The sequence below is a fragment of the Pinus tabuliformis genome, chromosome 3_2, assembly GCF_031772625.1.
Source record: "Pinus tabuliformis cultivar Carrire ecotype Pingquan chromosome 3_2, CPIR1, whole genome shotgun sequence".
In the NCBI taxonomy this organism is placed as follows: domain Eukaryota; kingdom Viridiplantae; phylum Streptophyta; class Pinopsida; order Pinales; family Pinaceae; genus Pinus; species Pinus tabuliformis.
This window is the reverse complement of record NC_142302.1, coordinates 311,936,826-312,008,914: the sequence shown is the minus strand read 5'-3', so window position 1 is coordinate 312,008,914 and position 72,089 is coordinate 311,936,826.

Sequence of the window (72,089 nt, the reverse complement as noted above, 5' to 3'; positions counted from 1 at the left end):
ACCCTCTTTCTATTTATGAAGGCTCAAAAAAGAGGTTTTATTTAAGTGAATCCTATCGGCCAAATACCATATTTGTAAAAGAGGTATGGTAAATTAATAAAAATATAAATAAATGAGAGGTATGGTAAACAAATAAAACATTTTTTATATTTACTCCATAAGTCACCTTATATTTACGAACACTAAAAAAATGCATTATATTTAGGTGAAACCTATGCGCCAAATACTATGGGCCAAATACCATGGGCTAGATTATTATTAATACCATGAAAAAAAACATTATTAACCCTAATATTAGTATTAATAAAAATAAAAATGGCACATGGTATTGACCCATGGTATTCACGTGGAATGTAGCCTATTTAAATGGGGGAATTAAACCAGCATAGAACCATCTTTACTGTAGATCTACTCAGCCCCGAGAGGGATCAAATATCGTGATATGAAAACTAGCATAGAATGAAAAAATATTTGATCCCTCTTGGTGGATCAAGAGTAAAAATGGATGTTGTAATTTAATGTATGTTAAACATTTTAACTTGGTTAAAATTTAAAAAATAAAAATAAAAAAAATAAAAAAAAAATCAATTATTAATTTTATTAATTTTTATAAATTACTAATAGTAAATTTTAAGCTCTAGGTTTATGATAACCCATGGTATTGATCCATGGTAATACCATGGTACTCATGTGAGCATAGATTATTTAAAGGGGAAATTCTATCATCTTAGATCCATCTTAATTCTGGGTCTACCAAGTGCTCAGAGGGATAAATAGATTTCATCCCCCTAAGGGTGGTAGATGTGGAGTTAAGATGGATATAGGTTGGTTTTTATGATAATGAAGATATTAAATAGACTTAGGAAATTATATTGTAAAAACATCTTAAGGTGAACTGTTAAAGCTACATTTAGTCACTTCACAAAATTTAGTAAAAAATACCAATATCTCCATTAATATTGGTTTTTAACTTTTTTTGATTTAGCAAAAAAAATTCAAAACATTGAAACCTTATCACTCTTTCTGCATCACCCTCGCAAAAGATTTCTCACCATTTTTCAAACATTCTCAATATGATGTCTTCATGAAAAAGTTTAGGTATTGATGTTGGATTAGTTGTTTGAAAAATAAGCTGGTTTGTACAACCTTTCATCTTCTATTCGTAGTTTGTCCTAATGATCTGTAGGGGTTGGGGCCATTGCACCATATTTTCCTAAAAGGTGGATATTGTTCACCAAAAAGGAAATTAATCCACATGTTACAATGTTGTTAAAAAATGCAAGACCTATGAGGGTAGTGAATTATGGTAATAAGCAATTTAGATTGGGAGAGACGTAATTAAATTTTATTATTTTAATTGAAGATTTCCAATTAAAATAATAATAAATCTACATTTATATATTCATATATTGATTGGAAGAATTCTCACAATGGTCACTTCTTTCAATTAGATCCCCTTCAAGCCTTTGGGATACCTAATACTTTCTTATATAATATAGTTGGGGCTTGCTACTTGTTGGCGTGTTGGGGTAAACAAACTTGATGAGTTTTTTCGTATCTCGCAGTTGGAGTCTATGGAATAAGAAAGAAATTTGATAACTTGAAGAAAGTGGTGGCTTGACAAAAGTTGTAGAGAAAAGATTAATCTCTCCTACCTTGACAGAACTCGTTGTCAATATCAACACATACAAGAACTTTGTTGTGGAATATTATCAAAACTAATAGAAGAATATGAAAGAGTGTGTTGTAAGAACCTTGACAAGCATGGCCACTGAAACTTGGAACATTGTTTGTAGGAAGAGAAAATTTTGTTTCTTTTTTCCAAACATGTATGTTAGTATATTACAATTTAATGAATATGTTTTCTTATTATCATATATGGTTTCATACTTTAATAAATCATTCGCCAAGACTTCACAATGTTTTATTATTCAGTAAAATATTTTCCAAGATCTTACAAGATTTTATAATTCAATGAAATATTCTCCATCACTGGAAAGATTCTCCATCACTGTACAAGATAATATAATCTGGTGAGAGATTTGCCAAAAAAATTATATATACATATTATATTATTGGTAAAATCACCTCCCATTTTTCCTATGTATCATGGGGATTAGCCCATTTATTATACATATAAATTTAGGGTGGTTCTTAAAATTTTCCCTCACCATCGCCAATCCTTCTTGTTCAGTAGTGGAATAGTTCTTCTCAGCTTTTGACAATCGTCGACTTGCAAATGCAATCGGGTGATAGATTCCTTCCACTCCTTCTTGTGTGAGTACCGCTCCCAACGCGATACACAACGCCTCAACATGCATGCGAAATTCGATGTTCCATTTTGGAAAGACCAATATAGGGGTTGATGCCATATTTTCCTTAACTGTTTCCAGACTTTTGTTACATTCTTCATTCCAGCAATATGTAGCATCCTTTTTTAGTAATTGTTCCATTGGTGTCGTGATCTGTGCATAGCTTTTTATGAACTGTCGATAGTAACAAGTGTGTCCCAGTGTGGCACGCAGTTGTTTGACACTTCGTAGCACTTGCAAGTTGAGTATGACATCATTCTTTTCCGGATCCACAATCAGACCTTGCTTAGAAACCACATGGCCAAGCAAGTTTCCGAAGGGGACAAGGAAAGTACACTTCTTTAGGTTAAGCGCAATCTGGTGCCATGGGCAAGTATCCAGCATTAACCATAAGCTCATGATATGTTTCTTAACTAGCCCAAACATGATCCAATCATCAAGATATACTTCTAAGAACTTGTGTATAAAATCTTTGAACGCCGCTACCACAACGCATGAGAATATTGCCGGCGCATTCTTTAGTCCAAAGAGCATCACCGTATACTGAAAGCAGCCCCATTCGGTAGCAAAGATTTTTTTACTCCTATCCTCTGGTGCAATCTTGATCCGGTGGTACCCCGAGAAGCTGTCCATAAAGGAGTAGGCTTCCTGTCCTCCCACATTTTCTAGTTCTTCGTCTATAAATGGCATCCAAAATGGATTGCTAACGCATGCATCATTGAGCTTCCAAAGATCCACACAAATGTGAATTTCACCTTTCTGTTTTTTCTCTTGCACCAACATAGGACTGACCCAGTCGAACTCCTCCACTGGTTCAATTATCCCAGCTGCGAGCATCTTGTACAATTCTTCATGGACCTTCGTTTTGTATTTTGGATTCAACTGGTAAGGCCGCTGCTTAACTGGCTTCACATCCGGCTTCAAGGTTATCTTCATCACTCCCGAGTCACAAATGATCCCTTTTAACTCCATGATTTTAGTCTGGAATATGTCTTGATAATCTCGAAGCAATTCGACGACCTTTTCCACTATGGCATCGTCCCAATAGTCCCCAAGAGTTGCATACTTCGGCTCTTCCTCCATTCTGATGTTTATTTGTTTCGTTTTCAATGGCGCAGTGATGTATGGATCCTTGATTTATGGTCCGCGAACCTCGCGACTCCCCTCTGTTTCCAGAATATTGATATTCCTATGGTCATCCTCATCATCTTCTACCTGCACATTGTAACATTCTAGGGCCTAGCTCAACTATCTTGAGCAGTCTGTGTTAGGCCCCTATACTACTAGTGTAACCCCTTATTGTTATTAGTATAACCCACTTTTTATATTGATGTACCCATGTAGTGCCCATATTGTTACTATTATGCCACATAGAAGCCCACCATTGTTACTGTTGTGCCCTACAATATTATTGTTATGTAGGCTTTGATTGTATTGGGACCACTTAGACTCCTATATATAGAAAGGAGGTATTTTCATTTGTATCATCGAAGAATTGTTCATTTATGTAATGTAAAGGAGGTTGCCCCCTCGAAGAGGCTGAATTCTAAGTCGTGGATCCCTCTTTTCTATCTTTTTGTGAGCTGGTTTCATAACATTTGGTATCAGAGCTTTGGATTCTAGGGTTTCGCTGCTCCAAACAGGTCATCGTGGCATTTTCGCTATAACTTTTTTTCTGTGACGTTTCAGAAGTCGCAAACAAAACCCATTTGAGAAGAATTGGTGCTGAACCTCGGGTCCAAATTTCAGAACTTTTTGCGCGATATTTTCGGAGATATGATCTGAGGAAGTTGGCCTTTTTGCACACTCCTGAATTACACTCAAAACAGGTGACCTGGGGAAAATCGTCATAACTTTCTCTCTGGGGATCGGATTGAAGTTTCGTAAGAAGGTACAGAAAGAGGACAGACTGTAGTTTCTTTTCGGTGTTTTTAAGATCCAAAGGTCGAAACAGTGACTCGTGGTACGTCGTACAAGTTTGCTCTACTTAACTAGTCTATAATCAAGTCACTTTAGGAGATTTCACATAACTCTTTCTTGGAGAATCCAATTTGGATCAGAATTGTGGCATTGTAAAGAGGACATAGAGGGCTACTACAGGTCACAATTTCAAAACTTAAAGATCTGAAAGTACAGAGTTACAGTCGTTTCAAGGTAGAGCTCCTAAAATCAAGAAAAAGCAAGATGAGGAAGTTTGATGGCAAGGATCCGATAAATTGGATACTTCAGATGGAGCAATATTTTGATATACATGGTGTACAAATGTTACAAAAGGTATGCATTGCATCTTCATATTTAGAACCAGATCAATTTTTATGGTACAAAGGGCTTTGTTCTCGTAAAAAATTTGTTACGTGGTCAATTTTCACGGAGGAAATGATAGCACATTATGAGGATACAAAGAGCAACACCTTCTTTAGAGCAACACCACAACAATTGGAAAGAGTAAAAGGGCTTTGTGACATAATGGAAAGCAAAATTATGGAAACCAGGAAGCATACCCCTCACAACTATAAACATGGAACTGTTGTTTCTCACAGCCTTCCACAACCTACAAGGGTTACACCACAACAATTGGAAGAAAAAAGAGAAAAAGGGCTTTGTTACAATTGTGATAGCAAATGCACTAAAGGTCATAGGTGTGCTGAGAAGAAATTATTTTACATAGAATATGAAGAGGAGAAAGAAAAGGATCAAGAAACATCAAAAGAAGAGGATATACGTCAGGACACCACCCCAGAGAAAGAAGAAATGAATCAGACCATATCTTGTAAAGCATTGGCAAGAATTACCACTCCTCAAACTCTCAAGGTAGAAGGACATATCAAGAAGAAAAAGGTGCAAGAAATGAAAGATCACATCGAGAAAGAAGAAATGAATCCAACCATATCTTGTAATTCAATGGATGAAATTACCACTCCTAAAACTATCAAGATAGAAGGACACATCAAGAAGAAAAATGTTCAAGAAGTGAAAGATCACATCGAGCATCAAGAAATGAATCCGACCATATCTTGTAAAGGACTGGAAGAAATTACCACTCCTCAAAAGATAGAAGGACATATCAAGAAGAAAAAGGTTCAAGTAGAGAAAGATCATATCGAGCATCAACAACAAGTTCTCCAACTTTTAAAGGATAACGCCACTTCGGTGCAAAATCAAATGAAACAACAGGTAGATCAACATCGTAGTGAAAAATGTTTTGATGTGAGTGATTGGGTATTTTTACTGTTACATCTCAAGCAAGCTATTTATGAGAAGGAAATGTTGGCAATACTACATGCACTTAAAAACTGGCGACCTTACCGAATGGGAAGACGCTTCAAGGATGAGGATGTGGAAGCATTGTTTTGTGCTATTTATATTATCCAACCAAATTGGATAAACGAAGCACCGAATGAATGGAAGAAGAACGAAGAAGTATGGCCACTTATTCAAAAGTTGCAAAAGATCCCAATTCAAGCAATATTGCCAGAAATTGAAGAGGAAGGAAAAATCATATTGGAACCTAGAGCAGTCACAGAAACAAGAACCCGACAGCTACAAAATCAATCGATTTCAGAGTATCTCATCAAGTGGAAGAACTTACCCGCTGAATATTCCACATGGGAGGACAAGAATTTTAAATAGAAGCATCAAGAACTACTCAAGCGTTGAGGACAACGCTTTTTGAAGGAGAGGGGTATGTTAGGCCCCTATACTACTAGTGTAACCCCTTATTGTTATTAGTATAACCCACTTATTATATTGATGTACCCATGTAGTGCCCATATTGTTACTATTATGCCACATAGAAGCCCACCATTGTTACTGTTGTGCCCTACAATATTATTGTTATGTAGGCTTTGATTGTATTGGGACCACTTAGACTCCTATATATAGAAAGGAGGTATTTTCATTTGTATCATCGAATAATTGTTCATTTATGTAATGTAAAGGAGGTTGCCCCCTCGAAGAGGCTGAATTCTAAGTCGTGGATCCCTCTTTTCTATCTTTTTGTGAGCTGGTTTCATAACAGTCTGGCTGCACGATTTCTTCTGGTTCCAGTGGTATTTTGAAGATAACAGGCTTCACCAACTGCAACGTGTCGTCCACCGTATCCATCCATTGATCTTCAAAGAGGAATTTTAAGAAAAAACCCTCGCGCAAGATATCCCATTCGCCTGTACCATGTCGAAGCTTAGTTTCAGTATACCAGTTCCTTGGAATGACATCCAGGATATGATAAAATAAGTATACCCACTTCGGTTGATGCTGTTCTCCATAGGCTTGGACCTATCTGGTAAGGTGCATGTGCGGGTCATCACATCCATCATATTTCTCAGTTATTCATAGTTTCAGGTTCCCAAATCTTATCTGCATCATGCGCCTGCAGCTACGCCAATCATCGAAAGTTCCTTCATGTATGCCCCACCAACGGGCAGGTGTTGCACGCAATGCCGATCGCAATGCATCAAACCATTGTGGCTCTGGAACCACGCTTTCAAATTTGGTCAGGAATTCCTCTACTGCTGTGAGCCCATCATACATTGGGAGTTCACGATCTTGAGCTTTGACGCAATACAACGACTTAGTCATCATATTGCATTTTAATGTGGTTACCCCCTTCAACCAATTATGCCATCGCTTTTCTTCCTCCTCTGAATCTTCAGTGCAGGATTCAGCATGCCCCCACGAAATTCTTCCTCCCACTGTCAGATTGACCCAATCTTGATTTCGTGCGGTAATTTTGTAGATACAGTCTAATTCATCATCACATCCTTCATTGCGCAGAGGCTCAGTGTAACGCGGTCCTTTAGCTGGGTCTAGTGGAATGACTACGCGGAGTGACTTCTTCTGAAATATCATTTTCCACTTCTTTAAATTAATAACCCCATTCATATCGGTGGCCCAGTCTATCCCTAACAATGCAAGATAAGGGCTACTTTCATCCACGATTTCTATTACCTCAAACTCTGTTCAGGTTCTCACGCCTTCTATATCTACTGTAATTCCTTGTAGTCTTCCCATGGACAAAATCTTCTATTGATTCGCCATCCGCAATTGAATAGGAGACCATTATAGTGTGGGTTTGCCCATGCTTTCCCAAGTCTATTTAGGTAGTACATTTGCATCTGAGCCCAAGTCTAGAATGATTTGATCCATCTCAAATTCACCAATCTACACCATTAGTCGCATTTCTCACCCAGTCTGTGACGCTTGTTTCCCCAATTTTCGGACCACGAGAGGTTCCCCCAACCCTGCACACCTAGTTATCAATTCTTGCAATCTTCTAACCACCCTATTGTCGCGAAGAAATTTCATACATGTCTCTAAAAAGGTAGTTAGCATTGAGGGAACCCTCTCCAACTCGGGTTGATCCTTACTACCTGGGGTAGAGACTTCTGCGAAGCTCTCCCTAGCTTCCAGATCTAGTTCCTTGCGAACCCCTACATCGTCCTTGGTCACTTTCCTCTTATCCTCCCCTATAGTTGTGCCACTGCGGAGCACCATGTTTATGTTTGGGTCTTCCTCGCGCAGTTCGGCCCTCATCATTTAGACATTCTACATCGTCGTAGGTTGCGTTTCCCACTTCTCCCGTATTTGTGCTATCAAGGTGGGGCAATCTATCATTTCATGATCGAACTGCTCGCAGTACAGACATGATATTCTGATCGAGTTGGTACAGTCCCGCGCATAGTGTCCTGGTCCTCTGTAGTTGTAACAGATTAGTTGCCTATGACCCCTTCCTAGCCCCATTCCTCCTCGTCCTCATCCACATCCCTGGAATCCACCACGCACTATTACTGTGGCTGGATCCTGACCTCGTGATTCAATCTGCATTCTGTAGGCAGGCGATCAGTCCATTAACAATTGTTAACTATGGTAGTCTCACTCCTCGTGGCCCACCGATCTACAAAAGTTGCAAAATAACTGTTGGGGGGTTTGGTTAAATTTTGGTAGTAGATGATAGTTTTCCATGTGTGCTTTCCTCCCACCTGACAGATTGCGCACCAGAGTGAGGGTGCCACGCTTGGCCCTAATTGTGCCTCTGGTCGCAACGACATTGACCCCCCCGCTGCCACATAGTTCACAAAAATTGGACAGTGATCCTTATCGTGACCTTGGCTTCGACACTTTATACACCACACTTCCTCTCGGACCTCTGGCTAGGGAACCTTTTCCTTTTTTAAACTCTGCATTTCTAAACATAGGTTTTTTATTTGCACGTGGATTTGCTGAACTCCCAACCCTAGATCCTGTATTGGAGTTTCATGCAACCTCATCGATGTCTCTAATGCTTCGGCCTGGGTTGAGATCTTTTTCTATGACAGCATCATCCTTAGATGTGGTGTCAATGATGCCACAAACCACTCGTAGTGCTATGCATCTGACAACGTCATGTTTGTGTTACAGATTGTACTTTTCAATCTCTAATCTAGATCCCATGGAGTTTCACTAGGCATCATCGTGATCTCCTTTAACCCTATGATCGACTGTGTTTCTGATTTTGGCCGACTAAATTCTCTTTTCAATGCAGCCTGGATCTCCACTGTCCTCGCATTCGGGTGATCGCCTGAGTACTTTATATACCACATCAGTGTGCGGTCTTGCAGCGTGCTAACTAGGGTAGCCTCTTTGTGTTGGCATTATGATGCATGTGTTGTACTTGATGGCAAACAACTCATAGAAGATCAACTCACTTATATATATCTAGATGAATCTACGGAAGAGATATCAGATGACAATTCTCAGTATGACAAATCCAAATGGGGAGATTGTTGGCATTATGAGATAAGTGTTGTTCTTGATGGCAAATCACACAAATGATAAATTATAGTGCAGCAAATTTATTTGATAAATTATAGTGCAACAAAGTTTCCTTCATGTAGAGAAAAGTTCACACACTTTTATGCAAAGAAAAGTTTATTCCATGTAGAGAAAAGTTCACGCACTTTTATGCAGAGAAAAGTTCACGCACTTTTATGCAGAGAAAAGTTTATTCCATGTAGAGAAAAGTTCACGCACTTTTATGCAGAGAAAAGTTCACGCACTTTTATGCAGAGAAAAGTTTATTCCATGTAGAGAAAAGTTCACGCACTTTTATGCAGAGAAACGTTTATTTCATGTAGAGAAACGTTCACGCACTTTTATGTAGAGAAGAGTTTATTTCATGTAGAGAAATGTTCACGCACATATATGTAGAGAAAATTTTATTTCATGTAGAGAAAAGTTTACGCACTTTCATGCAGAGAAAAGTTCCCTTCATGCAAGAGAAAAGTTCACGCACTTTCATGGTTGGTTCATGGTATTAGTCCGACAGTTTTTGATCCTATGGTTTTGGCCCATGGTATTGCATCCAAATGTGTTGATCTCACGCACTTTCATGGTTGGTTCATGGTATTAGTCCGACAGTTTTTTATCCTATGGTTTTGGCCCATGGTATTCCATCCAAAAGTGTTGATCTCACGCACTTTCATGGTTGGTTCATGGTATTAGTCCAACAGTTTTTGATCCTATGGTTTTGGTCCATGGTATTGCATCCAAAAGTGTTGATCTCACGCACTTTCATGGTTGGTTCATGGTATTAGTCCAACAGTTTTTTGATCCTATGGTTTTGGACCGTGGTATTGAGAAAGGACTAAGGCTATAAAAGAGGAAGGAGATCATTTGGCAAAGCATCATCTGAATTATTGAATATCTAGATCTAGAATACTGTGATTGGGTTATGGTGCAGATCTGGATCTGAGCTAAAGAGGGATCTCACCGATTGATGGAGAACAAGATCTAAGGATAGATCGGGATCAAATGGTGTATCCAGTCTGAAAATGTATGAAACGTGGTACCCGGAGGAGAGAAGATTGTAGGTCGGTGCCTACGTACTAGTATCTTAGCTAGTACAAGAGCTACGGGGGTGGTATCTCCCTTCCAGTAGTAGTTGAAAACTTTGGAGCATTGTAGCAGGTAGCAGCCTGCGTACTAGTAAATGGATCGGCTAGTACAAGAACTATGGGGGTTGTAGCTCTCTGCAGGTAGAAGCCTGCGTACTGGTATAAGACTGCACTAGTACAGAAATATTGTAAAAGGATTTTCTTATTAAGAAGACGTTTGAGATGACTTGCAGCAGGTGGTTTTCTCCCACATTGGGTTTCCACCTTATATCATGGTGTTCATGTGTGTGGCTTATGTGTGATGATTTGTTCTATTTTACTGCACCTGTTTACTGTTAATATGGTTGATAATGTTCTAATGCACTCATTAAGGATCAACTAACTGAATCATAAGAAGTTGTGGAAGTAGCATATATGAATCTGAATATGGAAATGAAAAACTTTTATTGATGTGATAATACTGATTCACCCCCCCCTCTCAGTATTATTTCCAACAATTGGTATCAGAGCAGGTCCTTTGGTAGAAGCTTGATCGCTTGAAGGAGATCCGTGGAACAATGGGAAATAAGCTTAAGAAGAAAGCTCAGAAGAAGAAGAAGACATCTCAGAAGAACTATGATAGTGGGAGAATCGATTGGGGATTAGGTATAAGAAGCTCTTCAGATTCAGATTCAGATTCGGAACCATTTCAGAATGAAGATGAACTATCAAGTATGAATTTGCTATCCTCTGATGTTCCAGCTATCTATCCATTTGGAAAATATGGAAGTGATAACGAAACAACTGAATGTGCTCTTATGGGTGAGGAAGAAGGATATCAAATAGAAGCATAATTTAACAGGCTGACAAACAAAATTAGTGAACAAGAAAGACTTCTGAACATAAAGAGTGGTGCCCTCAAAGAAGCTGTTACTAGACAAAAGGCTCAACAAGAGTTATTCAAGGAGAAATATCAAAAGTTGCAGGTTGAAGCAACATCTCTAAGAAATGAAGTCAATGAAAAGAACACAACCATCAAGAAACTCAGAGATAGATCCAGTTACTATGAAAGTCTTGAAGCCACGATCCGCTCTCTAAAGGAAGATCTTGAAGAATCAAAGAAGCAGAATAAAGATCTAGTCCAAGATATTGAAAAACAGGGAAACGAAGTTATCAGCTTAAAATCTCAGCTAGAATGTGCCTTCAGAATTCGTCAAATGCAACAGGATCTGAATGAAGAACAAGAAAAGGAGATTCTCAAGCTAAAGCATCAGTTGGAAGAAGAAAGGAAAGTAGAAGAAGACATGAAGAAGCAATATCTAGAAAAAGAAGAACAATTTCAGGTTGAGGTAAATATCTTGAAAAGTAAATTAGAAGAAAAGGATAAGCTCTTACATTTTCAAGATAGTACTAAAGTCTTGGATGATATTCTTAATAGTCAAAGATCTCCTGCTATCAAAACTGGTCTTGGCTTTCATGAATCTGTTGAAGGTGAATCTAGTTCATAAGGTGAGGCAAGGAACTCTAAAGAGAAATCTAAAATGATCAACAAGGAGATAAGAGAAATGAAAGGTCAATCTCATCATCAACCAAGGAAAGAAATTCTTCAAAGAAAATATTTTACTCCTCCTATGAATAATGTTGAATGTTATGTATGTCATAACCTTGGACATGTTGCAGCCAAATGTAGAAGAAGAAGGGTTCAAGATCATCAAACAAACATATCATCTCAGTCAAGGTACTTTAATGGATATTGCTTTGCTTGCAATATGTTTGGTCACAAAGCTGCTGATTGCTACAAAAGGAATATGAAACATGTAAGATGTTATGCATGTAACAAGCTTGGACATATAGCAAAGGAATGCAGGAAAAAAGCACGGACATCTCACCAAAAGGAGAAAAAATCATCACACTTGAAGATATGGAAGAAAAAGGAAGTTCAGTCAGAAAGTGGCGGCACAACACATTATACAGACATAACAGAGGGAGCCGGAAGTGTAAAACTTCAATCTCCTATGCAAGCTTGATAAAGGGAAGTTGCATATATACGCGAATTTGTTACTGCACAGTCGCGTATATGATTGTTTGAAGAAAGGCAGTAGGGACAGATTCAAGAAAATGATCAGTTTTACTCTAATGGTTGCATTTTGCTAATGATGTGTGGATATGATGGTTAGAATTATTTTGGTTCTAACTTGATATTGGTGATGTCTTGATACTTCTTATTAATATGCATGATCAGATCTGACAGATGGCACAGGTTTAGGGGGAGCATATGCTCTTAATGCATTGTTGGCATTATGGTTAATAGTCCTTGGTGATGATGCTTATATGGATAAATGATTCATCTTGCTATGATATGGTTATGAGTTGTTCAGATAATTCTTGGGGTTACATAGTTGATATTTAGATCATATTTGTGGTTGATCCTCTAATGGTGCTTACATGGTGATCTTCATAAGGATAAGGAGAAGTACATAGCTTGAATTCACATCTTCTTTACTTGATGATAAGTCACCCATATGTTGTTGTCGTCATATGCATAAAGATCATATATTACAGTTATGATGCAGGATTCCTATTGTTCTTGGCGCATATATGGATGAGGATTGTTGGCTGGATACATGGATGATTATTCAAAGTTGCATTGTTGGAGACTTGATGATGATGAGTTCTTACCTATATGATGATAGGTTGTTTCGTACATATGTTGATTGATATTCCCAATTGATGATACTTGGTCCATGCAGATCTGGATGGATATGGTGTTTTCTCACATATGATAGAATGATTATGTATATACAGAATTCTGTTCAAAAGGATGAGTTGATACGGACATACCTCGATGATTCATGCACTAATACAAGTTGCTGGTCTAGTTGCTGTTGACAAATGCTATGGAGCAGATCATACAGTGTCGTTGCTGATGTTTATCATGATCTTATTTAGGTGTATGGTCTCTGTTATAAATGTCATGTATATCATTCGATGTAAAGGTCATATCAAGACTCATGATGTAATAGTGTGTCTCTATCTATTGTAGTCATTTGATGAGATCTCTTAAGGTCATGTAATGGCCTATGTTGGTTTCCCCACTATGCCTGGGATGAATGATGTTATTCTCTTATGTTATCATATGTAAACTTTTGGTATATCACCATTGTGATGGGAGATAGATGTATGTATGAGTCTTTGGTGATAGGAAGGTCACCTATGATGTATAGAGTCATGTTCTTCTTGTAGAACATATTTTTGTAGACCTTGCTTACAGTCAGGGGGAGCATGAACAACATATATCAGCAGAGCAGAGATCTCAGCATGTTCTCAGAAAGAGCATGGACAGATTGGTGCACCATGGCATATACAGAGGGGGAGCTCATTCAGAGATTTCAACAGGTACTCAGGGGGAGTATGAACAACGGAATGCCTTTCTAGGAAAGAGAATATCTTGGTTCGCCCTTTGCCCTTGATGTCAAAGGGGGAGAGTGATTTGGTATTGTTGCCATCAAGTCCAAACGGGGAGATTGTTGGCATTATGAGATAAGTGTTGTTCTTGATGGCAAATCACATAAATGATAAATTATAGTGCAGCAAATTTATTTGATAAATTATAGTGCAACAAAGTTTCCTTCATGTGGAGAAAAGTTCATGCACTTTTATGCAGAGAAAAGTTTATTCCATGTAGAGAAAATTTCACGCACTTTTATGCAGAGAAAAGTTTATTCCATGTAGAGAAAAGTTTATTCCATGTAGAGAAAAGTTCACGCACTTTTATGCAGAGAAAAGTTTATTTCATGTAGAGAAACGTTCACGCACTTTTATCCAGAGAACAATTTATTTCATGTAGAGAAATGTTCACACACTTTTATGCAGAGAAAAGTTTATTTCATGTAGAGAAAAGTTTACGCACTTTCATGCAGAGAAACGTTCCCTTCATGCAAGAGAAAAGTTCACGCACTTTCATGGTTGGTTCATGGTATTAGTCCGACAGTTTTTGATCCTATGGTTTTGGCCCATGGTATTGCATCCAAATGTGTTGATCTCACGCACTTTCATGGTTGGTTCATGGTATTAGTCCGACAGTTTTTGATCCTATGGTTTTGGCCCGTGGTATTGCATCCAAAAGTGTTGAACTCACGCACTTTCATGGTTGGTTCATGGTATTAGTCCGATAGTTTTTGATCCTATGGTTTTGGTCTGTGGTATTGCATCCAAAAGTGTTGATCTCACGCACTTTCATGGTTGGTTCATGGTATTAGTCCAACAATTTTTTGATCCTATGGTTCTGGACCGTGGTATTGAGAAAGGACTAAGGCTATAAAAGAGGAAGGAGATCATTTGGCAAAGCATCATCTGAATTATTGAATATCTAGATCTGGAATACTTTGATTGGGTTATGGTGCAGATCTGGATCTGAGCTAAAGAGGGATCTCACCGGTTGATGGAGAACAAGATCTAAGGATAGATCGGGATCAAATGGTGTATCCAGTCTGAAAATGTATGAAACGTGGTACCCGGAGGAGAGAAGATTGTAGGCCGGTACCTACGTACTAGTATCTTAGCTAGTACAAGAGCTACGGGGGTGGTAGCTCCCTTCCAGTAGTAGTTGAAAACTTTGGAGCATTGTAGCAGGTAGCAGCCTGCGTACTAGTAAATGGATCGGCTAGTACAAGAACTATGGGGGTTGTAGCTCTCTGCAGGTAGAAGCCTGCGTACTGGTATAAGACTGCAACAGTACAGAAATATTGTAAAAGGATTTTCTTATTAAGAAGACGTTTGAGATGACTTGCAGCAGGTGGTTTTCTCCCACATTGGGTTTCCACCTTATATCATGGTGTTCATGTGTCTGGCTTATGTGTGATGATTTGTTCTATTTTACTGCACCTGTTTACTGTTAATATGGTTGATAATGTTCTAATGCACTCATTAAGGATCAACTAACTGAATCATAAGAAGTTGTGGAAGTAGCATATATGAATCTGAATATGGAAATGAAAAAGTTTTATTGATGTGATAATACTGATTCACCCCCCCCTGTCAGTATTATTTCCAACAATTGGTATCAGAGCAGGTCCTTTGGTAGAAGCTTGATTGCTTGAAGGAGATCCGTGGAACAATGGGAAAGAAGCTTATGAAGAAAGCTCCTAAGAAGAAGAAGACATCTCAGAAGAACTATGACAGTGGGAGAATCGATTGGGGATTAGGTATAAGAATCTCTTCAGATTCAGATTCAGATTTGGAATCATTTCAGAGTGAAGATGAACTATCAGGTATGAATTTGCTATCCTCTGATGTTCCAGCTATCTATCCATTTGGAAAAGATGGAAGTGATAACGAAACAACTAAATGTGCTCTTATGGGTGAGGAAGAAGGATATCAAATAGAAGGAGAATTTAACAGGTTGACAAACAAAATTAGTGAACAAGAAAGACTTCTGAACATAAAGAGTGGTGCCCTCAAAGAAGCTGTTACTAGACAAAAGGCTCAACGAGAGTTATTCAAGGAGAAATATCAAAAGTTGCAGGTTGAAGCAACATCTCTAAGAAATGAAGTCAATGAAAAGAACACAACCATCAAGAAACTCAGAGATAGATCCAGTTACTATGAAAGTCTTGAAGCCACGATCCGCTCTCTAAAGGAATATCTTGAAGAATCAAAGAAGCAAAATAAGATCTAGTCCAAGATATTGAAAAACAGGGAAACGAAGTTATCAGCTTAAAATCTCAGCTAGAATGTGCCTTCAGAATTCGTCAAATGCAACAGGATCTGAATGAAGAACAAGAAAAGGAGATTCTCAAGATAAAGCATCAGTTGGAAGAAGAAAGGAAAGCTGAAGAGGACATGAAGAAGCAATATCTAGAAAAAGAAGAACAACTTCAGGTTGAGGTAAATATCTTGAAAAGTAAATTAGAAGAAAAGGATAAGCTCTTACGTTTTCAAGATAGTACTAAAGTCTTGGATGATATTCTTAATAGTCAAAGATCTCCTGCTATCAAAACTGGTCTTGGCTTTCATGAATCTATTGAATTTGAGTCTAGTTCACAAGGTGAGGCAAGGAACTGTAAAGAGAAATCTAAAATGATCAACAAGGAGATAAGAGAAATGAAAGGTCAATCTCATCATCAAGCAAGGAAAGAAATTCTTCAAAGAAAATCTTTTACTCCTCCTATGAATAATGTTGAATGTTATGAATGTCATAACCTTGGACATGTTGCAGCCAGATGTAGAGGAAGAAGGGTTCAAGATCACCAAACAAACAGATCATCTCAGTCAAGCTACTTTAATGGATATTGCTTTGCTTGCAATATGTTTGGTCACAAAGTTGCTGATTGCTACAAAAGGAATATGAAACATATAAGATGTTATGCATGTAACAAGCTTGGACATATAGCAAAGGAATGCAGGAAAAAAGCACGGACATCTCACCAAAAGGAGAAAACATCATCACACTTGAAGATATGGAAGAAAAAGGAAGTTCAGTCAGAAAGTGGCGGCACAACACATTATACAGACATAACAGAGGGAGCCGGAAGTGTAAAACTTCAATCTCCTATGCAAGCTTGATAAAGGGAAGTTGCATATATACGCGAATTTGTTACTGCAAAGTCACGTATATGATTCTTTGAAGAAAGGCAATAGGGACAGATTCAAGAAAAGGATCAGTTTTGCTCTAATGGTTGCATTTTGCTAATGATGTGTGGATATGATGGTTAGAAGTATTTTGGTTCTAACTTGATATTGGTGATGTCTTGATACTTCTTATTAATATGCATGATCAGATCTGACAGATGGCACAGGTTTAGGGGGAGCATATGCTCTTAATGCATTGTTGGCATTATGGTTAATAGTCCTTGGTGATGATGCTTATATGGATAAATGATTCATCTTGCTATGATATGGTTATGAGTTGTTCAGATAATTCTTGGGGTTACATAGTTGATATTTAGATCAGATTTGTGGTTGATCCTCTAATGGTGCTTACATGGTGATCTTCATAAGGATAAGGAGAAGTACATAGCTTGAATTCACATCTTCTTTACTTGATGATAAGTCACTCATATGTTGTTGTCGTCATATGCATAAAGATCATATATTACAGTTATGATGCAGGATTCCTATTGTTCTTGGCACATATATGGATGAGGATTATTGGCTGGATACATGGATGATTATTCAAAGTTGCATTGTTTGAGACTTGATGATGATGAGTTCTTACCTATATGATGATAGGTTGTTTCGTACATATGTTGATTGATATTCCCAATTGATGATACTTAGTCCATGCAGATCTGGATGGCTATGGTGTTTTCTCACATATGATAGAATGATTATGTATATACAGAATTCTGTTCAAAAGGATGAGTTGATACGGACATACCTCGATGATTCATGCACTAATACAAGTTGCTGGTCTAGTTGCTGTTGACAGATGCTATGGAGCAGATCATACAGTGTCGTTGTTGATGTTTATAATGATCTTATTTAGGTGTATGGTCTCTGTTATAAATGTGATGTATATCATTCGATGTAAAGGCCATATCAAGACTCATGATGAACAGCGGAATGCCTTTCTAGAAAAGAGAATATCTTGGTTCGCCCTTTACCCTTGATGTCAAAGGGGGAGAGTGATTTGGTATTGTTTCCATCAAGTCCAAAGGGGGAGATTGTTGGCATTATGATGCATGTGTTGTACTTGATGGCAAACAACTCATAGAAGATCAACTCACTTATATATATCTAGATGAATCTACGGAAGAGATATCAAATGACAATTATCAGTATGACAAATCCAAAGGGGGAGATTGTTGGCATTATGAGATAAGTGTTGTTCTTGATGGAAAATCACACAAATGATAAATTATAGTGCAGCAAATTTATTTGATAAATTATAGTGCAACAAAGTTTCCTTCATGTAGAGAAAAGTTCACGCACTTTTATGCAGAGAAAAGTTTATTCCATGTAGAGAAAAGTTCACGCACTTTTATGTAGAGAAAAGTTTATTCCATGTAGAGAAAAGTTCCGCACTTTTATGCAGAGAAAAGTTTATTCCATGTAGAGAAAAGTTCACGCACTTTTATGCAGAGAAAAGTTTATTTCATGTAGAGAAAAGTTCACCCACTTTTATGCAGAGAAGAGTTTATTTCATGTAGAGAAATGTTCATGCACTTTTATGCAGAGAAAATCTTATTTCATGTAGAGAAAAGTTTACGCACTTTCATGCAGAGAAAAGTTCCCTTCATGCAAGAGAAAAGTTCACGCACTTTCATGGTTGGTTCATGGTATTAGTCCGACAGTTTTTGATCCTATGGTTTTGGCCCATGGTATTGCATCCAAAAGTGTTGATCTCACGCACTTTCATGGTTGGTTCATGTTATTAGTCCGACAATTTTTGATCCTATGGTTTTGGCCCGTGGTATTGCATCCAAAAGTGTTGATCTCACGCACTTTCATGGTTGGTTCATGGTATTAGTCCGACAGTTTTTGATCATATGGTTTTGGTCCGTGGTATTGCATCCAAAAGTGTTGATCTCATGCACTTTCATGGTTGGTTCATGGTATTAGTCCAACATTTTTTTGATCCTATGGTTTTGGACCATGGTATTGAGAAAGGACTAAAGCTATAAAAGAGGAAGGATATCATTTGGCAAAGCATCATCTGAATTATTGAATATCTGGATCTGGAATACTGTGATTGGGTTATGGTGCAGATCTGGATCTGAGCTAAAGAGGGATCTTACCGATTGATGGAGAACAAGATCTAAGGATAGATCGGGATCAAATGGTGTATCCAGTCTGAAAATGTATGAAACGTGGTACCCGAAGGAGAGAAGATTGTAGGCCGGTGCCTACGTACTAGTATCTTAGCTAGTATAAGAGCTACGGGGGTGGTAGCTCCCTTCTAGGAGCAGTTGAAAACTTTGGAGCATTGTAGCAGGTAGCAGCCTGCGTACTAGTAAATGGATCGGCTAGTACAAGAACTATGGGGGTTGTAGCTCTCTGCAGGTAGAAGCTTGCGTACTGGTATAAGACTGCACTAGTACAGAAATATTGTAAAAGGATTTTCTTATTAAGAAGAAGTTTGATATGACTTGCAGTAGGTGGTTTTCTCCCACATTGGGTTTCCACCTTATATCATGGTGTTCATGTGTGTGGCTTATGTGTGATGATTTGTTCTATTTTACTGCACCTGTTTACTGTTAATATGGTTGATAATGTTCTAATGCACTCATTAAGGATCAACTAACTGAATCATAAGAAGTTGTGGAAGTAGCATATATGAATCTGAATATGGAAATGAAAAAGTTTTATTGATGTGATAATACTGATTCACCCCCCCCTCTCAGTATTATTTCCAAAATTTTGATGTTGTCGTCCATAACTCCATGTGCTTCCCATACTACCGTCACCATGAAACAAAATTTTTCTGGATCTTCGCTTCCTACTCCTTTGAATACCGGCAACTGAATCACGCTCGTCATCTTTAACTTCTAGTTTGTGCGTCGATGCACTAGGACCTTTTATGAACTCGTACTGCTCCTAATTCAATCAATCCTCAAACTCTTTCTTCATAAGATTCCAGTGTTTCGACATCAAACATCCCTCAGGCAGATCCTGGTCATGGCAATAGAACCATTTGTTGGCTTATATGGGCCTGACCCAAGTTCAGAAGAGTTATTTAGCCCAACAAATCCCACAACCACCGGCCCTTTTGGCAACGGCCCGCGGAGCATGGACTGAGGTCTCACCCGAGGTAGCAGGGGAGGGTGCTAGAACCAGGTTTCCGCACCTTGGGATGTCTTGATGTGGTCTGGAAGGTTCGCACGCCATTCTGTGGCGTTGTGCCACTCTGCTTCCGCACGGATCCGGAACAAGGAAATTCCTTAATATTTATTATTACTGAGTTTGTTAGAGATTAGATCTACTTCTTACAGTTTTTAAGCAAACATTTAGTAGAGATAACCAGTTCGCACACCCAGAAAAGTCATAGATTTACGTAAACTCATAATATAAGCATAAGCGCACAGATCAAACAGATATATCAACCATAAATTAACTAGATCCACAATATTTCAGAATCAACATAGTAATTCAACACCAACTTATCTTTATTCAACTCTGTCACTAATACAACCAGATCTACCCTGTCACTCAACTGTAGGGGTTCGCGCACACAGCTGCGGACTCTACCAGGCCTCTGCGGACACAGTTGCAAAGCCTCTATCTACCCACCAACACCCTCAAATCGAACTTACAAATACAAAGATTACTGTCCTTACAAACCCATAGCACTTAGATCTATCAAAAATAAGAATTGCCCCTTTTCCCTTAGTGCTACGCTATATTTATACATTCCCATGGTCCGCGGACCAGGGGTAGGCTGACTTACTTCCTATTATTCTATACTATTTCTTGGGCAGACAACCCTTTGACTCGACCTATTACATTTCGTGCTCCGCATATTTCGGATATTTACAATATTATTATCCTAACTTATAGGCTTTAAGCCCCAAAACTGTTACATGGGACCTCTGCTACCCAACAGTGCCCTATGTGGAGGCCATGGATATTACCATGGTATTCCCATTAATTTGAAAATGAATTAGGAGGAAGATAAATATCATCATATGGGATATTATCTTACTACATTACTTATTAGAGATTAGAGAAATCACAGTATACAAGGCTACCTCTGATATCCTATACAATGTTTTTCCCAAAGTAATAACAATAGTATGAGGTCCAAACACATGCAAAACATGGTGATTCCACAAGTACAGTTGGCCCAACAAAACATCACAAACTTCAAGGGAAGAAACATCACATAACACATTTCTATGAAAGGCTTGATGTTGTAGGCTAGAAAATACTATTCGCTGACACAACGATCTCGCACTTGGTGGAGCCACCTGATGGTTTATGGATTCAGGTGTGGTGTTTTGAGAAGGCCCAACATCTTAACAACCTACACTAAGATAAGGTTATTTTGCCTTCCACTATCGACAATGAAATACAACAAAGCCTCGTTTAATCTGCATTTGCAAATATAAGAGATGATCATATTCCTCCAAATATTCAAGCTCACATTGTAGAACCATGGTGGTAGCAATGGTAGCATAGAGTTCTACATCAATGATTTGTTTTCCCTTCTCATTTTCTAGTTCATATTTGTAACTTTCATCTAAATATGAACCTTTTATCTCGGCAATCAATGATTGATTTGCGGAACACTCATTTATGTTATGAGTGGGGCTCTTGCAGAACTCACACTAGTTTCGTATGTCTTTCTTTGTCTTCCCATTCCTATTCTTTTTTTTCGTTAGGTGGGAATTTTTGGGTTGTTCCACCTTGGCTCTGTCCTTTCTTATGCATTTTAGGGGTGCCCTTTCCTTGCTTCAAATTCGCAGATCCAAATTCTTACTTCTTCTATTTAAACTTGTCCTCGATTTTGGTAGCATAATGGTATGCTATGGCAAGCAAGGAGATGTCAAAGAAATCCATTTCTATGTAGATGTATTTCTCGAAACAACCACAATAGTTAAGCACCAAATGTCACTTAGAGTCCTTGATAACCAACTTTGTGCACAAGGTATGAAAGATATTTGTGAACTCTAACACTTCTTGGTCCCTTTCCTATTGTAGTTTTTTCCATTTTATACAATTTTCTTCATAGCCTCCAAGAGGATAATATTGTTGCTTAATAACAACCTTACAAGAGTTCCAATAGGATGCAACTGAAAATAGTGTAGGTTCTTCTATGGCCCTTTTTGTACAGTTAGTTTCCCACCAACCCTTGATGTATGGGGTAGCTTTAAGCAATGCAAAAGTGATATCTTTTCTATCAAAAAAATTATGGACCAAAAAATATACTTGCAGTAGATTTAACCATTTAGCTAGAGCATATGCATCTATCTAGCCTCTAAATATAGGAATATCAATAACTTGTACCTTAAAGGGGGTGGTGCCTCCAAAGTGGTTGTTGGATGAAGATGCATCGCCTATTGGTATCTGTTGAAGGATTTCGGAAAAGTTACCCAACATTTCATTCCTTTGTGACTCAAGGGATTCTTTGAGAAACAATTTGGTAGGATCTTGTGCTCCCTCATCTCTATTTTTCTTCACCATAGGAGATATTTAGTGTCGGTGAGGATGTTCTTGGAAGGGATCAAGCAATTCAAGTCCCAATTCCTTATACCCTGACCTCGTTAGGGAAATGCATAGAAAAACAGAGAAGGAGAAGATTGTTCTAATACCAATGATTCATATGTAGGAAGGAAAAAAAATGAAATATAGATTTAAAAAATAAACATAGAGATATAGTGAAACTAAACTTCAATTAAGAAATAGAAAATGTTGAAATTATTTACATGCAAAAGAAAGAAAATTAACTCGAGCGGTGGTAGCTTATCTCTGAGAAGAGATGTGATGACTACTCACCTTCCTAAACTCTATTACAATGAGGCTCAAAGGCCTTTTTATCATGAAGAAACAATGATAAACCATAAAAATCCAAAACCCTAACGCTAGGAGATGAAGTTCCAAAGGCTTATGGGCCGTGATTGCGTATGTTAGAACGTCAACTTCTTGGGGTCATAACTTTGGCATACTATCATTGTTTGTCATGCATGCTAGCTTCTTAGAAAGGTCTATCTAAGGAGATCAAATTTTGATTACAAACATGTTCAATGAACGATGATTTTCCATTTCCTAAAAAGCACATTTTAAGGCCCCAAAACAACTTTGGAAGTTCAAGAGCTAAAAATTGCCAAAAGCAAAAAACTGCCAAAACAGGAAAATTGTGATGTGAGATCGTGGAATCGGTAGGTCACTAAAATATCCACCTAGATTACTCTAAGCTACTCAATATTCAAAGCCCCATGCTCCTTATTCTCTATCACTTTTCGAATACATGTCTTTGCTCGAATAGGTTATACCTTCATCCTATACATGTTATAGGAAGTGATTGGGGGAGGTTGTGGTTGGCCACTCAGCTATCTCAACTATCTTGCAAATTCTCCTTATGTCGTATAGTCCTTCATATAGCCCAACTAATTAATTTTTCTTGCTGCATGTGATGATAGCTAAACTTGGCCCGTGTGATTCTTGTATGAAGCTAACACCTTGAGATTTGTATTCTTCAAAGTTTTTATTTTGATACCATGTTGGAATTTTGCTAGACCGATCACATGGTAAATCATTAACCCAACATATCGTAGATCTACTAAATAATTTACATAGCTAATCTTTTAACATTTAGTGGAAGCAAAAGTAAACTAACCAATCACATAAAGATGAGACAGAGATTCTTCCCAATAAAAAAATTTCATTAAAATCCAAACTTACCCATGCTCACATCCTAGGACAATGATGCAATTGAGGAAATACATACAATGTTGAATCTAATCTAGGTGAACAAATACTAATCGGTTGATCTAAATCCCCTTGCTACCCCTTTCCTCAAACCCAACACACTCCAATGGAAGTCCTTCTACACTCAATCTTGTGTTGTTATTTGATGTGTCTTTCCCATCTCCCTATCCTTTCTTTTATAGCTTTACATTAGGTGAAATCCCTAACCCTAACTCTAATCCCCGAAGTGATCTAGATTAGATCTCCCTTCATCAAAGATTCATATTAAAACATAATCCCTAAATCAAACTATTTAATTCTTCTAAATTTACTTTAGGGCAATCAACCAACATAATAATAGGTATTTTTTCTATGTAAGACTTAGAATAGGTTATATTAACAACTTTCTTACCCTAAAATAAATATTAAAAAAAAGACTTTAATAAATTTTACCTGCGTGGAGACATACACGTATACAAAATTACTTACTCTAAATACAAACATCAACGCATCCAAAATTATTTCATATTCTTTTATTAGAAAGCAATTAAAATAATATTAATTTTCATAACATATGTTTAAAAAAAAACTTAATAAATATTATTATCAGTTTCTTAAATTATTATTAACCGTTACTACACCATATCTCCCCAAAAATATCCACTGATACCTTTATTTCTTTCTTAAATCATTGTTAATACTTTACTAATAGATATCTCATCCTTCATAAATGTAGCCTTCCATCTTCATAACTATTAGTGGGCTTACTTCACACGGTATCCTTCCATCTTCAAAGTTCTCTTCATGCCATGATTCTTACCATCTCCTTCTTTATCAACGTGTTCAGCCCAGGATTTAGGATTTTCTCCTTTTCCAGAACTCGTCATTATTACACGGAAATAACTCGAGTGATTATAAAAGTAAGGCAACAAAGGTTAGACTTTAACACTTCAAGTCATTATTTATCAAGTCACTATTATATATTAAGTGAAAGTGACTATATAGATGAAATTTAATTGATTGAAAAACTTGAGAACATTATCAATTTATTAAAAAACTAATTGTTTCAATTTATTTTTATCTATTAAATTTTAAAATATTTTAAAAATTTATAATCAATATTAAAATAGCCATCACATAAGAAAAATATAACCTTCAAAATATCATTTTTCCACCCTAATATGGAAAAATATAATTTTCAAAATATCATTTGTCCACCTTAATATAGAGCGTTGAGAATGCACTCCAAGCATAATAAATCCCATGCGATCTATTCTAGTTAAAAAGCTTGCAAACACACACCTACACCTGCACTGCACTGCACTGCCGTGGTATTTGTACTCACCACACCGGATTTACTGAAAAGGTGTCACTTATCGATATCGTCAATTCGTGAGGCTTGACACTGTTTTTTATTCAATTTTTTTTGTCAATGCTTGCATTTCTTCTTTGGCAAACTCTATTCTAGTTAAAAAGCTTGCAAACACACACCTACACCTGCACTGCACTGCACTGCCGTGGTATTTTTACTCACCACACCGGATTTACTGAAAAGGTGTCACTTATCGATATCGTCAATTCGTGAGGCTTGACACTGTTTTTTATTCAATTTTTTTTGTCAATGCTTGCATTTCTTCTTTGGCAAACTCTTCATAAGTCAATTATGACAACTACCAGGATGCATAGAGTTTGAGTTTATGGATTATAGAATTAAAATATAATGTGAATTGCAGATTTAAGTATATGATGGATATAGAATAATGTCAACAATTGATTTGATTTTGTAAGAAATGTTGAATGTAAAGAATTTGTAATCAAATATATAATGGATTTGATTTACAACGTTTACAATTAATTTGATTTCACAACTTTATACGCAACATAAAGAATTTGTAATCAAAATAAAGATAACCAACAACTTCTCTGGCCTCATTAAAACAATAAAATCAACATTACAGCAGTCAGCTTTATCACTCAACCTTTGACATTTACAAAATTTTATTTATATAATTATTTTTAAAACAATAAAATCAACATTACAACAATCAGCTTTATCACTCAACCTTTGACATTTACAAAATTATATATATATATATATATATATATAATTATTTTTGCCGCTATCCTCATCCGTCGTCAGCAGTGAGTTCTACGTATCTTTGTAAGTGCATCTCCGCCTTTTAACTATGTCCATTCATCTTTACCAGTTTTAGTGAGATCCATTCATCTAAACCATTTCAAAACCGTATTTCGAGCATTGTACCTGTCATATTCTAGAATTGCTTCCATTTTACCCATCAAATTTGAACATTACAAATATTGCTTATGTTTATCATTCCATTATAATTAAATTGCATATTACTAAAGAACATGACCCAATTCAAGCTAAAATTAATTCATATCTTTTTAATTTTCAAAATATTCATATATATATATATAAGCCTAACCTAAAATTAATTCATATCTTTTTAATTTTCAAAATATTCATATATATATATATATAAGCCTAGTCTAATTTAAAATGGTTTTTTTTTATGATCATTTTTCTGGTTAATTTTAATTAAAATCTGAGAAAGATTTTTAAAAACTTGAGTTTAAATTGTTTAATCTGCAATTCAAGGGCCTCATGAGATTTTAAGAGCGCTGAATCTATTCATACATTGCAGAATGTATTTTAAACAATAAAAAATCTTGAAATTCTAATTAAAAATGATATTTCATCTATAAGTTAAACTATGACTATATATATATATATATATATATATATATATATATATATATGACTTTGAACATTCTATACCTATATACATCCATTGTCTTTGTGTTATAACTAAATACTTTACCTTTCCCATTCTAATTCTTGGCATGCTTCATAAAATTAAGGTGTTGTCTTCAAAGGTCACAATTTTGTGTGGATGTCCTAATTCACGAGAGAATGAGGTGAATTATTTTTGCAAGAAATCTAATTCTAAGAGTGTTTGAACACCATTAAAAACCCCTATAACACCTAAAATCCTAAAGCTTGATAGTTGTAACATGGATTTCCAAAAAAATTACAGTATTTTTTTAAAATCCCACAAAAATTTAAAGCTCTCATTTATTTAATTTTGTTGTAATTTATTTATTAATGTTTTATTTTATATAAAAAAATTGCATTATATATCTTAATTAAATATATAATTAATTTTTTTTTAATTTATAATAATTTCTTATTAATTAATAATTAATTTTGGTATCATTTAATTAGGTCTTAGTTTACATTAGGAAATTTATTAAAAATATTATTTTGTAAATATGTAAATATATAATTAATTTTTTTTTAATTTATAATAATTTCTTATTAATTAATAATTAATTTTGGTATCATTTAATTAGGTCTTAGTTTACATTAGGAAATTTATTAAAAATATTATTTTGTAAATATGTAAAAATATATTTTTAGTTCTTGCAAATAAAAAAAATAATACATAAATATTATTAAGGATTAAAATCTAGAAAAAGATTGTGTATATCTTTTATTTTCAAAAATATATTTTTAGTTCTTGCCAATAAAAAAAATAATACATAAATATTATTAAGGATTAAAATCTAGAAAAAGATTGTGTATATCTTTTTAATTTTTTATAATAAAACTATTAAATGAAAGTGAGGTCTTTTATTATAGAAATAATTGAGTCTCATACATGATTTTGATGTGTAGGCTTGTTATGTTATGTAAAATTTAAACATCTTAATTTGGTCAAATAAAATATAAATATAAATAAAATAATAAAACTAATAATTATATTTATTAATTAAAACATTTTGACTAGGTAAATTACATAAAAGTAAAAATAAAAATAATAAAATAAGATTAGAATTAGAATTAATCATTATTTATCAAGGGTGAAAATGATAAAATGTGAGGTGAAAACCACTTTTAGAGTGAAGAGAGATTTCCTCTCGAAGTTTGGTAGATCAAAAATTATGATGGATTTAGGTTAATTTATTGAAAACATTTAATTTTATCATGTTTTGGCTCCACTTGGAATTGGGCGAGTACATTTACTGCAAATCATATTCTAGCCGAGTATTTACCAAGTACATTAACGAGCCAATAAATTATCTATATCTGGAGGGATCCACACAGCTTGATTCGAAACTTCTTAGTCTTTTCGAATTTGTGATCATTGGAGTGGTCATAATTTTACAGTCCATCATGTCAAACTTCTTTAGTATCTCGATCACATAATTTCCTTGACCTAAGTAGACTTCATTAGGTTCATGCCAAACTTCTAGTCCCAGATAGTAATGCATCAACCCAAGATCCTTCATGTCAAAATCTACTACCAATTGCTTCTTACATTCTTTAATTCGACCTTCTACAACTGTCAAGAGAAGATCATCTACATATAAAAGAATAATTACATGTTCATTGTTTACAACCTTAATATAGAGGCTTGAGTCAACATAACGTTTCATGAAGCCTAATCTATGTAGGTATGCATCCATTCTAGCATACCATGCCCTTGGTGCATGCTTGAGGCCATATAATTATTTCTTCAATCTGAAAACATATGCCTTTCTATCTGTGATTTCGAATCCCAAGGGTTGTTCTATGTAGACTTCCTCATTTATAATTCCATTTAGAAATGCAGACTTGACATCCATTTGGTGGATGTTACATCCCATCGATGATCCTAGAGAGACTAGCGATCGAATCGTTGTATATATTATTGGAGAAAATGTTTCTTCATAGTCGATGCCTTATAGTTGAGAGAAACCTCTTTCCACAAATATTTCTCTACACTTATCTATAGTTTTGTTGGCTGCATGCTTGATCTTATAGATCCATTTGGAGGTAACTACATATTTGTCTTCAGGCCTAGGTACGATCTCCAAGACTCCATTCTTCATTATAGATTGATATTCATCATTCATGGCATCTTTCCATTCTTGATGTTCTACAACCTCTTCAAAGGTGGATGGCTTTTCTTCTATTAATTTAGTTATGTACACAGCATACCCAGAATATATCTTGGGTCTTTTACTTTCTCTAAATGATCCTTGAGTTGCCCCATGACCTTCTGCATCAAGTAGTGTAGCGTTAACTAGTTAGGTCATTTCCTTGTTTCTTGAATGACCACAGGTTGAACAGGGTCACTAGGTCCTTATTCCTCATGGTGAAATCCTTCTCCTTCCTTGTCAACATCTTCCTCAAATATAGAAAGTTCTTCATCATTAGAATGTATATAAATTTATTTTGATTTCTTTAATGTTATGCTTTCATCAAATATGACATCACGACTAACTTCAATGTGATGTCCATCTTTCATATAGATTCTATAGGCTTTCGATGAGTTAGTATACCCAACAAATATACCTTTTACACCATAAGGATACGACTTCTTTCTTGTGTTCATTAGTATATGAATATACATAGGACATCCAAAGATTCATAGATGATCGACAGATGGATTCTTCCCAGTGAACACTTCTTCTGGAGTCTTGTTGTGTAGAGATATGTGAGGACATCAATTTTGTATGTAGACTGCTGTCTTTGTTTCCTCACCCCACAGAAACTTAGGTAGATCTTGATTGTGTAACATTGCTTTTACACTTTCTTCAATGGATTTGTTCTTTCTTTCTGTAGCCGGATTTTGTTTGGGATTGTATGGAACTATCAGCTCCCTTTTAATCCCAAATTCCTTACAAAATGCTATAATCTCTTTGGATGTATATTCTCCTCCGTTATCATATCTTAGTATCTTGATTATTCTTTCCGTAAGGTTCTCCACTTGAGCTTTGAATTCTTGAAATTTAGTAAACACTTCATCCTTGGTTTTCATTAAGTAAACCTAGGTCTTTTTTCATTGATCATCTATGAATGTGACATAATAAATATGTCCTCCAAGTGATTTTGGATTCATACTGCCACGCACATCAAACTGAATGAGATCAAAGATTTATTTTGACCATCAAACACTGCTTCCAAATGGTGTCTTGGTATTCTTGCCCAATGCACATCCTTTGCAAACACCTTCATGATCCTCCTTTAGATTTGGTATTCCATCTACTATGGAATTTAAATTCGGAAGTATTTTGAAATGTAGATGACCAAACCTTCTATGGAAAAGATTACAAGGACTAATCTCATTGTAACCTAGGGCATGGTTTACAGGGAAGATTAACCTCTAGAGTCTTCCTTCTCGAATACCAATTATTTTTTCTTATTCTATGCTTGACCCCTTTGCCCATGCAACTACTTTACCATCAATCAAGACCACTCTATCTCCTTTATCTTCTAAGCTTGAAATAGAAAGTAAATTTGTCTGAAAACCTCGAACAAATAGAATGTTGTTGAGGTGGTGTTGATGCCCCGAAATTCGTTGCAACAACATCGGGGAAACCACCCGGTCCGGAACTTAGTGCAGCTCCTTTTCCGTTTGGAATAGTGGCTCCGACTGGGGATAATGGGACCAGTTTCCCAAAGATTATAAGTAAACGGGATGAATGAATGATTTATGATATGAAGTGATAACAAACAAATAACTAAACTATAAAAGAAATATAATAACTATAAGCTAATCCCGGGACTTATCAATTCAGATAATGCAGCGTTTGATAACCTATGCTTAATGGCAGGCATATAGATGTCACTAACAGTAAGCATAAATGTTTAAACCATTTAAGATTGCTCTGCATAAATAGTTATGCAGAGCGATAATAGCGAATTACTGCACTCAGTCATTTATATCATTGTTACACGCATAATTAAACGAGATAACAAATCACAAAACATTCAATAGTGATATGAAATGCAGACTTGCTGTTATATTGCATACATGTAATCAACAATAGGAAAAGTAATAACACAGCAATTCATATAATAGAAAAGAGAACAGATACAGATAATAGTACCATGCAAGCTGTTTGATCAATCCAATATATTAATCGCTATGTCGCAGTCCTTCCTTCTAACCAGAAAGCATCCCAAGCAAACGACAATAGTGCACAATTTACTTAAAACAACATTCCAAGTAAAATTAAGGACCAGTGGTCGAGTTTCAAAAAGAATATAGACTGAAGCACAATAGTGCAAACTTCAGCCTTTAAGTCTTTTACAAAATTTTACGACCCTTTCCAAAACAATGAAAGGGTCTATAAATACTATGCTAATCTAAAAATATCTAAATATCTAAAACTGAAAAACAACTAAATCGGAATTAACAAATATCATTGTGCATTTGGGTGATTCGGCAGTCGGCGGCGATGTTTTAGTCAGAGGTCTCTTTGCCTTTACTCCTTCGCTGACATATCGCCAGCATTGGCTCTACTTCTGGTGGAGTATTGAGGCGTGAAGTCAGCTGTGCATCGTATGTGGCATCTCGGAAATCGGCAATCAGGTATCGGAGAGCATCTGTTAGGCAGTTAAGAGCCGACCTTTGAGAATGTGGTTTAATCAGGAAAAGCCAGTATGCGTCGGCAGTCAAGGTATTCACTCCAGCAATTAACCGCCCTTGTGTCTCCAGCTCAGGATAATTCCTGTGCTCCAGCATGTTGGCGGTTGTTATGTTTCCAGGTGTACATTGTGAAATCATGTTTGCCAGGTACAATGTATCATTGACTAGATCGATCATGTTTCTGGCAATCGTTTTGCATCTGGATGCTGCCCTTTCTGCCTTCATTACCTGTGTGTTCCATTCCATGAAAAGTATGTCTTTGTATGTTACACAGATTCGGGAAACATTTGCCGCTTTCCCTTCTGGAGTGTCTTGCCATTCAATATACTCTGTTATATCTTCTTCGGCCTGATCCAAGTTACCCCTGGCTTTCTCGATTTGCTCACATACTGCTGTAGATATGTCACAAAGTATCTCAGCTTCAACTAGTTGTTGGCACAAGAGTTTGGTCTGAGATATCAATGCGCCGTTTATGAGAGTTGCCTCTGTTCTGAAATCATCAATACTCTTGGCACCTTTGACACTTTCAAGCTGTGCTGACAGCTGAATTATTTGCTCCTCTTTAGATTTCATCAACAGCTCATTCGATGCCTCCAACTGGGATAATGCTTCTGACAATTCTTGTGCTTTTTGAATGTCACTTTGGTCTATCCTCAGTTTTTCAATTTGCTGGGTTAACAAATGATTCTCTTGTTGTTGGGCCAGCAATTGTTCTTCTGCCTGTGCTTCCTTATTCCTTGCTTCTATCACTTCTGCTTGCAATGCATATGCCTCATGCTCTTTAGTCTTCAAAAGAAGACTCACCTCGGATGCTTTGTCAATGGTTGCCGCTGAATAAGCTCCCGCAAATTGCGATAGCTTTGTCAAATCTTCAGAGGGATCTAACTCTCCCTTCCAGACGACATTGCCCGTGACTGTTTGCTCAGTTGAAACAGAAAGTTGATCAATCCTTCGTCTCTTTCTTGAGCGCCTTACAACAGCTCTATGCTTAGGGCTATAGAAAATGTCTAGGGGAGGAATTTCCTCTACCTGAAGATCAATTTGATCAGATGATTCTTGAGTAATTTCCTCAACATTCTGTACCATGGGTGGGCCGCTGGTTCCTTCAAGAACCGGAGAAAACATAGTATCGGGAGTCTTTGAGGCATTTGAGTCTTTGGAGGCTTCCTTACCACTTATAATGGAATCGAATTGGTTCCATTCTTTAATCAATTCAGTATCAGCAGAGAATTGCTTACTCTGTTCTTTCTCTTTTTCAATCCTCTGCCGCTCCTCGAATGCCTTTCGCTGTTGCTGTTCCTCCAATTCCTTTTTCTGCCTATCTTCCAGTTCTTTCTTTGCTTTTTCTTCTTCCTCTCTTTTCCTCTGTTCTTCTAGCTCCTTTTGCCTTCTTTGCTCTTGTTCAATTTGTGCCTTTTCCTGCCTTTCTATTTGTTCTCTTCTATGCTTTTCTGCCTGCAGCTTGTTTTGCTTTTCCTCCTGTTCTCCAGTTGTAACAGGAGGTGAATTTATTTCCAGCTGATCAGGCTCGCTTGAGGATGAAGCTGGGGTTGTGGATAATAAATTTAGAGGCAAAGTTTGCAACCTTTGCTTTCTAAGTTTATTAAATTCAGTTAATTCCACATCTTCATATCTCATTGCAGCAAGTTGTTTGACTTGGCTTATTGAATCGGCGCCCATGAACAGGTCATCAAACTGGTCTTCTTGATGAACAACCTTTGTCAGTTTAGCCTGTTCCAAGGCAATGAAAGCAGTCTTTTTCGGGTCATAGAGTCTGTTGGGAATAGAAGCTAGAGATACCATTTGGAGTTTCGCTGCTTCCTTTTCTGCATGCTTATAATTTAGCAGCGTGTAAACTCCAATTCTCAAAGGAAAAGCTGGCCATCCTCTCTTCTTCTCTTCTTTGAGAGTTTGTGTGACACCCTCAGACATGATCTGATAGGAGATTTCTCGGGCTAACAATTTGTCTGGGATGTACAAGGGAAGAACATGTGGCCTAGCCTTGCTTCCGAAAACTCTGACATAGGAAAAATATTCTTCGCCGAACCAATGGGCTATGGCTGGTAGGTCAAAAGAGGCTTCATAGGAAATTCTAGGGATAGGTCTGTCAAAAATAGAATAGTGAACGGGAACCATAAAACCATTGCAAATTTGATACAAATGGTCTTTGTGAGAGGGTTTCCACAATTTATGATGATACAAATGAATAGGTGTTGGGTCATGGGTTGTCCATCTCCAACCAAGGACAGGAAACTCAGAATTAAAACAAAGGGTATCCATAATGTAGGCAGAGTAATAGAAGGGTGGGATTTTTCTCTCGGTGACTCTGGTTTTGGCCCTAAACTCATGAATAGCTAAGACCAACTTATCAGACAGAATAGTGGCCCAATCCATGATTATACTATTGACGGCCGCTTCCATTAAGGGAACCATATCAACATGGATATTTGCAGAATCATGAAATCCCCACAATCTATACATCATAATTCCAGCATAACAGTAAGGTGAAGCCAAAGAAGCATTGGAGTACTTACCCGACATATCCTGCTTGTGTTTTGCTGGATTTTGCCTCCAATCTCGGAGAGGTTCGGCTGGTGATTCATTCTCTCTGGCGAATTTCTCCACAAAGGCTCTGTTATAGACTTGCTCGGGATTGGGCAAATGATACATCCGTCTCAAGTCGTCAGGCTTGAAGGAACCGAAAATCCTTCCATCCTTAGTATGGAAGGTTCTATTAGTGAGAGTAATTTCTTCAATTGCCCAACGTACCACATCAGTATAAGGCAAGACTTGTTCTCTGGCTGCTATTCTGTGCAGAAAGGAGTCAGCCAAATCTTTAAGAGTTGCCTCAGACTTTCTTAGTTCATCTACACTTGCCTCCGTTACTGTCGTTTCTGGTTGTTCTGCTTCTAGCAAATTGTATGTCCCTTGCCATGTAGTACCAGTAAGACCAGTGCATGTAGTATCTGAGATTAAGCCTTTCTTTGAAACTGTAGCAGCTTGGCCTGAGGCAGGTGTCGCAGTAGAACCTGCCACCTTCTTGAACTTCTTTCCCATCATATTCAGACTTCTCTCGACAGTTGAATTCTACACAAATGCAAGAGAAATCGTAATAAAGAAATAACAATGACAATCCATAACGGGATAGATATATTATTTGAAGCGTGGTGAGATTATTTCTAAAAGAGGCTACGGATCTAATGATTTGAGAAGGCACCGTAGACGTAATGATGGTGATTTTACGGCCTGCAGTTCCATAAATGACCATTACTTAAGTTTTTAAACCGAATGACCCCTTAAAGCGTGCAATAGATTTTTTCAAAGGTCTAATCGTAATTGCTCGTTAATTCGAAGGGGCAAAGCTTTAAATACGCATGCATTACCTTATCCCTTTACTTAACGGCATTTTGAAATCTGAGCTTTTGTCACATCGGATTTAAATATAACTTTAATGCTTTGAAATAATCACCTTTTGGAAACTGAGGTCATCATTAAGCGTCATCGCATCGCATCGGAAGTGTGAATGACATTATCATTTGGGAAAGATCTTTAGCGAACGCCGATTGCGACATTGTATTAGCGCGCGTACATAATCCCGAAATGTATATCAATTGATTTACCGAATGCCGATAGCGATGTCGCATCGGGAAAAGATATGAACGCCTTATGAAACTGCGTAGGATTCTGCCGACTGCCGATAGCGATATCGCATCGGGTCGGAGCTTTAAAACATTTTTCACAAGAAATAGCGCCGATAGTTGATTGCCGATATCGTGTCGCATCGGGGAAAGGGTATGTGCTTTTTCTTTGTGTGCATTGGCTATCGCCGATGGCCGATAGCGATATCGTATCGGGAAGAACCATGATGGTAACCAACTTTGCGATTAACCTCAAAAATTGCTCATTATTTGTTCAACAAGGGTTTTATGCACAAATTCATTTGATTATCATACCTTATTGGAACAAGTTTATTAATGCCAATTAAAAATTTTAAAAGGGACCCATTTCATATGTAAATTGTTTGTGATAAAAATGTTATGAAATGGGGGGTTGTTGTAGGGCACAACAATTGGCGATTCGCTGGCAGAACCAGTTATCTCTGGACTAATAAATATACTTACACCTTTTCAAATAGAGTCTTTATAAAGGAAAGGAACTTTCTAATATAACTAGATGTCTATTGATTCTGAATAAAACAGGTTTCTTCATTTGACTTCCTCTTTTTATAAATGCACTTTGAGTATTAAAATAAGTCCTTGTTGGTTTATAAAGGTAAAAATAGAAAACTTTTCCATATCAGCTTTTTAAAATAAACTCCTCTGTCACAGGTAGAGCCTCTGCTGCCAGCAAACATTCATAGTCTCGGCAGGGTTACCTTTTAACCATGTTGTTGTCTATTGTTCCATTCACCTTAGAGTGTGACTAAACAGAATGAATTCAAAAGATATTTTCGTATTTTTCGAATTTCACTTTCTTCTTTGCTTAAGATAAAAGCCATTGTCCTGGTTTGGTGGCCAGATAAATGACAATGCCATTCACGGGTAGTAATTTAAACTGAACAAGCTGGCTCGTGATGAGACCCCTTGTCTTGAAATTTCAAGCCATTACCCTGTTTGATATGCAGTTTTGGTAATGTCAGTTAAATTATTTTCCTATGAACATGGTAAGCAGGCTTGTAATAAGACCTCTTATCTTTAATCTTCTATATTTTAGAATTACACTCTGAGTAATCATAAACTTTTTTGGTGAATGGGATGAACAACTATCTTCTTAAGAATAAATGGATGACAGGTTTAAGAGTTAAAGATACTGAAGATGAATTAGCTCCTATTTTCATATAGATAACCTTTGGGGACTAATTTCGAACACCCAAGATAACTCATAGAACTTCGTTCAGAGTGAAGTTTACAAAGATTAGACTGTGATGTTCAGAATAAAAAGATATCTAATTTCCTAGAAATGATCTCTCTTGGTTTAAGACGCTATTATCCAAAAGTAAATACTAATATTGTCATGGCGAGACAGCTTTTAATTACAGTGAAAGGTCAATGGGAAATGTCCCACATTCTTATTTCTACAAATCCTACAAACTATATAAAAACTATCAAACTACAAAGAGAAGGGGTTACCTCCTCAATTAAAGAATTTCTTCAAGATTAGACCATTGACAGGGAGAGAATCCCTCACCCCTGATAGATTTTGAAGTATGAATGTGGAATGGCCTACTTTTTCACAGATCTGAAATGGTCCTAGCCACAGTTTTTGAAATTTGGTATGTTTACCTTTGTCTTCATGGGCTTTGTCCCATTTCAGGACTAGATCTCCGACTTGGAATTGTTTAGGACTAGATGAGGCCAGGTCAAAAGCTGCCTTAATGACTTGCTAATGTTTAGCGTGTGTAACCTTGGCTTTTTCCCTTTCTTCTTCAAGTTTAAGAATTTGATCATATCTATACTGTATAGAAGAAGAAGGAGTTTCGTCGATAAATTGCACTAAGGCTAGAGATGGAAGAAGAAGGTTGGTTGGTACGATTGCTTCTTTTCCATAGACGAGATTAAACGGAGAGGTCCCTATGGAAGCTTTCTGTGTTATCCTATCGGCCCATAATGCAAATACCAAGGATTTATGCCAATTCTTATGATTCTCTTCGATTGTTCGCTTAATGATCTTGATTAGGTTTTTATTTGTTGATTCTGCTAGGCCATTACCCTGAGGATAGTAATTAGCAGAATACTTTAATTTAAATCCCCTTTTGATAGCGAAATCAATCATTGCATTACCTGAGAAGTAAGAAGCATTATCAAAGACGAGAGCGTTTGGAACACCAAACCTGGTAATGATGAACTGATCTATAAATTCAATGATCGCCTCAGAGTTTGTTGTCTTTAACGGAACTGCTTCTACCCACTTTGTAAAGTAATCAGTTGCTGTAAGGATATACTTGTGTTGCTTGGAAGAAGAAGGATTTATTTCTCCAATGATGTCCAATCCCCATTGTTCAAAAGGTTGTTCAATGTTGATCGGTTGCAAAGGGAAAGCTGGCTTTTGTTGTCTTCCACTGGCAGTTTGGCATTTGATGCATTTCCTTACATATTCATGAGCGTCCTTAAACAAAGTAGGCCAATAATATCCAGCATGAATGACTTTATGAGCTGTTGTATCAGCTCCAAAATGTCCTCCTGCCGGTCCATCGTGTAGCTCCTGCAAAACCTTTTGAGCTTCAGGTTTCTCAAGGCATCTTAATAGGACAGAATCATAGTTTCTCCTGAAGAGCACATCATTAATAAGGGAAAAACTCTTAGCTTTCAATCTAATGGCTCTTTTGTTCTTGTAGGACAAATTGGTAGGTGCATAACCATTCTTTAAATAAAAGATCAGATCTGAATATTGAGATTCGGAATCCGGTATACTTAGCTGATTAACTTCTTGGGTTTGCTCTGTATCACTTGACTCAGGAATGTTTGATGCTCCTGCTAATATCCTGCAAAAACCTTGACCTTTAACAAACTTTGCTGGCTTTATTTCTAGATCATATTCTTGGAGGGCTGCGACCCAATTTGCCCTCTTTTCTCCCAATTCCTTTTGGATTAATAGTTGCCTAACTGCTGAGAAGGGAACTATTACTTTAGTATGGGTTTTTAAAAGAAAGGGTCGATAATGTTTGACTGCTTTAAAGACAGCAAAAGCTTGTTTTTCAATATCGGAATAGTTTAATTCGGCGCCTTGAAAGTTTGAACTGAAGAACGAGATAGGCGCTTCCAAATTGTCATCATTCAACTGGGTGAGCACTGCTGCGTAAGATAAGTCGGATGCAATGGTATATAATATAAAATGATTAGAAAGATTTGGAGTATTCAGAGCTGGGACATTGATTATTGATTGCTTAATATCATTAAAAGCTTGCTTTTCCTCTATTCCCCATCTGAAGGTTGAATTCTTTTTAATCATCGTTTGTAGTGGTAGTACAATCTGTGAAAAATCTGGAACGAATCGTTTAACGAAATTAATCTGCCCTAGAAACGACTGCATCGATTTTTTGTTGTGCGGAAAAGGAATTTCAGAAATTTCCTTAATTCGATCAGGATCAACATAAATGCCATCTTTAGATACAATAAACCCTAGAAGCTTACCCTGGTTGAGAGCAAAGAAAGACTTTTTCGGGTTGAGAGAGATACCATATGTTTTGCATCGTTGAAAAATCTGTTTTAAATCATGCAAGTGGTTATATCTCTTTTTAGAATACACAGTAATATCATCGAGGTAGACGACTACTGTGCGATTAATTAACCCTCTAAAGGCTGTATCCATAGCTCTTTGGAATGTTGCTCCTGCATTTATGAGTCCAAAAGGCATCTTTTGGTATGCATAAGTCCCCCATTTTGTCCTGAATGTAGTCTTTAGTTGGTCGTCAGGATGGACCAACACTTGATTATATCCTGAGAAACCGTCGAGAAAGGACATTAATTCAGATCCTGCTACCGATTGGAGGATTTGTTCCATGGTAGGCAGTGGGAAATTATCTTTCAAGCTTGCCCTATTCAAGTTTCTGAAATCAATACAGATTCGAATGTCGCCGTTTTTCTTCCTAACTGGAACCATATTGGAGACCCAGTTTGAGTGTCGGACAGGGAAGATAATCTTAGCTTTTAAGAGTTTATTAAGTTCCGACATTATTTGGCTCTCCAAATTCGGGTGTATTTTTCTTAACTTCTGCTGGATAGGTTTTTGATCGGGAAGCATAGGAATAGTATGTTGTATGATAGATGTATCATATGCCTTGAGGTCGTCATACTTCCAAGCAAAAACTTGCTTGTTTTTCCTTAAGAGTTTGATGAATGCTTCCTTTTCTTCTATAGAAAGTCCTAGTCCTAAGTTGATATTTTGAGGAGCTTGATCTGTTCCCAAATTGATTGATTCAAACCTAAGAGTAGAGCTTTGGAGTTTTGCATTAATTACAGGTTTGAACCTATCTTTAATGTCATAAAGGTCTTCGAGCTTTACCACAGGCTTAGGAATCGCGTTATCTTGAGATGTTTCTTTCATTTGAGAATCATGGTCATGCTCTTCAATGATTTGATTGTCATAAGACTTTTCAGAGGTTAAGAATTGCAAGATGTCCTCGTCATGGTTGAAAACCCTCCAGTTAGTGATGTTATCGGGAACTGAAGGCCTGAAAATTAATTCTATAGAAAATCTATCAAGGCTATAGTCTTCGGAAGGGAGGAGTTTGGAAGCTACGTTGGCTAGTAAATCAGCTGTCGAGTTTTGTGATCTTGGAATTGAAGAAATGTTGAATGCTGAGAAATGCAAAGTAAGATCTTGCACAAGCGATTGATAATGCTTAAGGTGGCTTGAAAGGCAATGAATTGTATTTCTTACCTGTTTAACAATGATCTCACTATCACCGAATACTTTTATATATTGGACTTTAAGGTCAATTGCCTTATATAGTCCCTGCACTAGAGCTTCGTATTCGGCCGTGTTATTGGTGCATTCAAATTCTAATCGACAGGATAGCATTGTTTTTTCGCCTTGCGGACTAACCAAAATGCAACCTGCTCCTGACCCCTCACTGGACTTAGAGCCATCAAAATACAAAGACCAAAATAAAGGAGAATCAACAAAAATATTTACATCTTTTTGATTTGCGTTGAAGCATTTGGATAAATTGGTTTGTGAAAAATTTTCTACTTGAGATGTACAATGGTGAACTGAAAAAGGGGAAGATTGGGCAAGAAAGTTGCCAAAGAATGATTCTGAGGAATAATTTCCCAAAATGTTGTTGTTGAAGGCCACAGGCTGGTTTTCTTGTTCGAAATCGGTTACTGTGTGAGTCATGTGTTTCTCGCGGTCGATCCTTATTTGATTTGGCTTACCCTTGTAGGGGAGCCACATATGTGACCAATCCGTGGAAATGTATCCATGCAGTTTTTCAGACCAATCTCTGCTCAGAATTAAACCATAGAATTCAGGTATGTCAGCAATCAAAATATCTATTCTCTGTACTATTCTGGGATCAGCAGACAACCTGATAGTCACGGAATTAATTTCTCCTATAACCTGCACTTTGGTTCTGTCTAACTGTACGATATGAATAGCGGACTTCTGGGGTTCTATGTTCAGTTTAGAACAAACTGAAGCTGGCATAATATTGGATGAAGCCCCTGAATCAATTAAACAGTTATGCAGATTTCGATTATAGATTTCATAGGTGAGCAAGAAAGGTGGGGTATGAGAATTGGATCTATCTCCGATCAGAACCGAATCGGTAGCTTCGACCATATCTGGAGGGGAATGTCCTGAATCATTAGCAGCTTTTGACTGGGAAGAGGGGAAGAGGGGACAACGTTATATTCTCTTAGGAGCAATTTCTGCTGATGTTTTAACTTACTTAGTTCAAACATGGTTATGTTTGCCTTAGTCTTTTTCATATCATCAACAATATTATACTCCATGGAGTCAGATAGCACTAATGTCTTGGATGTTGAAGGAGAGTTAGAAATCGGAGGCTGGTTTTGAGGGGCTGCTACCGGAGATTTCTTTGGAAGAACTTTTTCTTTCGGTATGGCAGCACCTGCACTCCTCTTTTTTGTAGTTGTTTGAGTAGGTTCAGAAGCGATTTTACTTCTTGTAGTAACAGGAAAAGCTTCTTCTTGATTCTCGGTGTCAGAATTTGGGAGTATGAAATCCCACATGCCGTGACACTCAACTACTTCTTCTTCATCATCCGTTTGAGAGGTTGATTCCTCTTCTTCTTCTTCATGTTCAGAGTCTGCATTAGATATAACATTGGGTGGCTTTGTTTCAGTTTTCTTGAAAGTTCTAAATGGTCTTTTGTTCGAAGTTTCAGCCACCTATTTTTTAATTTCAACCATTTCATTAGACAATGTTTTAAGGACCTTTTGTAAACCTTCCATGTCGTACGGGTCCTTTGGGGTCTTTTTCTTAGAATCTTCTTTAAATGAAACTTTTTTGGATTTTCTATCCTCCAAGGCAGCTTTCTTCTCTAGAGCATTAATACGCTTTTCAACGGCAAGTGCTTCCTTCATATTCTCGGCTAAGGTAGGTTTGCCAGCCCTGTCAACAAAAATGGCTATGTTGGAAGGGAGGGCAGTAATATACCATTCGCTCCTGATTTGTTCACTTGGCTTCGAAGCGGTGGGGATTTTATTTAGGAGTTTGTTGAATCGATCATTAAACTCCTTTATTGGTTCCCTATGTTCTATTCTCAAATTGGAGAGGTCATTTATTAAAGTCGCCAGAGACCTGTCATCTCCATATTTGGTAAGGAACTGCTCTTGGCATGTAGTCCAGCTGGTAATAGAACCAGAAGGTAAAGAGAAGTACCAGGATCCTGCCGATCCTTGCAGGGTATAAGGGAAAAGTCTGACAACAACATCTTGTTCTGTCACTCCTTTTAAGTTAACTGCTAACATGAAATTGTTAATATGTTCTTCAGCTTGTGTTCCGTTATCTGGATTAAATTTAGGCAACCATTTTTCGGGAGCATCAGGTAGATCATGTAATGGTCCGGGCATATTGACTGCACCTGGCGTAGTCCATGGATCTGCCATTATGCTGGCGATAATAGTTGTTACTACTATTGGGATTCCAGATGACTGAGGAGAAGAAGTTGTTGGAGCGAGAGTAGCTTGAGATGCTGTAGTACTTATTCCCTGACAAACAACAGTGTGTAATGAAGGAGTGGATGGTTGGCTTCGCAGAGGAGGAGTGGAAATGGAAGATATGGAAGAAAGATCTTCACTATCAGATACTTCAGTAATCTTTTTAGCCTTTTTCCTTTTTGGTAAAGGAAACTCAGTAGGTTCAATACCGAGTTTTTCACTTTGAAGTCTGGTAAGTGGATGAGATAAGCTTAACTGCGAAGTCACACTGCTTTGTGATACTTCAGATTTCTGAGGCGAAATCGAGAAGCTCTGAAGTTTATGGATAAGAGACTGAACTTCAGGGGATTCAAGACTTAAATGTTCTGAAATATGATGGGTGTGAGCAGTGGTGGTTGATTCTTCTTTTTCTTGATCATGTGCTGGAGAACCAGCATGTGATTGAGAAGGAGAAGAGGGTTTGGAGGGGGAATTACTCTTAGAATGGTTTGTGGACCTGGACCTACTTGCCATTCACAGTTGATGGCCCTCCTTCTAGCGCCAAAAATGTTGATGCCCCGAAATTCGTTGCAACAACATCGGGGAAACCACCCAGTCCGGAACTTAGTGCAGCTCCTTTTCCGTTTGGAATAGTGGCTCCGACTGGGGATAATGGGACCAGTTTCCCAAAGATTATAAGTAAATGGGATGAATGAATGATTTACGATATGAAGTGATAACAAACAAATAACTAAACTATAAAAGAAATATAATAACTATAAGCTAATCCCGGGACTTATCAATTCAAATAATGCAGCGTTTGATAACCTATGCTTAATGGCAGGCATATAGATGTCACTAACAGTAAGCATAAATGTTTAAACCATTTAAGATTGCTCTGCATAAATAGTTATGCAGAGCGATAATAGCGAATTACTGCACTCAGTCATTTATATCATTGTTACACGCATAATTAAAAGAGATAACAAATCACAAAACATTCAATAGTGATATGAAATGCAGACTTGCTGTTATATTGCATACATGTAATCAACAATAGCAAAAGTAATAACACAGCAATTCATATAATAGAAAAGAGAATAGATACAGATAATAGTACCATGCAAGCTGTTTGATCAATCCAATATATTAATCGCTATGTCGCAGTCCTTCCTTCTAACCAGAAAGCATCCCAAGCAAACGACAATAGTGCACAATTTACTTAAAACAGCATTCCAAGTAAAATTAAGGACCAGTGGTCGAGTTTCAAAAAGAATATAGACTGAAGCACAATAGTGCAAACTTCAGCCTTTAAGTCTTTTACAAAATTTTACGACCCTTTCCAAAACAATGAAAGGGTCTATAAATACTATGCTAATCTAAAAATATCTAAATATCTAAAACTGAAAAACAACTAAATCGGCATTAACAAATATCATTGTGCATTTGGGTGATTCGGCAGTCGGCGGCGATGTTTTAGTCAGAGGTCTCTTTGCCTTTACTCCTTCGCTGAGATATCGCCAGCATTGGCTCTACTTCTGGTGGAGTATTGAGGCGTGAAGTCAGCTGTGCATCGTATGTGGCATCTCGGAAATCGGCAATCAGGTATCGGAGAGCATCTGTTAGGCAATTAAGAGCCGACCTTTGAGAATGTGGTTTAATCAGGAAAAGCCAGTATGCGTCGGCAGTCAAGGTATTCACTCCAGCAATTAACCGCCCTTGTGTCTCCAGCTCAGGATAATTCCCGTGCTCCAGCATGTTGGCGGTTGTTATGTTTCCAGGTGTACATTGTGAAATCATGTTTGCCAGGTACAATGTATCATTGACTAGATCGATCATGTTTCTGGCAATCGTTTTGCATCTGGATGCTGCCCTTTCTGCCTTCATTACCTGTGTGTTCCATTCCATGAAAAGTATGTCTTTGTATGTTACACAGATTCGGGAAAAATTTGCCGCTTTCCCTTCTGGAGTGTCTTGCCATTCAATATACTCTGTTATATCTTCTTCGGCCTGATCCAAGTTACCCCTGGCTTTCTCGATTTGCTCACATACTGCTGTAGATATGTCACAAAGTATCTTAGCTTCAACTAGTTGTTGGCACAAGAGTTTGGTCTGAGATATCAATGCGCCGTTTATGAGAGTTGCCTCTGTTCTGAAATCATCAATACTCTTGGCACCTTTGACACTTTCAAGCTGTGCTGACAGCTGAATTATTTGCTCCTCTTTAGATTTCATCAACAGCTCATTCGATGCCTCCAACTGGGATAATGCTTCTGACAATTCTTGTGCTTTTTGAATGTCACTTTGGTCTATCCTCAGTTTTTCAATTTGCTGGGTTAACAAATGATTCTCTTGTTGTTGGGCCAGCAATTGTTCTTCTGCCTGTGCTGCCTTATTCCTTGCTTCTATCACTTCTGCTTGCAATGCATATGCCTCATGCTCTTTAGTCTTCAAAAGAAGACTCACCTCGGATGCTTTGTCAATGGTTGCCGCTGAATAAGCTCCCGCAAATTGCGATAGCTTTGTCAAATCTTCAGAGGGATCTAACTCTCCCTTCCAGACGACATTGCCCGTGACTGTTTGCTCAGTTGAAACAGAAAGTTGATCAATCCTTCGTCTCTTTCTTGAGCGCCTTACAACGGCTCTATGCTTAGGGCTGTAGAAAATGTCTAGGGGAGGAATTTCCTCTACCTGAAGATCAATTTGATCAGATGATTCTTGAGTAATTTCCTCAACATTCTGTACCATGGGTGGGCCGCTGGTTCCTTCAAGAACCGGAGAAAACATAGTATCGGGAGTCTTTGAGGCATTTGAGTCTTTGGAGGCTTCCTTACCACTTATAATGGAATCGAATTGGTTCCATTCTTTAATCAATTCAGTATCAGCAGAGATTTGCTTACTCTGTTCTTTCTCTTTTTCAATCCTCTGCCGCTCCTCGAATGCCTTCCGCTGTTGCTGTTCCTCCAATTCCTTTTTCTGCCTATCTTCCAGTTCTTTCTTTGCTTTTTCTTCTTCCTCTCTTTTCCTATGTTCTTCTAGCTCCTTTTGCCTTCTTTGCTCTTGTTCAATTTGTGCCTTTTCCTGCCTTTCTATTTGTTCTCTTCTATGCTTTCCTGCCTGCAGCTTGTTTTGCTTTTCCTCCTGTTCTCCAGTTGTAACAGGAGGTGAATTTATTTCCAGCTGATCAGGCTCGCTTGAGGATGAAGCTGGGGTTGTGGATAATAAATTTAGAGGCAAAGTTTGCAACCTTTGCTTTCTAAGTTTATTAAATTCAGTTAATTCCACATCTTCATATCTCATTGCAGCAAGTTGTTTGACTTGGCTTATTGAATCGGCGCCCATGAACAGGTCGTCAAACTGGTCTTCTTGATGAACAACCTTTGTCAGTTTAGCCTGTTCCAAGGCAATGAAAGCAGTCTTTTTCGGGTCATAGAGTCTGTTGGGAATAGAAGCTAGAGATACCATTTGGAGTTTCGCTGCTTCCTTTTCTGCATGCTTATAATTTAGCAGCGTGTAAACTCCAATTCTCAAAGGAAAAGCTGGCCATCCTCTCTTCTTCTCTTCTTTGAGAGTTTGTGTGACACCCTCAGACATGATCTGATAGGAGATTTCTCGGGCTAACAATTTGTCTGGGATGTACAAGGGAAGAACATGTGGCCTAGCCTTGCTTCCAAAAACTCTGACATAGGAAAAATATTCTTCGCCGAACCAATGGGCTACGGCTGGTAGGTCAAAAGAGGCTTCATAGGAAATTCTAGGGATAGGTCTGTCAAAAATAGAATAGTGAACAGGAACCATAAAACCATTGCAAATTTGATACAAATGGTCTTTGTGAGAGGGTTTCCACAATTTACGATGATACAAATGAATAGGTGTTGGGTCATGGGTTGTCGATCTCCAACCAAGGACAGGAAACTTAGAATTAAAACAAAGGGTATCCATAATGTAGGCAGAGTAATAGAAGGGTGGGATTTTTCTCTCGGTGACTCTGGTTTTGGCCCTAAACTCACGAATAGCTAAGACCAACTTATCAGACAGAATAGTGGCCCAATCCATGATTATACTATTGACGACCGCTTCCATTAAGGGAACCATATCAACATGGATATTTGCAGAATCATGAAATCCCCACAATCTACACATCATAATTCCAGCATAACAGTAAGGTGAAGCCAAAGAAGCATTGGAGTACTTACCCGACATATCCTGTTTGTGTTTTGCTGGATTTTGCCTCCAATCTCGGAGAGGTTCGGCTGGTGATTCATTCTCTCTAGCGAATTTCTCCACAAAGGCTCTGTTATAGACTTGCTCGGGATTGGGCAAATGATACATCCGTCTCAAGTCGTCAGGCTTGAAGGAACCGAAAATCCTTCCATCCTTAGTATGGAAGGTTCTATTAGTGAGAGTAATTTCTTCAATTGCCCAACGTACCACATCAGTATAAGGCAAGACTTGTTCTCTGGCTGCTATTCTGTGCAGAAAGGAGTCAGCCAAATCTTTAAGAGTTGCCTCAGACTTTCTTAGTTCATCTACACTTGCCTCCGTTACTGTCGTTTCTGGTTGTTCTGCTTCTAGCAAATTGTATGTCCCTTGCCATGTAGTACCAGTAAGACCAGTGCATGTAGTATCTGAGATTAAGCCTTTCTTTGAAACTGTAGCAGCTTGGCCTGAGGCAGGTGTCGCAGTAGAACCTGCCACCTTCTTGAACTTCTTTCCCATCATATTCAGACTTCTCTCGACAGTTGAATTCTACACAAATGCAAGATAAATCGTAATAAAGAAATAACAATGACAATCCATAACGGGATAGATATATTATTTGAAGCGTGGTGAGATTATTTCTAAAAGAGGCTGCGGATCTAATGATTTGAGAAGGCACCGTAGACGTAATGATGGTGATTTTACGGCCTGCAGTTCCATAAATGACCATTACTTAAGTTTTTAAACTGAATGACCCCTTAAAGCGTGCAATAGATTTTTTCAAAGGTCTAATCGTAATTGCTCGTTAATTCGAAGGGGCAAAGCTTTAAATACGCATGCATTACCTTATCCCTTTACTTAACGGCATTTTGAAATCTGAGCTTTTGTCACATCAGATTTAAATATAACTTTAATGCTTTGAAATAATCACCTTTTGGAAACTGAGGTCATCATTAAGCGTCATCGCATCGCATCGGAAGTGTGAATGACATTATCATTTGGGAAAGATCTTTAGCGAACGTCGATTGCGACATTGTATTAGCGCGCGTACATAATCCCGAAATGTATATCAATTGATTTACCGAATGCCGATAGCGATGTCGCATCGGGAAAAGATATGAACGCCTTATGAAACTGCGTAGGATTCTGCCGACTGCCGATAGCGATATCGCATCGGGTCGGAGCTTTAAAACATTTTTCACAAGAAATAGCGCCAATAGTTGATTGCCGATATCGTGTCGCATCGGGGAAAAGGTATGTGCTTTTTCTTTGTGTGCATTGGCTATCGCCGATGGCCGATAGCGATATCGTATCGGGAAGAACCATGATGGTAACCAACTTTGCGATTAACCTCAAAAATTGCTCATTATTTGTTCAACAAGGGTTTTATGCACAAATTCATTTGATTATCATACCTTATTGGAACAAGTTTATTAATGCCAATTAAAAATTTTAAAAGGGACCCATTTCATATGTAAATTGTTTGTGATAAAAATGTTATGAAATGGGGGGTTGTTGTAGGGCACAACAGGTGGATGTTGCTTCCATCTTGGAACCTTATAGATGTTGATCCATTGCCTTTCACTGGATACCTTTTGTTGTCTCCATGTTCTATAGAGTATGAGGATTTTCCTTTTGACAAGGTCTTCAATTGCTCGTAGTGACTAGTCATGTGCCTTAATGCACTGCTATCAATCACTTAGATGCATTCATCTTGGAATGTCCCAGAGAGACCCAAGAAGATTCCAACATCCCTTTCTTTGAGTGATACCTTATTTGAAGAGAATATGAGACTCCATACTTCCTTGATACCTTTCTTGAGATGGATATCAATCCTTTTGATGACCTTGTTCATTGTAGTGGAGATCTCCATGATGCCCTTAGAGAACCAAATCTCTCATACCATTTTAAGAATTCAATAGGGAAATGTAAATGTTAATTCTCTTAACTTGATAACTATTTGTGTTACCTTTTTACTTATTAGATTTGATATTTCTTATTCCAATAGGCAATATCAAACAATAACCAAAACAGTAAGAACAATGACACAATATATAGGTTGCAAGCTAGGGCTAAAACCCCGCCTCTTGGGGGATAGCCTAAAAATATATTATTATCTTTTAGATCTTTCAATTGACGAATATCATAACCTAGACTGAGATAAATAATCTCCAATATTAAGTCTTCCTAGCATTCCTACTGAAATATCTTTGACCTCTGAGTAGATCCGAAATTTTACTCCCCAACAACTGCTCCAACTGTTGTTGCTCCTCAAGGAGACTTCAATATCCCTCTAACTTCATTTCCCTTGACATTGATTGCTTTAAATTGAGTCCTAGGGTTAGTAAGATGCTCTAAGATACCTTCTCTTACATTCCTTCTGTCTTGCTTCAAAAATCAAACCTCAATCTAGCCCAATGCAAAAACCCTACCTTCGTACTTCCAGAAGAATGGAGAGAGACTCATACACTTTCAATTTCTTCAACCTTATCTTCTTCACACTTCCTTCTTCTACCTCATTCTTCTGCCTTCTTTGCATAAGAGATGAGTGAATGAATGATCCAAATGGAGGATGAGTTCCTCTTATATATAGGCTCCTTCAAGTGTGGTTATGGCTCTTCATGTAGGCTGAATTGACAGCTCATTAGGTTGACTTGATCTTGGAGGTATTTTTACACTTTCAAGATAAAATAATTTTTCTTTTACAATTTACAATGTGCCCATAGGGTCTTCCATATATGATAATGACTCTTATACTGAGGACAAACCCTAGAAGCAATCAATGGGTGCTTGACCTATAAAATAAAAGAACTTGAGCATGAAACACATCCTCCAATAATAATAATAATTTCTTATTCATTTTATATATTCAAGAATACATTTCATACTAATGAATACTGAACCTAGCTACACATTTTTCAACAAAATAGTACACACATTTGTAGAAGTCAGATGTCACTCAAAATTAGACAACAACATGTACAAGTGAACTCTTCTAGCTGAAGACATCATGAAAAAATAAATAAAAAAAATTCCAAGGTACAATTAAAAAAATAAAACTAAACAGGAACTCCAAAGGCAAAAATTAGCAACCACGAGGTTGTCTCTTCATTATCCACATTGGTCAACCAAAGTTCATGTCAGCAATTTGGGACCACTTCACACAAGTTTAAAGTGGGATTCCCTGGCATGTACCATCATAGGACAACTGATTTCGAGATGACTTGGAGATATTCAGCCCCCAAGGGATCCTCTTGTCCTTATCTCATGTCATTTTCAAACTAATGAGATAAGTGAGGGAAGAAGGAGCTAAAAATTCTATATAAACATGCATTGGAAGACCAAAAACAAGAGGCAATGTTATGCTGGAAAAATTGTTCCCAAGAAATTCTACATTTCATTAGAGCTTTGTGATGTCAGAAAAAAATTTCCCAAGAGAATCCCACATTGCATTGTTGAGAGAGTTCTATCACCATTGCCATCTTATATTAGCTTCTTTGAGAGAGAGATAGAGAGAGATTTTTGCATAGGAGAGTGAAGAAAGGAGTTCCTTGTTGAGGATTCTTGAGCACCATTGCTCAAATGTTTCACTTCAAGTGTTTGATATCTCATATTGTATCTCTTCTATCAGCAATCAATAAAGGACATTCTATTACTATGTCTTTTTGTTGATATGTTTATGCTTCGTTAAGAAATTTTATGTTTTATGTTATGTAGTTTTAGTTTATGTATGTTTATGTACTATTTCCATTACTTTAAATGCTTTGTTTACCCATGTTTTTTCAATAACAACATCTAATTGTTTGTATACTCTTTGTAGGTACAACCAAACTACAAACAAAGGTGTTTTGGGAGGCATGCTCAACAAAACACCAATTACAAAATGGTGACTCCACTAGTTGCTTTTCTTTGATCTAATTGGTTGTGCGTATGACCTTTCTCTCTAAATTTTCATTTAACTTTACCTCTATAATTTCTCTGTAATTTTGCAGGCCCCACTTGGACCTATTCCCATCCCTAATAGAACTTGAATTCAACATTTTGAGTCGGTCGCATGGCTATTCCCACAGACAGACACACAATCATGCACCTATTCACAAAAAAATCCGCATGGGTTACATAATGCAAATAAATTGTAATTTTTTCTTTCCTAAGTGTTTTGGCAGCACCTACTAAACATCCCGCACTCCTGTGCTTTTTCACAGTTTAGATAGGATGATTAGTTACTTTGATAACCATTATTAGTAAAACAATTTCTTTTTTCTACTTAGAAAAAATTATGACTCACATAACCTGACTAAGGGAAAATAAGCGGCCCTATTCCACACAACCTTTCTATCTTGTTTCTCTTAGAGTAAGTGGCCCATTATCCACACATCCTTTTGACTAACCAAGGATTTTCATTTTTTTCAAAAATTTTATTGGAACTAAGGGCGATTGTTAGTAAGAAAGGGAGTAACCCTGATTTCCCTTGCATCCTTGTGACAATCCTGGGCTTGCATCTGAAACCTTTCTCACAGAACTCATTTTTCCATTTCCTTATATGCTTACATAGTGTAATTAGGAAATAAGTAAGTGGACCATAATCCACACATGATTTCTTTTCTTGCAAGGAACAATCATAACATAACATAATTATGGGAATTGTAAAGGACCACCACATGTCCACATTGCCTCACACTCTTAGATTCTCACATGTTCACTTTCCCACACTTTCACTCCACACACTATGGTCATCTAAACTTCGTACGAAGGGTATCCACCTTTTGGAATCTTGATACTTAGTTTATTTGAAAGCTTACATTGTCACACCCTAGGTGAATAAGCCTCTTTAAAAGAAACGCTAACACTTGAACACATTAAATTCCACACAGGGGTCACAAAATAATTTATAGTTCAGGATAGGACCACAGGGGTAGGCATTCCATAAGCTGTCATGGTTACTTTCATTCTCAAACATAGAAGTTGACTTTTATGGTTCTTAAAATCCTTCATGATCCCACAGAAAAAAATACACGGGAATGTCAGAAACTCGATTCAGAGGGGGTTCGCTTCGGTCCTAGTGTCTATCGTCCTATATGAGGCTACCCAACCTGTATAGTGCTCAGTACTAATGATTGACTAACCAGAATATAAATATTCGGTTTCCCCCATGGGACAAAGGTATCTTAGTGAAAAATTTTAGGGCATATTTCCCTGTAGGTGGATGTGTGGGAAGCACTAAATCCTCTTCAATACCTTGGTTGACTCTTTTTGGTTGTTGGAAAATGTTGCTATCTCTTTTGGGACATTGCCCCAGAATCCACCAAAAAGGATATCATTGCAAGGCCTAGTTACTTTGAGACTGGAAAGAAAGCGTAGGTCTTATAGGATTCTTATCATATGCAAACAAGAAAAATACCCTTTTTTGATTGATTTCTCACATAGTATAACTTTAAAGGAAATTAACCATTTATTTTTCGCTTTGTTATATATATGAAATTTATTTTATTTGATACATATCCTCCCCTCACCCATAAGTAGCACACTCCATTTGGAAACCATAGGGGACCCAATAGTTCCCCATCGTTCTTGGCACTTTCAAAATCTCCCTCCTCTACTAGGAGGTGTGCCCTCCTTAATTGAGCACACCCTGCATAACCTATCTCTTTCCAAATTGAAGGCCTATGACCAAGACTTAGCCAAATTCTTCCTCTACTTGAGTTCATATTCCCTTGCGTTATTCCTTGAGGAATTATGCCTCTATTATTTAGGAAATTCTTCCAATTGAATTATGCAAATCCTTAGGCTAATCATCTAACTTATTGCAACACTTATACACTCAAGACTAGTGTATAACTAATGTTACACTATCTTGGAATCTTCACCTCAATAGTGTTACTTGAATTCTCTGCATGAAATAGTTATTTTGGTATGATTTATCAGTTAACTGGATAACCACTAAGTTTGACTAAAGTCCCACTACTTAACTGACCTTCCCGTAGTTCCTCCAAAAGTTGGAACTAGTTTAACTAAAAACAACCTTAGATAATTGACCTTGATTGCTAAAAATTAGCAATCACACATGCTGAACTGAACTCTAACTCCTCCAACTCAAATTTTGTTATGGAACCAGCTCACAAAAAGATAGAAAAGATAAATCAATGCCTTAGAATTCAGCCTCTTCAATGGGGCAACCTCCTTTACATTACACAAATGAATGATTCTTTGATGATTTAAATGACAAAACCTCCTTTCTATATATAGAAGTCTAAGGAGTCACAATATAACCCAGCCGACCTAACAATAATAATATAAAGGCACAAAAATAACAATAGAGGGATTCTATGGGGCACAATAATAACAATATGGGGATAATAGGGGCACAACAATATTAATAAGGGATACAACTACAATAGTAATGGGGTAATCACTAGTATTATAGGGACCTAACATGCCCCTCTCCTTCAAAAAAGTGTTGTCCTCAACGCTTGAGTAGTTCTGGATGCTTCTGTATAAAATTCTCATCCTCCCATGTGGAATCTTCAGCAGATAAGTTCTTCCACTTGATGAGATACTCCGAAATTGATCGATTTCGTAGCTGTCGAGTTCTTGTTTCTATGACTGCTTCTGGTTCCAATATAATTTTTCCTTCCTCGTCAAGTTCTGGAAATATTGTTTGAACTGGGAGCTTGTCACCTATAACCTTCTTTAAACATGAAACATGGAAAACTAGGTGCACTCGAGAAGCTGCAGGAAGCTCCAATTTGTATGCCATAGTACCAATCTTTTGCAACACCTTGTACGGACCATAATACTTTGGTGATAATTTATTATCCTTCTTAGCTTAGTTGAGGGACATTTGTTTATATGGTTGTAGCAGTAGGAATACCCAATCACCTACATCAAAACTTCTTTCACTGCGATGTTGATCTACCTGTTGTTTCATTCTATTCTGTGCCAACACGAGGTTATCCTTTAAGAGTTGGAGGACTTGTTGTTGATGCTCGATGTGATGTTCCACTTCTTAAACCTTAGACTTTTCTCTTAAATATGATGTGATGGATGGTGGCTGATATCCATAAAGTGCCATAAATGGGGTCATTTTTGTTGTTGTATGGAAAGAAGTGTTATACCACCATTCAGCCAAAGGAAACCATTTGACCCATTGTGTCAGTTTATCAGATACAATGCAATGAAGATATCCTTCCAAACATTTTTTTACTATCTCAGTTTGCCCATCAGATTGAGGATGATAAGATGAGCTATGAGCTAACTGAGTACCAAGACAAGAAAATAATTCTGTCCAAAAATTTCCAGTGAAAATGGGATCTATGTCACTTACAATAATCTTTGGGTTTCCATGTAGCTTTTGAATTGTTTCCATAAATGCAGTGGAAACTGTACTGGCTTTAAATGGATGTGATAATGCAAAAAAGTGTGCATACTTGGTAAGTCTGTCAACTACCACCATGATGACACTCTTTCCCTTAGACTTGGGTAAACCTGTGATAAAATCCATTGAAACCTCCTCCCAACGTTAGCTTGGAATGGATAAAGGTTTTAATAGACCTAGGGTCTTAATTGTTTCAACTTTATTTTGTTGGCAAACCAAACATTCTGCCACAAAATTTTGAATATCCGATTTAAGGCCATCTCAAAAAAATTCCTTCTTAACCCTGTGGTAAGTTTTTAAAAATCCTGAGTTCCCTCCTAAGGGAGAAGTGTGAAATTCCATAAGAATCTTTTGTTTGAGTTGGGAATTCTTACAGAGGTATAACTGATCTTTTTACCATAATAAATCATTTTTCCAGCTAAATGTATCAGATGTACTAGGATATCTTTGTAACTTTTGAATAAGTGCCCACACTTCTTCATCATTCTTCCATTCCTCCTTTGCTTCATTTATCCAATCTTGTTGGATAATAGAAATGGTTCACAACAATGCTTCCACATCCTCATCCTTTCTTGAGAGTGCATCTGCCACCACATTTTGCTTCCGTTTTTTCTAGATGATTTCAAAGTCATAACCCAACATCTTTGTGACCCACTTTGGTAGCTCTTCAAAGGATAATCTTTGTTCTAAAAAGTATTTAAGGCTATCATGATCCGTTTTTACCTTGAAGTGTATTCCCATTAGGTAGGGTCGTCATTTCTTAAGTGCATGTAGTATTGCCAACATTTCTTTCCTATAAATAGCTTTGTGTAAAAACTTTCCCTTGATTGGACGACTTTCAAAAGCAATGGGTCTTTCATCTTGCATAACACCAATTCCATTTCTTGAAGCATCACATTCCATAATAAAGGCTTTTGTGAAGTCCGGTGCAGCTAAGACCAATTCTTGGCACATTGCCTCTTTAAGATGTTCAAAGGCCTTTGTTGCTTCTGGAGTCCATGAAAATGTATCTTTCTTCAATAATGTTGTTAGAGGTGCTGCTATTCTCCCATAATTCGTAACAAACTTGCGATAATACCCTGTCAACCCGAGAAATCCTCATAGATGCTTTATGGATGTGGGGATTTTCCATTCCTTAATGGCTTTAATTTTGCTAGGGTCTATCTTAACTCCTTCATGAGATACATTATGACCCAGATATTCCACCTATTGTACTCCAAAGAAACATTTGGATCTTTTTGCATATAATTGTTTCTCCTCCAATAGTTGTAGCACCCTGTCAACATGTTCAACATGATCCTTCCAAGACTTGTTGTAGATTAGTATATCATCAAAAAATACTGACACAAATTTTCTAAGGAAGGGTTTGAAAATGGAATTCATCAAACCTTGAAATGTAGAAGGTGCATTGGTAAGGCCAAAAGGCATGACCAAAAATTCATAATGACACTCATGAGTTCTAAATGTTGTTTTCGAAATGTCTTTAGTCTTCATTCTGATTTGATGATATCCTGAATGAAGATCCAACTTGGTGAAGTAAAATGATCCATGCAATTCATCTAGTAATTCATCAATGACAGGAATGGGAAACTTATCTTTAATAGTGAGCTTATTTAGCTCCTTATAATCCGGACACATACGCCATGATCCATCCTTCTTGTGCACCAATGCTACTGGAGCAGAGAAAGAACCTTGACTAGGTTGAATTATACTAGCCTCTAGCATTTCTGCAACCATACGTTCAATTTCACTCTTTTGGGCATAGGGATACTTGTATGGCCCGATGTTTGGAGGAACACTTCCTGGAATCAGATGAATAGCATGATCATGATCATGAATAGGTGGGAGACCTTTTGGAGTCTCAAATACCTTGGAATGATTGTGCAAGACTTTTTGGAGATCTGGAGAAATAGATGATTTCGTTGTGGAAACATCTAGCGAACATAATTGTGCAATTACACCTCTTTGTTCCTTTTTTAGAAGCTTTGTCATACCATTAGAGCTGATTATCTTTCCTGGTTTCCCTGCAATACCCCTTCATTCAACTTCCTTTCCTTTTGTAGAAAATTTCATGAAAAGTTCTTGAAAATTAAAAGCTATTGTACCCAAGGATTGTAGCCATTGGACTCCTAGTACAACATCAGCACCTCCCATTGGAATGGAAAGCATTGGGCTAGTCAATACATATTCTCCCATGGATAACTTGATATTATGGCACTTTCCAGAGCAATTTATTGTTCCTCCATTTGCAACCATCACTTGACACTCTGGTGCTGGATATAGGAAGCAATTCAATTCTTTTGCCACCTTACAATGAATAGAATTGTGGGTACTTCCTGAATCAATCAACACTATTACCCTTTTCTTCTTGTTTTGTCCTTCTATCTTGATGGTTTGAGGAGTGGTAATTCCAGCCAATGGATTACAAGATATGGTCGGATTCATTTCTTCTTTATCTATTTTTTGTTCCTGGAGTATATCCTCTTCTTTTGACCTTTCTTGCTTCTTTTCTTCTTCTTCTTCTTCACAATATATGTTGAATAATTTTTTCTTAGCACACTTATGACCTTTACTGTATTTGTTATCACAACTGTAACAAATCCCTTTTGCTCTTTTTTCTTCCAATTGTTGTGATGTCAACCTTATAGGTTGTGGAAGACTAGGGGCAACAACACTTCCATCTTTATAGTTGTGAGTGGTATGCTTCTTGGTTGCCATAATTTTGCTTTCCATTTTTCTTGCTAACCTGAATGCCTTCTCTAATGAATCAAGTTCCCAAAGGCAAACATCATGTTGGATATTATCCTTTAAATTCCCTATGAACACATCAATCCTATGCTTCTCTAGAATATTTTTTACCCTTATGTTCAATTTTTGGAACTCCTCAATGTGCTCCATTATTGAGCCCCTTTGTTTGAGACTTATCAATTGGCTAAAAAAAGTGTTTCTTTTTGTATCCTCATATTGTGCTATCAATTCTTCCGTAAAACTTTCCCAAGTGATAATTTTTTTATGAGAGAAAAGCCATTGATACCATACAAACTGATTTGGTTCCAAATATAAAGTTGCAATATGTACCTTTTGTGTGTTTTGCACATTATTGAGATCAAAAAATTGCTCCATCTATAATATACATGTTGTAGGATCCTTGCCATCAAACTTCCTCATATCGATTTTTGGAATATGGTGGGTCTTCAATCCAACATTAGAGTCTATGAAATCATGATTAACATTTATTTTGTTCGCATCATGAGTTTCCTTTACTACCCTTTCACCATTAGTAAGTATTTCTTGTAGAAAATTTGTCAAATCTGTCTTCAAATCTGCCATGCTTGTCTTCAAATTTGTCTTCAAATCTATCTTAAAATCATCCATCTTACCTTCCATGCAATTAATCTTAGCTTCCAAGCCCTTTATCTTAGATTCCACGCCATTTATCTTAGCTTCTGTTAGCTTTTGTGAGAGTGACATTTGTTGCACTTGGTCTTGTAATTTTGATATATCATGTAGCATTTCTTCCTCTTCTTCATGAGTCATGCTAGAGCTTTTAGGTTGCTTACTAGGTGTTTGCATTTTCTTTCCTCGGGGCATTAGTTTCCAATAATAATGCTCTACTATGCCCTTTGAATTCCTTCAAAATATTTTTTCAAACCAAGCTTAAGCAAAAATTTAAAAAAATCTACACACCTTTTTTCACTTTGTAGGAGCTCGATATTGCCTCTGATGTATCTCTATAACTTCAGATCATCCAATTCTGAAATTACAACTTCTAGTATGCCTCTATCTCCTCTTTCTAATGCCACTAGTCTGATCCAAATTGGATTCTCCAAGGAAGAGTTATGCCAAATCTCCTACAGTGACTTGATTATAGACTAGTTCAGTAGAGAAAACTTGTACAACGTGCCACGTGTCTCTATTTCTACCTTTGGCTCTAACAAATATATACAAGAAGCTACAATCCGTCCTCTTTCTATACCTTCTAACGAAATTTCAATCCAATTCTCAGAGAGAAACTTATGATGATTTTCCCCAGGTCACCTGTTTGGAATGTAATTTAGGATCTGCAAAAAGACCAACTTCCTTAGATCATATCTATGCAAATATAGCACAAAAAGCTCTGAAATTCAGATCCAATTTTTAGTACGACTTCGTCTCAAATGGGTTTTTTTTTGCTTCTGAAACATTGCAGAAAAAAAGTTATAGCGAAAATTCCACGATGACCTATTTGGAGCAGCGAAACCCTATAATCCAAAGCTCTGATACCAAATGTTATGAAACCAGCTCACAAAAAGATAGAAAAGATAGATCAATGCCTTAGAATTCATCCTCTTCGAGGGGGCAACCTCCGTTACATTACACAAATGAATGATTATTTGATGATTCAAATAACAAAACCTCCTTTCTTTATATAGGAGTCTAAGGAGTCACAATATAACCCAGCCGACCTAACAATAATAATATAAAGGCACAAAAATAACAATAGAGGGATTCTATGCGGCACAGTAATAACAATATGGGGACAATAGGGGCACAACAATATTATAAGGGATACAAATACAATAGTAATAGGTAATCACTAGTATTATAGGGACCTAACAAATTTATTGAGCAAATTGGGTGAGACAAGCCATGCCACACAAGTTAACATCATCTAAGTTATCTGTTGATGTGGGAATTTAAATTTTCTCAATTTAATCAAGGAAAAATCAAATTTAGAACTTCTTACTACATTTTTCAACACACCTCTGAGTCACCAATTACCTTTAGAATTTCTACCCTCATATTGATGGACCTTTTCAATCCAAGGATGAGTGCTTCATATTTGGAAGTATTATTAGTACACTCAAAATCCAGATGACATGAAAGGTTATATTTTTGTTGCATGGGGTTGTAAGCAGACAACCAACTCCAGAACTGTCCTGCATTGTTGAATCATCAAAATATAGGGTCCAAATATCATGAGGTTCTAGGCTACTTCCTATACTACTATTACTATTTTATGTACATCTATATTACAACTTTCATTCGCACCAACTAGAGAAGAAGGAAGGAGTTCCAGCTGTGTATCTGGTGGAATGGGTTATGGTTGTGCCGGATAACACCTGAGATCAATTTCAAGGAAACAATTCCAAAATATTATATGAAAAAAGGAAAGAGGCTCATTATGGCCCTCAAGTGGTGTAAGAGTGTGTTTCATATATGGCTCACTTTCCACTCTAATCGTATTATTCCTACCCTTATAGGGAACCATAAATGTGACCTGTATGTTGCAAAGTACCCTTGCATTTTGTTAAACCAATCTATGCCAAGGAGTATCCCATAGGCTTCTTGAATTTCCACAATCAAAATATTTATACACTAATGAATTCGATTATCTTTTGATAATTGAATAAGCAAATTCTTGAGTACACATAGCTTGGACAAGAAATCTATCCAACTGAATAATTTATGCATCGGTTTTGTCCTATTTAGAGTTAATTTTCTTTGTAATAAATAATGACATTACATTTATAGATGAACTAGAGTCAACTAAAACATTATGGACATTATAATTAGAAAATTCAAACATTAATAATAATGGGGGGCAGAAAGGGTTAGCTTCTAATGTTACAACATTCACTATAGATTCAAGGGGACTAGAATGCTTACCACACACCTTATGAGGGAAAAAGTTGTATCATGTGTCTAAGGATGTGAAAAGTTTTGGACAATAAGTTCACATTGGCCTGCAACCTTTGCAAGCTCATAGACAGAAATGTTGGCTCACATCTTCTTCATATCTTCCACTATGTTATAATTAATCATTTCACCTTGCATAAGAAATGTTGAAGTGTTTGGAGGAGTGGATTTATTCGACACTTCCAAAGTGGTGGACTTACTTTTTTTACTGGAGGTAGTTATCTTGGAATAAGTTTCATTTCCAGACATGCTCTGCTCATTTTGAGTAAGATTGATCGGTGGTTAAATCCTTCTTAAAAAATTATCCTTCAATTTATGTCTAATAAACTCTTGTTCAGAGACGGACCCTTTACTCATTAAGTTATATCAAACATCTTGCTTCAGAGGAGTGGGCTCACTTTGTGGTGGCTCTTCAAGATTCATCTTGTCAACATTGTAGATACGGTGAAATGCATTCACTCCATGTCCAATACGTTTTTTTACTTCAACCACCGCAGGCTCTTCTATTTCTTCTGCCTATTCGTTTTCTAATAGAAAATCTACAATGTGTGCCGCCAGAGCATGCATTATGTGGTCCCACTGAGGGAATTTATTAATGAATGATATTCCTAGTGGAAAGAGAAATAATTATCCATGTTGATACTTTCTGTGTTCATCAAAACATTTGAGCTCTGGGTAGACTTCACAAGATGTTTTTTATTGTTATTACTATTCCTTCGAAAAGGGAAGGACTTGGGAGGCTTGCTTCTAGTAGAAGTCTTCTTGACCTTTTATTTAGTTTTGAGATTTCATGATTTCATTTGTAAGTGTCTTTACGATCCTGGTCAACCTTTCTATATCTGATGTTTCCTTTTCTTTAGCCTTACTAGAAGAAGGTTTCTACTTCCTACTAGTTTCATTGAAGTCTTTTGTCCCATCATCATCTATAATAACTCCAATCACATGCAATTCTTCTTCCACAGCCATCCCTTCCGCAAAATTAAATGCAAATTTTGCCTTTGTGGCTCATTTTATGAATTGGGAAATGTTGGTGGGAAAGGAAACTATGTAATAATCAATAGTGATTGAATCGTGTGGTTGTGTGCCCGGGGGAACTTATTCAATATGTGATTGAACATTTGATTAAAATATTTCACTTTCTCATTTCCCCCCATCTTTATGCTTCTAATTTCTTTCAGTAAAGTGGTGGGAGTTTGTCATCAGAAAATATCTCAAGAAATAACTTCTTAAACTCCCTCCAAGTGTGGATTGAATTAATGGGCAGACAATGGTACCACATTGTTGCTCTACCTTCCAATGTATAAGGGAAGAATCTGCAATGAACATCATCATACCCCACCTCTGACATTCATAGATGCATGCTAAACTAATCAAGGTGATCTTATACCTTCATCATCTTATCAATATCATACTTTGATAACAACATTTTCATATGTTTAGGCATCTTATGGAGAATGTCCAAAAGAGCAATGTAACACCCTCCTCCCACATTTACCCTAGTTAATCAGTCCACTAGGGTAAACATATGAGGAGAGGCTACTACGATGTGATTCAAGTCCCCATGTATAGTTAAGGAAGTGGAACCCACAAGAAAAAACCATTTTGACCTTCCACACATGCTACAAAACCTTTAGGAGCCAACTAACCTTTCCAGGTGACCAACCCCTGAGACAACTTGACATTTGACTAATATGGACCCTCAGCCACTCCCATAAAAAAACATGCATGTGACTGAGGCCTTCCATTCACCCCCACAACAAGGCATGGTAGTGATTATGGATGTTTCCAGCTAGTTATGAGCCAACAACCCCAGATAATGTGCCACTCTTTTAGGGCCAGGACTTAGGGCACTGCCTAGAACTTCAAGAAACTTTTAGAAATGATAAATAACAATGGAATAAGGCTACTAATGAAATCATTGGTACAAGTACTTGATCTAACCCCTACTAGCCATTACAAGCATTCCATCAAACATGTCAGAAATATGTCATCTACATGTGATAACAAAATATTTGAGCATAGGGGTCTCATACTTATCTGGGATTTGTAAAGAAGTATTCTTGCCATATCACGATATCTACATTATTATCTATTAGGTCATATTCATTGTACATTAATTTACAAATAAAAACATGATGAGAGCCATACATCAAGTCTGTCATAAAACATACTCATAATGAACATATAACCAATAAAAATAACAAGGATATAACAATCATAAAATCCACATATCTTCCAGTACATTTACACATGAATTACCAAGGAGAATAATCTATTATTAATGAATGAAAAAGGCAACCAGGTATGGGACTTCCATGAACCACCCAACCATATATTGGCTAAACCAAATATTTCTTTTAGCCATTCCCCCTCATGCCATATTCCAAGCATGAATGTGGGACTCACAACAAAACAAACCTAAGTTTCCTCAAGATTTACCACAACTCCAACCAGATCACTAGGCCCTAAAAAAGCATGGATGCCACGGTATTTCTCCACCTACACGGTGAGGAATTTTCCTACCTCCTAGTCTCTTGGAATTTTCCTATATCCCATCATTTACCAGTCGAGGATTCTTAGGATTAATTGAGACTACACCCTTTAGGATTTATCATATTTCCCTCCATTTACCAATTGAGGATTCCTAGGCCTGATCAGGGCAAACACCTCTAGTATTTAACATATATCCCGCCATTTACAGATCAAGGATTCTTAGGCCCTCGAAGGCACACAAATATGACTTTACTGCAATCCCACCTTCTCTAATCCAAGGATTCCTAGGGCTTGTGTTTTCTGTTTCAGAGACCACCGCACTCAGTTTTGAAACCATCCAAAAATACAATTCAACCAAATACAAGAGAACCCATCACACCATGGCTATCTGCAAATGACAAGGCAAGGATGAAGAACACTATCACACGTGGAAAAACTAATGCCAATGATAGGAAGAGAACCAAATACACACATGCAGGTACGATGCATTCCAAATCTAGCAAGGTAATCACACATGAAAATAGATACCTGCAAATAATCACGTTGTAGCTTCTTGATGTTGCTCTTCTTTTCTTGATCCTTGCTTTCCTTTTTCCTTCTCAGTCCTTCCTTTTCTTTCCTTGATCCAATGTTAGAGTGCTCAAAGAATGTTGTAACTATCCAAGAGTGCGAGGGAGTGAATATATAGAGAATTCCAAAACTGAACAGAAAAAAAGGTACCAACTAATCCTTAGAAGCCTTTTTATTAGTGGGGCCTCTATTTTCTTCAATTTTTCATTATTTTCCTTCATTTTCCTCCTCACATGCAACCTGTGACTTTTAGCCTTCCTTTTCTTCTAATTTCCATTTTTTTCATAAATAAAATGCCAATTTATGCCTCATGCATTTCCAATGCCTTTCCCATTTCCTTTTCTTATTTCCTTAGCCATAATAAACCAAATGAACACTCACACTAGGGTGTTTTGACCAACGTGCAACTTGGAATACATGTCCCATGACCTTGGTTATTATTTTTCCTTTATTAGCTTTATTACATGGAATTTTGGCCAGGGTTGTTATAGAACCCTCCCCCTTGGTGGAACACCATTGTCGGTGTTCAAAGACACCTACAATGAGTAATTTTGCTGAGAAGCATAATATAATTCCCATGGAGATTTATAACTTAGCTTGATGTAGTATTTACAAGGATCAACCTGCTCAGAAGCAAACTAACATGACACATAACAACATAACAATCATAACAACATGACACCCATACTGCTTATTAGAGCTCTATAGCACATATCACGATGGTATTTACACTCATATGCATATGTACATATACAAAAGCATCACACCAAAACATATGCCAAAAGCATTCTCTCAACCAACGAACAGACAAGGATACATAGCTCACATATGATTCGCCATCTCTAATGTAGCTTCATCATGCCCAAAGTGCTTCCACTACACTTTAACTTTCTCAATTTCTCGGTTCCAAAGAATGAGCATCTTTTTTCTGCGATATACACTGAGGTTTCAACTAGAATTCTCCATCTAGATCCACCCATGATAGGGAATAATCAATCACATGATCAACATCTTTAACATACTTCTTAAGAAATGACACATGGAATTTCACTATTGGAGGTAGTGCAAGTGGATAGGGTACTGGTTGAATCCTCTCATGGATCTTGAAAGGTCCAAAAAATCAAGGTGCCAACTTATCACATGATCCAATCCTGAAGGAGCTCTTCATGGGCTTCATGAGAAAATAGAATTGTTCTCCAACCTCCTTAAATAGCATGTTTTCATCTGCATAAATTTTATGCTTTTCCTATGCTGCTTTTAGATTTTTCTTAATTACCTGCATTTCTTGTTCAATCTCTGCCAACATGTTCAGTCCAATCAATACCCTGTTCACTAGATTTCTCTAACTGATGAGAGTATTAAAACTCTACCCATACAGTGACTCGAACGGGCTCATCCTTCGTGAATCCTGGTGCCCATTGTTGTAAGCAATCTAAACCAACAAAAGGTACTCCTCACATGTCCTCTTCTTATGCATCACATATATCCTCAACATGTCCTCCAATATCCTATTTACCCTCTCTGTCTATCCATATTTATGTGGATAATAAGTTGTGCTGAAAGCAAAATTTTTCCCCAAACTTGTAAACAACTCCTTCCAAATCATGGAAGTGAACATGGTATCCTTGTCTAGCACAATCTTCCTTGGAATACCATGCAGCCTCACCACATCTCTAATTAATACATGTGCCACATAACTAGATGAATACGTAGATTTTACTGGAATGAAGTGCGCTACCTTTGTCAACTTGTCTACCACAACCATGATGGAATCATGTTGTCTAGATGTCTTCCATAAACCTGTGATGAATTCCATGGAAATAACTGCCCACTTCCGCTCTAGAATCGAAATCAACTATAGTAGTCCACCTAGATGCTTACATTCTTCTTTCACCTATTGATAGTCCAAACATCTAGCCATAAACTCTACCACTTCTTTCTTCAGATCTGGCCAATGATAAAACTTCTTCACCATTGTCAATGTCTTCTAGTATCATGGGTGACCTAAACATGTTTTTCAATGAAAATCTCGCAAGATAGTCTTCTTGAGCTCATTTCCATTTACCACATAGATCATGTCCCTAAATATGACTAAGCCATCTGCTGTAAGATGATAGTTCACATCCCGAGCATCTGTACCCTATTGTAACTTATGCATAAGCTCCATGTAGTTGCCATCCCGTTATCCTACTTGTAAGATCCACTCCTATAAGTCTATCCCATAATAACTCATAGCTACTATGTGATTCACATGTACTCTCCTGCTAACAACATCTACAACCATGTTCTCTTTCCCTTTGATGTACCTGATCTCAAAGTCAAACTCACTAATTGTGGCGAACCATCTAGCTTGCTTGGCATTCAGATTTGGTTGGTCAAACAAGTATCTCAATCCACTATGATCACTCATCAATACAAACCTCCTGCCAAGAAGATAGTCCCTCCACATATTCAGTAAATGGATGATTGTTGCGCACTCAAGATCATGTGTCAGATAGTTTTTCTCATTCTCATTCAGTTTCTATGACTTAGCATACTACCTATCGTTACTGCATTATGACTCCACCAAGTTCTCTCTTGCAGGAATATATACGCACCACAAAATCTTTGTCTAGATCTACAATCTTTAACGCTGGAGCATTTCTCAACAACTACTACAACTTCTCAAAATTGGCTGCACATTCCTTGGTCCATTCAAATTTATTACCTTTCCTCTATAGTGACATAATAGGATATGAAATGTGAGAGACGTTCCTAATGAACCTCCTATAATAACTTGCTAGCTCCATAATTGATCTTACCTCATCCATATTTCTAGGAGATACCCACTCCATGATAGTCCTTATCTTCTCTAGATCTGATGTTATTCCTTCCTTGGAAACAACATGTCCCAAGTAATGTAACTCTTTCTAAAAGAAATGCATTTGCTAAGCTTGGCATATAGATGATGGTCTCTCAGTAAGCTCAATACTATTGCTAGGTGCTCGACATATTATTCGTCATTTTTAGAATATATCAAGATGTAATCAATGAATACAATAACAAACTAGCCTAGATAAGGATGCAACACACTATTAATTAATCACATAATGATAGATGGAGTATTATTCAAACCAAATGGAACTAAAAGAAACTCATAATGCCCATACCTAGTCCTGAAAGTAGTGTTGTATATGTCCTCTTCCTTGATGAATACCTGATGGTATCCCAATCTCAGATCAATCTTTGAGAACACTGCTGCTACCTTCAACTCATCAAACAAGAAATAAATCCTTGGCAATTGATACATTTTCTTGATATTTATCTTATTCAACTTCCTGAAATCCATGCATAGCCTGAGAGTACCATATTCCTTATTCACAAATAACATCTGTGCACCTAAAGGTGATACACTTGGCCTAATGTATCCCTTGTCCAATATTTCCTTCAATTGTAACTTCATCTTTACTAAATCTAGTGTGCTCATCTGTATCGTTCCTTTGATGTTTGTGCTTCCCCTGGTTTCAACACAATGTAAACATCCATTTCTCTATGAGGTGACAACTTTGGAATTGTTGGAAACACATCCTGAAACTGTTGTAACATTGGGTACTTTCTCAATACCTCTACATCCTCAACATGTTTACCTTTATCACTAGAAATATGCAATGAAAATAACACACACACTTTCCTGCAACTATGCTTCATTTGCATAGTTGTAACCATTCTAACTGGTGTTGTATTCTTCTTACCTTGTAAGATCCTTTGTTCTCCAATGTCGTCCAAGCACTCAATAGCCTTATAAAAAAAATCCACCTTGGTCCTATGAAGATACAATGAGTACATACCCAAAAACATAGTGTACGATCCCAATGGAAGCATATTCAAGTGTGTTGATGTAGGCATACCATTCAACTCAAATTCACAAACTCTTACACAATGATGAGCTCTTTTATTTTTACCTATAGCCAACTACACTAACCAAGATTTTGCATGTAATTCTTTATTCAAACCACAAAAAATCATCAGGTTATGGTTAACATAACTATAATTATATACAGGGTCAATAAAAATAGAAACACCTTGATCACAAATCTTACCATCCATATCCATAATAAATTCACGGTGATATGCTTGATTGTTATCTAGCGTTGCATAAATATGTGGAATGATCTGCCCAACATCCCCAATTTTTTTTTCTTCCCGTTCACTATAAATCTCAGGCTTACCACCCTTATTCTGAAGACAATCCCTCTTAAGATGATCCTTACCACATGTACCACACTGCAACCATCTTGTACCATCACCATCACATTTATTCTTCTTCCCCCCATGTTATGACCCATTAAACTTCTTATAAGGTGAAACATTTTATTTCTCGCCTACATCCTGAGCCCTTATTCTTTTCAACTATCATTTACCTTTAGTTTTATGTTTCACTTTCCAACCTTGTTGATATTATGTCTTGTAATTTGACTTCTCATAACAATGCTTCAATTTCCCAATAACTTTCTAAAGTGATTGAGGCTCATGATACTCAATCTGATCTCTAAATTCTAATGGAAATCCACTGACAAATATATGGAATTTTTCCTTCTCATCCTTAAGCTATGGTACATACCTCAATAACTCTAGGAACTTATTCGTGTAATCCTCATCTATCATCAATCCCATCTTTAGCTCATAGAATTCCTTGGATTTACTATCGTAATACCTCTCTCGCAAGTACTTATTCCTTAAAAGTCTCTTGAATTCATTCCAACTCAACTCTTTTGTCCTGATGTCTCTAATCCACTTCACATCTTCACACTAGATGTTTACTTTCCCTTTGGTGCTACAAATAGCTATTATGGCCTTCATATTCTCTATGTATTCATGGAAATCAAATAATTTCTTCATCTCAAGTAGTCATGCTTCTGCATCCTCCAGCTTCTTCAAATCTCCATCAAATTTAGATGGATTCACTTTCTTAAAGTCATCTGGAAAATATCCCCTATCACTCCTGCTGTAAGGATGATAATAATGACAATCATAGTGTGTGTCAAAACCATAACTAGAATAGAATTTGTGTCCATCACCTCTCCTGTTCAGAGTATCTAAGGGCCTTCCGTCTCGGATCCTGTCATCCCTATCTGACCTGTGTCCACCATGAGATCTACTACTATATGCCCCATTAGTTTTGTCCTCCTACCCATGGCTAATCCTATACAATCCTTATCTCTAAAATTTTGACAAACTTTGAAGGATGACTATATTAAGTTCTACTTTTTTCCCCTGTTCCTGCATGATTCTATCATTATATTCCTTTCATCTTCTTATTTATACTTTCAAGCTTATAAATGTGTCTTATATACTAGAAGAGTGCCCAACACCATGCTTCTCATCTGATCCATAGGGAGAGTCTCGTGAACTGTAGTCTACCCTATTTCTAGTGATATTTGATCTTCTTCCTATAATCATACCGTATCAGCTTAAACCAAAACATAACATAATCAACATACCTCAGTATAATTTAGGGGGTGATATCTCATCTATAAGATTAACTAGATTAGAACAATACATATATAATCATAATCATATCAATATGTAAACATCATTTCAAACATTATTTAGTTATCAATTCATGACCATACTGACCACATACCATGACTTGATGCACAACAACTATCACCATGCCAATGTATCTACAACAACATATAAGCACTAACATGGACCAATGCATAAGTGACATACACTCATGATGACCACATCCAAGAATGACACCATCAACTTTCACATGGTGACACAAATGCAACCATGACCAATAGACAACAAGAACATAGACCAAAAGCATGAAGAAAACATATGAAATCGATATGTATGCATGTCCAACAAACACCACCCATCTAGTCCAAGGGGTGAACCATGCTCTTATACGACTTTGTAACACCCTCCTCCCACATTTATCCAATTTTATTAGTCCTTTGGGGTAAACATGTGACAAAATGCTACTATGATGTTATTCAACTCCCTATGTAAAGCTAGGGAACCAGAACTAAAAAGACAAAACCATTATGACCTTCCACACATGATACAGAATGTTGAGGAGCCAATGAAACTTTCGAGGTGACTAACCCCTTATACAACTTGACATTTGACTGATATGGACCCTCAGTCACTCCCAAAGCAATGCATGCTGGAAACTGTGGACATTTCCAGCTACTTTTGAGCCAACAACCCCAAATTGAGAGACACTATTTCAGAGCAAGGATTCAGGCCACTGCCCAAAACTACATGAAACTTTTAGAAATGATAAATAACAATGGAATAAGGATAATAATGCAATTATTGGTACAAGTACTTAATCTGACCCCTACTAGCCATGACAGACATTTCGTCAAACATGTCAGAAACATGTAATCTACAAGTCATAAAAAAAAAATTGAGCATAGGGGTCTCATACTTATTTAAGATTCATAGAGAAGTATTGTTTCCATATCACTGATTATCATATTATCATAAAAATAGCTGAATTATCATATATTAGGTCATATATTCATTGTACATTCATTTGGAGATAAAAATAGCTGAATTATCATATATTAGGTCATATATTCATTGTACATTCATTTGGAAATCAAAACATGATGAGATACATACATCAAGACTGTCATAAAACATACTCGTTACCAACATATAACCAATAGAAATAACAAGGAAATAACAACCATAAAATCCACATATAAGACAATACATTTACACATGAAATACCAAGGAGAAGAAGTTATTATTAATGAATGCAAAAGCTAGCTAAGTATGGGACTTCCATGGACCACCCAACCATAGACTGGCTTAACCAAGTATTAATTTCAACCAATCACTCCTACGGCATATTCCAAGCATGAATGTGGGACTCAGAACAAAACCAATCCATGTTTCCTTAGGCTTTGCTGCAATACCCACCGGATCAATATGCCATAAATAATCATGGATGTCGTCGGATTTCTCCACCTACACTGTGAGGAGCTTTCTTGCCACCTAGTCTCTAGGGTTTACCGTATATCCCACCATTCACTAGTCGAGGATTCCTTGCCTAATCAAGACTCTACCCTCCAAGATTTACTATATATCCCATCATTCACCGATCGAGGATTCCTAGGCTGATGGAGGGCACACACCTCTAGGTTTTACCATATATCCTTCCATTCACCAGTTAAGGATTCCTAGGCCCACCAAGGCACACAAAATATGGCTTTACCACAATCCCACCTTCTTTGGTCTAGGGATTCCTAGGCCTTGTGTTCTTTCTTTCAAATACCACCTCACTCAATTTTGAAACCATCAGGTAATCCAACCCAACCTAATAAAAGAGAACCCATCACACCATGGCTATCCAAAAATGGAAAGGAGAGGTTGAAGAACATTGTCACACTTCTAAAAACCCATCCCAATGACAACAAAAGAACCAAATAAATACATGCATGTACCACGCATGCCAAATAAAACAAGGAAATCACACATGCAAATCGATACCTATAAATAATCCCACTGCAGTTTCTTGATGCTGCTCTTCTTTGCTAGATTCTTGCTTCCTTTTCCCTTCTTGGTCCTTCTGTTACTTTCCTTGATCTAATAATAGAGTTCTCCAAGAACGATCGAAGTGTCCAAGACTATGAGAGAGAGAATATAGAGATAGCTCCAAAACTGAACTAAAAAAAATGTAACAACTAATCCTTAGAAGCCTTTTTATTAATGAGGTCTCTATTTTCTTCAATTTTCCATTATTTTCCTTCATTTTCCTCCTCACATGCAACTTGTGACTTTTCACCTTTCTTTTCTCTTAATTTCCATTATGTTCATAAATAGAATGCCAATTAATGCCTCATTCCTTTCCAAAGCCTTTTTCATTTCCTTTTCCAATTTCCTTAGCCATAATAAACCAAATGAACACCCACACTAGGATATTTTACCCAACATTCATCTCAAAATACGTGTCCCATGACCTTGATTATTATTTTTCCTTTATTAGCTTTATTACATAGAATTTTGACCAGGTTTGTTATAGGAAAGATGCACTTGGGCCATCTAATCCAAATCTTGTTCGACAATGTTCTCATCTCTATGTTCCTCCTCCTTATTAGAATCTAAGGAATCTTCTCCTTCACCATCTAATCCATCAAAGATGTTGTGAGAAAAAACAACGTTAACCTTGTACCCCTTGTTAAGAGCTGGAAGATGATCCTCATGTATTATATTGTCTATGGATTTGACCAACTGATCAAGAGTGGCAATGACCAAATCTTCTGGTGTCGAAACTAATATACTAGTACGAGTTGTTTCTTTCTTGGAAAATTGTGATTCGGATCATCCACCGTAATATTTGCATCTTGTCGACATTTTGAATCCCAATGGGGATACATCTTCAAGAAAAAAATCTTGAGTGATAGATTGAAGGAGGAGCTTACCAATCAAAACCAGATAAATACCCAATGCATAAAATCAAAAACAAAAATCTGACTCATTTCAAAAAACTAAACCTAAGCCTACATGAAAATAATTAATTATAGATTAAAATATTTAAATTATTATATTTATATGTAGTAATTTTAATTTCTTCTATTTTATTTAATAACAAAGGTTATTAATTTTCTAATAACATAACTTCAAACATAATACATTTATAAGGAATATTAAAAATATATGGTTACTAATATTAATAAAACCTAATCAATTAAATAAATTTCTATTATACATTTTTTATTTATTGATTGATTAAAAATAATATCTACTAATAATAATAACAATAATAATAAAGAATTATTATATAAAATGCTTAAGAGCTAATTTCAAATAGAAAATTTTATTTTTATAAAAATAAAATAATTAATAATGTTTATTAACTAATAAATAAATATTAAAATAAATAATATTATGAATAATAATTATTTATTTATTAAGTTAGTAATACTTAATTATTTATTCTTTATGAATAAATAAATAATAATTGTTATGAACAAATCATTATTAATAATAAATTATTTATTAATTAATAATTAATAATTTAATTACTTTGGAAAATGTGGAAGATTTTGCGCTCCAAGAATGAATCTGATATGATTTGGGAACAAATGGGTTATGGCTTCAACTGCCCATATATATTTTTAAGTTAACTTCGGGCCAGGACAAGAAGATACTCCTACCTCAAGAATAGGAGTTAGATTGGTTCTTGGAATATTGCTACCTTGTCCAAAACAAGAATTATTTGGGTGTACGAATTTATTAGCCATAAAAAACCGGCGACCCTCGTAGCACCTGAATATTAATAGCCTTAGATACCACCAATAGACAAGGGATCTCCTTGATAAAAGGTCCCAATTAGAGCTCACATAATTTTGTGTAGGAATCCCATCTGAAATATGGCCCAGTTTCTATTTACTTAAAGATATGCTTTGGACTTAGCCGTCACCATGAGAAAGAAGTGTAAATTTACTTTTGAATGACTAAGCTAGTGTGCCTTGTGAACATTTAATTGCAGATGTATCATGGTTCTCTTACTGCAGAGGGATAAAATAAAGTGAGCCTCTAAGAGAGATGTAATAGTACTACCCTAATGCAAACACACGTAAATGAGAAAGAATCATCTAATATCAAGCAAAATAGTTCACAACGATGTGATGATCATTATAAAATTACAACACATTTCCAACAAGAAGCACTGAAGTCACTGAAATAGCTCAATTACCCTAGTAGAGATGAAGGCAAACATGAACCATAAACATTGAAAGCATAAACTTATAAATATTAACAATCCATGTGTAAAAATGTGTTGGCATGGAAGTCTTCAATATTAAGAAAAAGTCGTAAGATACATAAATATAATGAACATCACTAGCTCCAATAGTGGAGCGTTAGAGCCACTACTTTTTCCCAAAAGTACTATCTTTGTATCTTTGATGAATTATGGTAGAAGCCAAGGTTAAAAGTAATTTACATGAGAAATGAGGATCTATTTATAACTTGATTAATGACCTTTCACATCCTCATGATTCTTGAATTTTTAACTTCTAGTGACCTTTAGACTTCTACAACCTTTGCAATTCGAAATGACTTTTGGAATTACTTATGACTTTTGGTATTACATGTCTTTTGCACTTCCATGACTCTTTAGTTTGTACATGACTCTTAGACTTCCACTTATTTATCTTTACAATGATTACAAAAATACATCATGAATTCCACATCATTGTGTGATGAGAACA